Raw genomic sequence first — 72,089 nt, 5'->3', positions numbered from 1 at the left:
TAGAATGCAGAATCAAGGGATTTGATTTCAAGGCCCAGCTCTGTCAGTTTTTCACTGTGTGATTTTGATTGAGGTAGGTAACTTGAATCAGGTTTTGCATTTGCAAAATGGAGATATCAATCTCTTTCTGTATACTTGATAGAGTAGTTGTGAAGATCAAAAGAGATAATGCATCTTAAAATGTCTGAAAAACTATAAATCACTATAGAATGTGAGGGATATGGTAATTTAGGTGGAGATCACTTCTACTTCATTCCGAAAATTTTATCGTTAGGTCTTAATTATCATCTTCTGCTCCCAAAAGTGATGCTTCCCTTTGAATGCAAGTCAATTATCTTTAAAAAACTAAGCAATAATGGAAACATATCTTTTCAAAATAACAGCAAAATCATAGGATGTTAATAAACCGTGCGATTGTCTCACATAGTAAAAAAAATAGAAATAGGCATAATTTGTCATATGATCTTATGCATTCTAACTGTGCTTTTAATCTGAAAAAAGATAAGTCTAGCAAAAGTTACACAAATTTTTAAACACTTGAAAAAAGAAGTAGTAGACCACTCCGTCATCTTATCTATATTTTGAATAGATCTTTTGGTACAGATGAAATACGAAATTACTTTATTAACAAAAGGTTAAATTTTCCATCTGGTCGACAGTATATAGGAAGGTGTCCCGTGCACAGGATCTCAAAATTCAGAACAGCGTCTCTCATTAATCACCAGCACTTTCTTGAAGAGCAAGATTCACAAAGACAGAAATCCAGGTAGAACTGAAGAATGAGAAAAATGCCAGTTTTAAAATTTAAAAAGTTGAAATGATGGCGCTTTTAAGAGAAGCAGATTTATGCAGCATGTGTTCAACAATCACAAACAAAAGGCAAATGAAAGGGTTTACTGGTCTGCAAGAAATCTTTGCATTCTCTCCAAAGCTGCATATATGTTACGGGTGATTCAATTCATCAGGATAAAAATAGAATGCATTGTAAATTGAGAGAAGCCAATGATTATTTTTGAAAGGACAACAAAAATTTGCCCAAAGTTTATAGCTACTGCTGCAAAAGCTATACAATAAACGCAATGTGATTATACAGTAGTTTAGCTAAAAGCAAATCATCTGATGCCAGAGTAAATGGACAGAAATAAACTGCAAAATATACTTTTGCTCATAAAAATGGGAATCAGTTTTGGTCTAGATCCAAGCTGAACTAAATATAAAAAAAGGGGGGAAGGCATGGTTTAAGAAGTTTTCCTTCAGTCCAGACTGCAGCTCTATTCCTTCCTGATTATGTGCATCCAGCTTTCTTCGCAGTGGTTTCTGAGTAGAAGCAGACTATGTCTGCCAAGAAGGTAGGTGCTGAACCATTTTGAATCTCGGTTCTGTCATCTATAAAATGAGAACATAGAAGATCTCTGAATTCCAACTCTTCAGAAAAGAATACTTCTTACTTCCAGCTTTGTTGTCATCCAACTTAAACACCAATTTTAGGAGGGTAGTCTTCAAGTATTTCTGCTACAGACTGCTAGGTTGATTGTTCTCTAGGACTATCTGACATTTTAGTTTTCTTCTTTATTTTCTCTTGTATTGGATTATCTGTGGCCTTGATCCCATGTCTTCTTTTCCTTGGCCCAGTCCCTCATTTTGTCAGAACATAATCTCCAGTTGGTCCTGATGAAGAAAAAAATGCATGGGAGGTGAAAATTGAGTTCCTGCATATCTGAAAATGACTTTATTGTGTCCTCATTCTTAACCGATCAACTCGTTTCAGAATTCTGGGTTGATATGCATTGGTCCTTCAGAATTTTGAAAGCATTTCTCTATGGTCCTTTAGGGTCTGTGGTGCTGTAGATAGGCCAAGTGCCATTCTGATCCTTGTGTCTTTGTTTATGAGTCTTTTTCTCTCTGAAAGTTTTTAAGATCTCCTTATTTCCAGAGTACTGAAAAATGTGCTGTGGGGTGTTTTTAAACGTTTATTGATTTATTTTTATTGTGCCTGTTGAACTGGATGTTCATTCTCTTCTGTTCTTAGAAATTTTTCTTTTATTTTGTACTTTACAACTTTCCCCCCACTGTTCCCCCGATCTCTTTCTGTAATACCTATCAATTAGATGATTGATTCTCTAATTTTCCTGTATTTTGTCTCTCATTTTCCTTCTCTATTTGTTTTACTTTGTGGGATGTTCTCCTCAGGTTTATTTCCTAATCATGGCATTAAATTCTTTATTTCTCTCATCAAATTGTTCATACCCGAGAGTTCTATTTTGTTCCCTGAAAGTTCTCTCTTAGACTGTTCTGTACTTTGTCTTTCTGAAGAGCTTAATTTAATTTTATGTTTTACTGGAGTTTTTCTTGGACTTTTTCTTTTCTTTTGAATTCCTTAGAGCTATTAGTTTGTCTTGGTCCTTCTCATTTATATTAGAGGCTTCCCTAAAATGTCCAGTGAACCTTAGATGTCTACTCATATTTAAGATAGAGTCCTTAAAAACCAATTGGAAGCTGTTTATATATTGGTAGGACTTATTGAGGGTTGTTTTGTGGCTGCTTCAAACCCGAATATTCCCCTGAGGAACCTCCAACTGTTTTTTTTTTATAATAATATTTTTTTATTATATTGTGTTAGTCACCATACAGTACATCCCTAGTTTTTGATGCAAATTTCCATGATTCATTACTTGCGTATAACACCCAGTGCACCATGCAATACATGCCCTCCCGAATATTCCCCTGAGGAACCTCCAACTGTTAGTACATTTGAGGACCCTCCTCTGACCAGTGGCCAGTTTCCTCAGGAAAATTCTCTTTAACTTCTGACTGGCATGGGGTCAGAGTACATTGGAGCAAATTTGGCTTCCACTTGTCCCTCAAAACTGAGTCAGAGGAAGGAGGTTAGGTGGCAGGAGGGGGTGTCATTTTTCACTTCTGTTTTAAGAATGGCATCCCTCCTTCACATACTCCTGATGTGCCTGTGTTCTGAATCCTAGTGTAGACCCAGAGTCTCTGCCTAAGTAAGAGAGCAGCAGCTGGACTGTGTGGGGCTCTAGGGGTCCAACTGCTCAGTAAACTCTTCTGTCATCAATCTCTCTTCCATATCCACCTTCGGAAGTATCTTTTGTCTCCAATTCCTAAATCTATCTAAGGTTCTATGGCAATTTTCTTGATAATTCATCAGCTTTCCTAAATTAGATATTTATCAAATATCATTGACACCACTTTACTTCTGTCATTTATTTTGTTCTCTTTGTGTTTGTGTTTATTTTTCCTTTTTCTGTCATTTATTTGTCATTTAGCATTTTTGGGTAGCAGTAAATCTGTATGTTTTTCCTTTCATGTTGAAGCATAAATTATAGTTAGCAAATTCTAGATAAGAAAACAAACTAACCCTCCATTCTTTAGGTTTTATTGATTAGCACAATAGAAATTGATTTTTCCCTTATGTAATTGCCCAAGTGTGTGTTCCTGATTATTGTATATCTTTCCTCCATGTGATAATCCAGGGACCCAAGCACCTCCCATTTTATGTCTCATCTGTTCCCTGGGAACTCTTTGTCTTTGAATCAAGCTGGCTGAACCAAAGAAAGCATTGAGGATACATGCCTGCTTCTTCAAAACCTTGGCCTGCAAGTCATAGGCATTATTTTTCTCTCATTTCATCAATAAGAAATTGCCACATGACTGCATAAAAGGGAGGGAACAGGAACTGTTAGGCTGCTGGGGAAACACAATATTTTGCTTACCAGCTAATCCTCTCTGCTAGTCTTCCCTTCTGGCTACGAGATGTCCATTTGTACCCCTTTTCCCCCCATTTATAGAACCAATTTACTCCCTCCTCAATGAGGATAGCCTAAATTTCCAATTTTATTTCTTTATCCATTTCAAAATCTATTATACCTGGACAATGTCAGTCATTTGTATCAGATGCAGATGTGGCTCTAGAAGGTTTGACAACTTACAGAGTAAAAGACAAGTTCCATTATTTCCTGACACCTTTCTATGCACGCTCATACACAATGTACAATGACGGAGTAGAGGCACCCATCTAGAAAGAATTGATAAACACAATAATTACTGGTTTGTAGCAGTGATAGGATCCCGATGGCAGGATTCTGCCAAGAGAGGAAATTCTTTATTTAGGAACTTTATTTATTTATTTTAAAGAAAGGGAGAGAGAGAGAGCACAAGCCAGAGGAAGGAGGGGGGAAGGGCAGAGAGAGAGAGAGAGAGAGAGAGAGAGAATCTTAAGCAGACTTCTCACCTAGCACAGAGCCCGATGTGGGGCTTGATCTCATGACACTGAGATCATAACCTGAGCTGAAATCAAGAGTTGGACACTTAATGGACTGAGCCACTCAGGTGTTCCATGGAACTTGATTTAACTCTGGAAGAAATTCTTTTGTTCATTGCTCTCCAAAGCCACCAGCACCCCTTCTTGTCCATTATCTTTCATGGGCACACTTGAAGTGGCTGTTGGTGAGTATATCATACTTTGTATTTGCTTATGTTTTCCAGCAACTTTCTGCTTACTTAAGTTTGCAGGGGGAGCCCCTAGAATTGTTTGAAAGTCTTAGCAGTCAAAAGCTTTTTGAGGATATGCTTGTCCTGTCTTTGGCCAAACATCTGATTTGTTTTCAATCTGTTTCATTGTCAGGATTCAACCCCCAACAGTGTAATTTTCTAGATATAGTTCTCCAATATATGTTATTTCTTTGGTTCCTAGTCCTTATATCTTTTTCTCATTGTAATGGTGGTTATCTTGAAGCCATTCGAAACAATAGTTTTGACATAGAAGGAAACATACCTAATCATTTTTTATAAGACTTATTTAACTGGGACATTTTAATAGGTTTTAAGTTTTTATTTTTTTAAAAGATTTTATTTATTTATTTGTCAGAGAGAGAGAGAGAGCACAAGCAGGAGGAATGGCAGGCAGAGGGAAAAGCAGGCTCCCCACTGAGCAAGGAGCCCAATGTGGGATTTGATCCCTGGACCCTGGGATCATGACCTGAGCCGAAGGCAGACGCTTAACCAACTGAGCCACCCAGGCATCCCAGGTTTTAAGTTTTTAAAAATTTATTTAATGTTTCTTTGAAGTATAGTTAACACACAATGTTATATTAGTTTCAGGTGTACAACATAGTGATATGACAATTCTATACTTTACTCAGGGCTTATCACAAGTGTAGTCACCATCTGTCACCATTCAATGTTATTATACTATTTATTATTGACTATATTCCCTACTGTGCTTTTCATCTATGTGACTTATATATTTTATGACTAAGGTTAACAGTTTTTTTTTCCCCACAAACTATTTTTAAATTTCATCTCCTGCCTATTTGAGGTCTAGAAATGGTCAGACCTTATAAACTCTTTTTTTCTTGCCTCATAAACCAGCTAACTTTTGCCTGAGCTCATCTCTTTCTTGTTATTTGCTACATCTAGTATTTGTCATCCAAAACAATATCTTGTTCTGGCTTTTTCACCTCTTCTGCAATGAAATTCTGGATTAATTTTATCTTCTCTAAAAATAGACCCCCAATTTAATGGCTTAACACAAGTAAAATCTATTTCTTCTTCATGTAATATTTCCTGGCTAGAGGGAGGCTTTCCTCCATGAGGAATTCAGAAACCTTGGTTTCTTCTGTTGGTTCTGCCACTCCCCAGAACCAGCCAGCAGAAAGGGAAGAGCACATGGAGAAGCTCATGTGCATCTTAAAAGTCTGTGTAGAACAGTAACACACACACTCCACTCACTGTGTACTGGGAAAAACTGGAGACATGGGGCTGATCTAGATAGTTGCAAGTGCACCTGGGAAAACATAGTTTATGGTTATGCATGGGCTTCCTCAAAACAATTCTGTAATGTGGAGGGGGAAGGAAAAATTTTGGTAGACCTCTGTCTCTCTCTACCACATTTATCGCAGAGATAAATTATCTGCTATACCAGTCTATTTTTCTACCACTTGATTTCATCATTAGTCAAAAAATGTTTATTTCAGAATTCTTTATATCTTTAAAAGTCGTCTCATTTTACTGGCACCAAGGAAGCTGTTTTTATTTCTCTTTTCTTTTTAATTCTTTGTGTTGTCTCTAACTCAATAAATAGAACAGTTATTTGGGGTCCTATTGTATTAGTTTTAAAAGATGAAATTTGTTTTAATGCTGAAAAACCTAGTTGTATAAGATGCTTTGAAAAAGTTCATGACACTTTCTTTTCTCTTTGAGAATAGTTTCTATAAGACAGAACCCTGGTCCTTGGTCGAGGCTACTAATACAAACTGAGCTACCCATTCTCTTTTAAAAAACTGAAATATGAAATATGAAAAAGTGATTATGATTGATTAGAGCTGAGTCATTTGAGTGGTAGTTTTCTAGCAATAAATGTGTCCTTGAAATCCTGTGCTGAGATTCCTAGAGCTGCCTTATTTTCTTCCTTTCCTTCTGCAGCATCTTGAGAAATAGCAGCATTCTTCCAATAAAATCTCTCATGTTTAATCTAGCCAGAGTATCTGTTGCCTGTTGACTACGACCCAGAGACCCTTAATTAGTATCCCAGGGAAAGCAGATTTATTGTGGGATCTTCAATATCTGTCCAATATCCATTGGCGTTTTGAAGATTTTTTTCTCATTAATTCTCACATTAATGGCTTAGATTTACTGTGTTATAGTGTGGGCTATACATCTTTTCAGAAGCCCAAGAAGTGATTTCTTAGAACTAGATAAATGTCAGCTCCTCTGTTGAATGGTGTGAAGTCCACTCATATTCTGCCTGTTTTTTTGTTAACAACATCATGGTCATGGGAAAAGAGGTAACACTTTTTTGGGATAGTGGCATTATAGAGAGTAAATATCTTGGGATAGTGGCATTATAGACAGTAAATATCATTATAGAGAGTCATTTAATAGGTAACTGATAGAGATGGCATTTTAATCCTTATCTGCAAGACTTCAGAGCCAAAGTTCGAGACCTCTAGATATACAACCTTTTATGCGCCATACATTTAAATAGATCCTAGGAGGTTGAAGATAAAATTTTTAGAATCTCTGCTCTTTGTTCTTTAAAGTCCTGCAGTCTATAGTAATTAGGTGATATCAACACAATATGGTGGTTAAAGAGAAAGGTATACTGAAGACTATGGAATGTGGAAGAGAGGCCTGTATCTGCACATGGATGTGTATGCTATCTTATTAACTACTTTCTGGCTGTTTTGTAGTTCCATTGTCCTTTTTTCTTTCTCTTGCTGCCTACTTTTGTGAATTGGTGATTTTCTGTGGGGATACCATCCGATTCCCTTCCCTTTATTTTTTGTGAATTTACTATAGGTTTTTGCTTTGTGGTTACTGTGAGGCTTACATAAAAAATCTAATAGTTGTATCAATCCATTTTATGTTGAAAGCAACTTATCTTCGATCACATATGAAAACTCTACCCTTTTGCTCCTCCCTTTTATGTTTTTCATGTCACAATTTACCTATTTTTACATTGGGTATTCATTAAGAAATTATACTAGTGAAAGGTAGTTTTAATACTTTAACCTTTATAATATAGTTAGTTAACACATCATCATATTACAGAATTAGTGTTCTGAATCTGACTATATATTTACTTCTACCAATGTGTTGTATATTTTTGTATGTTTTCATGTTACTAATTAGTGTCTTTTCATTTCAGTTTGAAGAACTCCTTTCAGCATTTCTTGTAAGGCAGTTTTGCTCCTGAAGTCCCTCAGCTTTTGTTTGTCCTTTGTTTCTGAAGGATAACTGCCAGATAGACTTTTCTTGGATGGCAGTTTCTTTCCTTCAACACTTTGAATACATCATCCCACTCTCTCCTGACCTTAAGGTTTCTGCTGAGAAATCTGTTGATAGTCTAAGGGGACTTTCTTTGTAGGTTACAGTCTTTTAGGATTCTCTCTTTGTCTTTGATTTTCGACAGTTTAATTCTAATGTGTCTTGGAGAAGATCATTTTGAAATAATGGGTGCTCTTTTAGCTTTGTGAACTTTGATGTCCAAGTCTCTTTCTGGGTTTGGGAAATTCTCAACCATCATTTCTTCCAATAAGCTTTGTGCTTTCTTTTCCCTCTCTTCTACTTCTAGAACTCTGATGATTCTGATATTGCTTCTTTTGATGGTGTTCCATAGATTATTAAGTTTTCTTTGGTTTTTCACATTTTTTTTGTTTGTTTTCCTCTGACTGGGTTATTTCAATGTTCCTATTCTCTAACTTGCTGATTCTGTCTTCTGCCTAATCTATTCTGTTATTGATGTCCTCTGTTACATTCTTCATTTCATTCCTTGATTCTTCAGTTCCAGAATTTCTATTTGGTTCTTTTCTTTATTTCTATCTCTTTGTTCGAGCCCTCATTTTGTTTGTGTATTGTTTTCCCAATTTTATTGACTTGTCTTTCTGTGTTTTATTGTAACTCATTGAATTTCCACAAAACAGCCTATTTTGAGTTCTTTATCAAGTAAATCCCAGATGGCTATTTCTTTGGGTTTGGTTATTGGAGCATTATTATGATCTTTTGTTGATGTCATGTTTCCTTGACTCTTCATGTTCTTTGAAGTTTTTCACTGTTTTCACATTTGAAGCAGCAGTCAGCTGCTCTAATCTTTACTAGCTGCCTTCAGTTGAAAGGTATCTTTTGTTGGTCCTGCTTCCATTCTGGGGCTTTCTCTGACCTTGTATGGATACACCTTCACTGTTCTTGCTCCCTCTTATGGCAGAATTTTAAAATGTGCATGTCTTCTCTCAGTTTTACAAGACACCACCAGGCTGGCTGTTGATAACTTCTCTTTTGTTTTCCTAAAAGTGGTGGTACAGCTCAGGATTGTGATTTCTCCCTTGCCTGCAGATCCTGGCTTGTTTTCCATGTGTACTCCTTGTCTAGGAGCTCACACAAGGACCTGGCTGCAGAGTTGAGGGAGGTATAGGTTTGGCACTGAGGGCCTTAGGGGTGTCCATGAATCAACTGGGGAGATCCTTAGGTGAGAGTTTCCTAGCTCATGGGCAGGTTTCCTGCCAGAGTTGAGAATACTTAAGCAGGAACCATGTCCCTTTAATGCCCTTTGATAATCTTATCTACCTACCTTTTTCCCTCTCTCCTCCTTCCTTCCAGTCATGAAGCTCTTACTTTAATGCTCTGTGTGCTTCAGGAAAGGAATGAGTTTCTTTAGTAGCATCCTGTGCGGCTGGGTGCTCACTCACTGTTCTCCCCCGGCCCCTCCCCCCTAGTGTCCTCTAAACTGTGCACCTTTATAGGGAGGGGTGATGTAGGCAAAGTTTCTCTTACCACTTTAATGAACGCAAACCTTTTTTTTTTCCTCTGATGGAGTGTTGAAACTTCTCTAGAAAACTTGGACTTCCACAAATGCTCTCATCTGTCATTATCCACCCAAGTCAATGTTTTCCAGGTGCTTTTGGAGCACAGCTGAGAGGAGCTGGAGCCAGTTCATAGGCTCTGGCTAGTCCAGCCCACACTGGGGTCTGTCTGCCTATTACCCAACTCATAAGTGGGCTAGATGCCTCCTGGGTCCCTTAGTGTATGGTGCTGAATTCCACAGCTCCCATAGAGGCACTTTTGTTTATGCCCAGAGGCTGAATTTTAGGTGTTAAGGGGGGGATGGAAATGAGGGACATCTTATGCCACCGTGATGCTGATATCACCTATCTCCATATTTTTGATTATTGCTTTAAGAAATAATCTAGGGGTGCCTCAGTGGCTGTCAGTTAAGCGTCTGACTCTTGACTTCGGCTCTGATCATGATCTCATGATCCCTTTGTTGGGCTCTGCACTCAGCTGGGAGTTTCTTTCTCTCCCTCTGCTTTTCCTCCTGCTCGTGCGTGTTCTCTCTCTCTCAAATAAATTAATTAATTAAAAATAGTCTTAAAAAAGTAAATCTAAAAGTGGGATCATTAAGTCAAAGGGAATGACATATTTTCACTCTTTTGTTTATCTGGTATTTTTACTTTCTAATTAGACTGTGTGTTCTTTGATGATAAGTCCAAGTCTTATTTATGGATAAGTTCTCTTCATCATTGAAAGAATAACTTGCATGTAGCAGGCAGAGGGGCCATTGCTTCAGTTTTCTCCACATCAACTCTACTTCTCCATGGAAGAAATTGATAATTAAATCTCTGTTATCTAGAACAGTGTCTGGTCAATAGTAGATGCTCAAAATCTGTTGAATGAATAATTCTAGCTTAAAATTTTGATCAGGCTATGTTGACTGATGGGCAAGGTTTCTATGTGATCAGAATCATAACCCTACGCCTTTCTTCTCTTCAACATCGTTGCTTCCAGGAGCTAGAGGTGCATATATTAAGCCAGGCAAAACTTTTGGGAATAGGCTAGTTATTTAAATTTCCTCTTTTTTTGGTGCTTGCCTCAGTTAATGTCTCATCATCCTGAGTTTATTTATCATGGGACTTGCCAAAGAATTTGGATTCTGATTTAGGATAAGGGAAAGGTCCTATTTTAGACTCTGGCCTGAACCATGAGCACTAAGCTTTTTTTTTTTTTTTTTCCATGTAATTCTGTATTAGAGGATTAGGATATGACTCAGATTATGACAAAATGGTGGGGTATTTTTTCCCCATATTGGTCACTGTGTGTGTGTCTGTGTGTGTGTGTTTCCACATGTCTCAGGAACCATGAGAAGGGAAAGTAGGGATTTTGTGGAGAAAGATTCAGGCATTCTTAGGCATTGGCTGCAATACGATAAATTTCATCTTATTTTTAACAGTAATCATGCAAAATCACTTTGACTTTAATACACTTGAATTCTAACAAGTTTAGGATAAGAATAAATTAGACATCACTGTGAATTAGTTTGGAGGGTTATGTAGGGTATATGCAGACCTAAGCAAAAAATTATTTTAGAACCAGTTTAGTCTTAACATGTTTTGGAGAATATCCAAGTTTGACTGAAAAACAAAATGCTGAACTAAATTAGTGCTGAAATTGAATAGTTTGTATGTCAATTACCATCAAAATAATCCTTCAGCCTTTTTCTTTTTAAATTCTTCCATTGGTAGCTTAAAACTTCACATTGTAGATTTCCCCCAGCCGTTCACTTTGAGTAGATCTTGCAAACTTTCGAAAACTTTCGACGGCTTTGTCTTTTCACAAGATTTCAGGCACTATGGAGTCTGCCTTGAACATAGTTGGATATCCCCACCCTTTTTTTTGTTGTTGTTGTTAGTAATGTAAAAGAACATTCCTCTTAGCTTAGAAGGATTGATACTTTTTTGCATTCTACCTTTCTTTACAGAAAGAGTAGATTAGTAAAGATAAAATCAGAGAGAGAAATGAGAGTCTGGCCTATTTCAGCTCCCATGACTTTCTCTTCTGTTTTCTCCATTTCAGCTAGACTCTCAAGTTTAGTGTTTGTCACGCTTGAAGTATGTCAGGCAAGGGCAGGAGGGCTTCAAAAGGTGGTTAACTCAGCAGTTAGCTGGAGCACGCAAGGAGGGGGACTAAAAGATCGGGGAGGAAATGATGTGATGTTCTGAAGGAAAATGCACTTCCCTCTCTCTCTTTTTCCTTTGTGGCCTTGGGTAAGTGGGGTGTGAGAGATTAGAAAATACTGGAACAATAATTTTAATTTTGATTATTAAATTAAAAATTTTGAAAATGATATTACACTGAGAAAAATTCTGATCTAACTTTCTCTACTTTAATGTGGGAATTGTCCTGCTTCCTTTTTTACAATAATAATGTTTCAGGTGCTTATTTTTGACCATTTCTCTGGAAAAGTATTGAAAGTCTTATTCTTTTTTTTTTTTTTAAAGATTTTATTTATTTATTTGACAGAGAGAGACAGCCAGCGAGAGAGGGAACACAAGTAAGGGGAGTGGGAGAGGAAGAAGCAGGCTCCCAGCAGAAGAGCCTGACATGGGGCTCGATCCCAGAACGCTGGGATCACGCCCTGAGCCGGAGGCAGACGCTTAACGACCACGCCACCCAGGCGTCCCTGAAAGTCTTATTCTTACCACTAGTCACAATAAAGATAGGTAGCTTATATGCTTTTGTTCTCAGATATTTTGGTATTATACCAAATTTTGAAACCTGTGATGCTTACCAAACAGGGAACATAAGAACAGAAACAGTTTTCTCATATCATAGTGCTTGATGCACAAGAATTTGGATATAAACATGTAGATCATATTTCAATAGTTGTGCATTTTAGAAGATCATATAGAACAAACCTAACTCTCTTTTGTCATGTAAGCTAAATGACATTTCCAAATTCCAAATCCATTTGGTTTATTTTGAAGATGGACACATCTCATTTTACATAGTAATGAAAAACCAAGAATAGCATATTTGTGTGTGAGTTTGTTACATATTTCATAAATGGGGATACAAAGGTTTTCTGAATTTTACCTTGAGTGCTAACTAGATAAAAATCTAAATGAACTGAGGGGGAAAAAACTAGTATAATTAATCAGGCCCTGAGAAAAAGTTTTATAGAATCCATTTTCCCTCATTTAGCCCAATAAATTTTTGTGCGGTGTACTATGTACAAGGTGCTATGAATAGAAGCTAGGTCACAAATCCAATTCTCAATGTGTTCACTCTTAAATTAGGATCACTGACAAATTTGCATAAAATTAACTTTTCATCTTATTCATTTTTCTTAGAAGGCCTATATAGCATATCTCTATTTATTGAATATTGCTTAGGATATAGTTCAAATATAATACATAATAATAAACAAGATGTATCTTTTTGATTGAATCATTTGGATTGACTGTTCAGTTATTTGGAATTTCCACTGAGAAGTGAAATGTTATACATACCAAAAAAAAAAAAAAAAGCCAAATTAGGCTGTATCAACCTTTTGGATCAATTGTTTTGACTGAATGAAACAAATATTTTTGACTACTTACTTTAGTTAAATTCATCTAGTAACTTGGAATTTATGTATTAAACAAGCATTTTTGAGCACCTATTAAGTGAATAGTAAGGCTAGATGCTGAGGATATAGTTAGAAATGCTTTCAAAAAGAATCCTAGAAAAGTATTTAGTCACCAAAACTTGCTTAAATTTCATATCAAATTTGTCAAGTGTCAGTGAGATTCTAATAATACATGATCATCTAAAGTATTTATGTAGGTTTGTAAATTAGTCCTTTTGAGTAGGTCTAGCCTATGAATAGCCATTACTCATGTTTGTAAATTGAGGGGTTTTGCGGATATCCCCAGTTGTAAATAAATATCTTTGTCACGGCTCTACCAAGGCTCATTGTCCACCATTAAAGTCATATTACTTTGAGTTATTGGTTTAATTTCACACATATTTACTGAACACCAATTATGTACCAGCCACTGTGCTAAATATCTGAGAGTACTCAGAAATTACTTAAGATTATGGGAAAATTATTAAGCTTTGCAAATCCTTGGAGTGAACACACTCTTCACGGGAGGTTGCACTGACTTTTATCTGAGAGCAAGAGGCAGGAAGGAGGTGTGCCACAGATGTTAGGAGGAAGGTGAGATAGTTGAATCAGAAAACTGGAGAGAGGCTTTTAGGATACTAAGCTAAATTTAATATTTGAAAGAAAATATCATGAAGTATCTCATTTCATTTAATAAAGTGATTTCATATATTTATGAAATCAATGATTTGCAAGTTGAAGATTCTGTAAAAAAATTCTCTCCGATCTTTGGTAGTTCTGATATAGCTTATAACGTTTTAGCGCAATCTAATTTTTTAATTGAAAAAGAATGAAGTTGCTTAATATTTAAATAAATAATAATCAAGTAGCTCAATAAGATGTTAACAGAATGAAACTATCTCTTAACAACACGATGCCACTACTAAACTTCTTTTGCAATAATAGACTATTTAGAGTAAGATTATTCAAATGCATTGAAATTGACATTGAATTTATAGTTGACTTGGAACAGTAAGTCATTTTTACTTCATTTCCATTTGTTTCTATGAACTCTTGTGTTGCATAACTTCTAGTTCATCTTAAAATCATTGGTTTTATATATTAAAAAAATTGAAAGTCATATATATTTCAGTAGCAGTGCAGTTATATCAGATATCCTGACTTTGGTTGTTTACATTACAAGGAAACCCATCAATTTCTCTGAATTGTCTGAGACAAATTGAAGTCTAAGTGTATTAAAAATGAAAGAAACAAAGACTCCCTGCCCGTATTGAAGTTTCTGCTCTCAAATTAATATATTCTGGTTTCTTTTCTTAAAAGCAAAACAAATCTGGATGTATATAAATACTAGATAACTTATCTTCCTGTTGGGTGATTAATGTGCATTTTATTAGCTCTGTAAATATGAATTTACATAATAGTTGCTAATGGTTTCGAAGAAGTTGTTAAGGCCCAACAGGTCAATGATCCATGATTTCTAAATTCTTTAAACACATATTTGCATAATTTACCTTTCAAAAATTTCATAAATGCATATTTATAGGATAGACTAGGGCTTAATATTTATTACCAATTCTGTGCTTCATCGTATAGAAACCACCTTAGTTCATTGGTTCTTGCACATAAGCTCCAGGGACATTTTTGACTGTATTAAAATTTTAATCAATCAGAAGCCAGCTAACTGGAAAACTTCAAATATTTAGATTTTCCCATTTAGGTGCATGTGGTACATAATAATTTTATAAGAGGCGAGTCAGTAAATATGTGTTACATACCTACATACCTGCTATGTACACAGTGTTGGAAACCATGGTTACAAATTGAATAAGGCATTGACTCTTTCTTTGCTGAGCTCTCATTTAGTTGGTTAAGTTAGATAGGTGAACTGATAATATAGTTTCATTTTTCTAAAATTCATTCTAGGAGAAAGAGACATGTATAAATATGTGAGGATAAAGTCTTTATTTAAAAGTTAGTCTCTAAACTATGTTCTAGTGTCACCAAAGCTTTTGTCCTTTCTTGGACACTGCTGGCCTTTCTACCCTACTCCGTTGTGAAAATTACCAGCCAGAACAACGGGATCTCTCTTACTGGTTGCTGTGACCATGGCTCGCCTCATTTTCTTTTTCATATTGTTAAAAATCTCTCATCATTTTCTCATAAAGTCAGAGTTTAAAAGCGTTGCTTAATTGCTGGTGATGTCAATTCAGATCACTTCACCCCACTTCAGTTCTGCAGAGTATAGTCTGGTTCTGATTAGTGCAGTTCATATCAACTCCCCAAAGGGTTGACGGTGAGCAGGGCTTGGCTGTCAGTTTTCTTCAGTTTTTCCTCTCTTTATCACAGTGGAAAAGCAGGTAGGAACTAGCGTGAAGGTCTGTAAATATATCGTCTTCATGCTATGTGGTATGTTTAACTTACGTTAACGATTGACCTTGTCCTTTTTTACACTGTACAGTTTTTGTGGAATTCTCTTCATTAAGATAGTGTTCTAGAAATTCTTTTTATAACCCTACCTCTTCCTTAAAATTACATATCTATATCTATATAAGCCTTTAAGTATATGTAAATATATTCAAATAGAAACATACTCAAATATATTCACATATCAGGATACACGGACACACACACACACGCACATACATATATCTCAGTCTCTGAACAAAGCACATTATGTTCAACATAATTTAAAAATATATTTTATTCACTGGTTTCTTTATAATCCTTCAACTCCACCGACTTTCAAATACTCCCAATTTCTTTGTCCCCACACTCTCCCTATTACAACCCTAATTTTCATTTATTTTTTAAAAACATATTTATTTATTTGACAGAGAGAGAGGGAGAAAGAACACAAGGAGGGGGAGCAGTAGAGGAAGAGGGAGAAGCAGGCTCCCCGCTGAGCAGGGAGAGGAACTCTGGGGGACTTGGGACTTGATCCCAGGATTCTGAGATCGCAACCTGGGCAGAAGGCAGATGCTTAACCCACTGAGCATCTATCCAGGTGCCCATATTACCCTCATTTTCAAATTTTAATTCTTTATGCAGTGGAAACTTCCATTTCTTAATGTTATTGACAAGTTCCTGGTAAATAAATGCTACTGTAAAGCTTTTTATTTCAAAGTTGGTTAAATATGTGCAGTTCAGTTCACCTCAACAAATGTTCTATTGTTTCCTTGTTAGTAAGCAAAATACCATAAATATTGGGTTTTTAAATATGATTTAAATTATTGAGCCTCTGTGTCTTCATCTGTAAAGATGTTTTGAAGAAAGACGCACTAGCAAGATACAGGAAATGTCAGCTCCCTTTCTTCACTGCAGAATTTTAAATCCTGTGCCTGCAAATTTTTGACTTATAAATGACAGGCTGAAACTTTTAGGGTTGGGAAGTCTTTCAGGAAGAATAAAGCATTTGTTTGACAGTGTCATCACAAGTTGTAAATCATAATTTCATGCTCCTTTCCTGGTTTTTGGCAACCTGGATGGAGGGAGAATTAGGATAGGAGAGCTGTCAGCAACATGCAGAACACAGAGCAACAGTCCAGGTTATGATTCCAAGTTTCTTGGTCTAGCCAAGGCCAGGTTAGATTCCCAACGTGGGCCTCCTTCGTTTTCCTGACTGCTCAGAACTGTCATGAAAAGCAGTGTCTGCTTCTATTGAAAGAATCCACGCAAACCTGCTGGCTGAGGTTTTCTTTCTTATTGTATTCTGCAATGTTTACTTTCTATTTTTTCCTTATTGCTTTCACTGTCTAATCTAGAGATGACGAGACATTGGCAGGTGCTGCAGTGACACCTTTTAATCTTCTTCTGTCACTCTTTAAGCTGTTATTTCAAGACTACTTCATTCACCTGCCATTCAGCTTCTCATCTAAATTTCAGCTTGTTTCCACGTATTCAGTGCACCATTTTTTGGGGGAAGCATGTATGAGGGATCTTTTCAGATAGCCAACATATGAAATTTCTTTTGAATTGGAACATTTTTTGTTTTCTATCCACCCTTCCCTGAGCAGACTATCAGTGATCAGGAAAGCAGATAAGAGCAAAAGAATAAAGTTAAGGAAAAAAAAAATTCTGGACCAAGTATCCAATTGAAGGTAGTCTATTGTAATTAGTTATCATGTTATCTTTTTAGTTTTCTTTAATCTGAAATAGTTTCTTAGTCTTTTTTTTTTCATAACCTTGACATTTTAAACAAATACAGGCCAGGTATTTTATAGAATTTTCCTGAAATTGGGTTTGTCTGATGCTTCCTCAATATTAGACTTAGGTTATGTAATTTTGGGGAAGGGTGAGGGGTAATGCAGAAAGATACAATATTGTCTTCCTCACTGCAAGATACCAGCAGGCACATGATGTTGATTTGTTCCACTACTGATGATGTTACGTTAATCTCTTGGTTAGGGTGATGTCGCCAGGTTTCTTCACTGTAAAGTTACTACTTTTCTCTATGTGATTCTTAAGGATCTTGTAGAGCACACAAAAAATTATGTCAGTGTCCTGCTTGCCATAAAACTTTTACCTACCGGTTTTAGTATCCAAATTCACAAAATTTGAAGACTATTAATTAGGTAATATTATTGTAATGTTAATTTAAGTATACCATGTTTATGTCAGATAATGTGTACATCAGAACTAAACAATGAAACATTTACCATGAAACAGATAAATAATTACTAATATATGAAGGACTTTGAAGGAGGCAAATAGGTTGTAGTGTTGGTGAATAATAAGAAATCTACTTATATAGCATGGTCAGGGAAGGCCTCACTAAGCACATGATATATAAGCCAAGTTCAGTATGATACTGAGTAATTTAGCCAATAAAAAGATTAAACTAATATCATATAAATAATATTTACTGAATTAAATGGCACATTAAAAAATCATTCACTATAAAAGGTTTATCCCAAATGCAATGAAAATTTTCTTTCAGGAAATCTATTAATGTAATTTATCGTATCTATATGTCCATTAAAAACAAAGATATTTGAATAAGGGATATAGCTTTTACAAATGAAGATTCAAATTATTATTTCAATCAGTATGATTATATGTAACTGGAAATTCCAAGAATGAATTAAACTCTTAACAATAATAAAGGCGTTCAAGATAATAGAAAGACACAAGACAAACATAAGAAATATCAATGTCTACACTATTTAGAGGTAATATCCAGCTAAAAGATGAAATGGTAAACATTTCTATGCCAATAACAATGAAAAATCTTAAGTAACTAAAAATTACTCTGGTAAGAAATGTGCAGGAGTTATTGAAATAAAGCATAAAATTTTATTAAGTAAATAAGATTAGAGTAAACAGGTCTGCTGTACTAAAACAATAGTACTTTATCCTTCAGGCCAGAACTTACAAATTTGGAATTCCTGCAGATAATATTAAAGATTGAAGAGTACAAAGGGAAATAGTTAGCATTCTTTTAAAATTATACTCCCAAGAATCAATAGTCTGAACACCATAATGAACATCTGATTGGGCAGACAAAAGAGAGGGTAAGAAGTATGGCCACACAGAAATACGCATTCTGTGGAAAGGCAGCAGTGTTACTCAGCTCCTGTTGTTTTGATTCCATTTGGGAATTTGGGCGCAATTCAAATTCGGTGTTGTCAAATGTTATACATTTTTTTTTTTGAAGAGATTCCACAAATTTAAAATTTTATGTGAAGTGATTTGTGACTTTTGACAACCATTTCAGTTTTTTAAAAGAGCATGTATATATACCAATACTGTGAAGACCAAACAAAATATATCTGAAAACTGGATTTAGATTGAGGAATACAAGTTTGTAGACCTCTTTTAAGCAATGGGAAGAATAAATGTCTAACCAAAAAACTTCATTAATATTCTTTATCTAATTTGAAGCCCAGCCACTGATCAAAGTGTTGGAATACAATAACATGCAGTTAGTTACTAAATTGTAATATAATGTGAATCCCCTATTACTTTTGATGACTCTGAAGGGGCTCTAATTCTTGGTGAAGCCCCAATTTTGATAATTGAATTTAGTTTTTCTGTAGAACAGAAGTGTAGTTGGTCTTATAAAGTGTCAGTAGAATGTGACACATCATATTTTTATTCACTAATTTAAAACAATTTTGAGTACTTACTAAATGCCCCCACTATTTAAGGCACAGGGGATGGAGCATTGACAAGTATAGCAAAAATCTGCCCTCAGGGAGCTTTCCTTTGACAGTAGATGAAGTCATCATTCTATACACTAGATCACATTGTCATATGCTTTAGAAATAGTAATGGTCCCTTCAATTATTCCTGTATTGAAAGATAATTACATTCTGTTGGGCTTTCATTAGCTTCTTCTAATGGTGTCATTGGCCCCAATGCTCAATTCATTAGCTTGTGTTAATTAGAATTCCAGAATATACTTGAAATGCCATAACCTTAATTTTATAAATGAAATTATTGGCTGCATGTTTAAACATTAGATACTACATAATTTATGAATGGCCCCTGTGAGGTGGCCTATACCTAGATGTGATTGTGGGAATTTATACTATATTTGGCAAACCATTAATACCAACTTAACTTTCTATATATATATTATATATATAATATATATAATAATCCTCAAATTAAAAGGTGACTTTTACCTATACCTAGATGTGATTGTGGGAATTTATACTATATTTGGCCAACCATTAATACCAACTTAACTTTCTATATATATATATATATATATATATATATATATATATATATATATATATATATAAAATATATATAATCCTCAAATTAAAAGGTGATTTAAGTTTTTACATTAACTTTTTTTCTTTAATAGGGCTAACATGGATGGTTATAGGTATAGGTATATATCCTATATATAGGTATATATCCTATATACCTATAGGATGGTATAGGAGGTGGCCTATACCTAGATGTGATTGTGGGAATTTATACTATATTTGGCCAACCATTAATACCAACTTAACTTTCTATATATATATTATATATATATAATATATATAATCCTCAAATTAAAAGATGACTTAAGTTTTACATTAACTTTTTTTCTTTAATAGGGCTAACATGGATTGGAAACGGAAAATATGTGAAATAATTGCTATTGGGGCATAACAGGAAAAATACTGAACATAGAACAGTGATAGGGAAACATTGCCTCTTTATCTGTTTACAGAAATCTCTTTCACAGTTAAATTTCTTTCAGGTTAGTTAAAGGGGGAAATTCTGTAGAGGTAGTTTGATATTCTTATATTGTACTTTCAGTCTTTAGGGAAGAAAAATGAGTAAAGAGTAATACTCATAGATCTATAAGATATATAAATAATCAAGGCATGTGCCACAGACATGAAACACTGTGAACAAGTAAAATGAATTTAGAACCAGTTTGGATAGATTGGGACCAGAAGTTGTATAAATGGTTAAAAATTTTGATCAGATTTTCTATAGTATCACTTCTCGAATTGGGTCTGGAGAAGGGACACGGGAGCCAAGGGAATTGGCCTGGAGCTAGAGTGTGGTAGCAGTAAATAAGGAAGGAAGCAAGACAGGAAGGCCAGAGACTTGGCATGAAAATGTAATAGATGAACATACTTTCCCAAATGTCATACAGTAATGAGAGACACAAGGTCTTTGTCTCACCTCTTTCCATTCCTAGTCCTGCTTCCCAGAAGCAGCTATATATACGTAGTTGAATTAGTAACAGCCAATGTTAAATTATGCCTAGATCAGCCGATATGCTGTCAGCTAATTGATTTACTGTGATATTCCATTTTCTATTTTTTTCTTCCTTAGAGTTAATATTAATATTTGCATTTTTCATTTGGATATGTTTCAGTATTCTCTGGTATTAATATATTTTCTTTTGTTTCATTTTAGTTTATGCTTTGAATTCATTTAATCATAATAACCAAAATAATTACAGTAAAAATATAGAGAACTTGTTAATTAACGTGTATGCTTCTACTTCACACATGGAAGAAACTGGTTAAATGCACAACTTCAAAACTTGTAAATTTATAATTTCCAACTTATTGTGTTTGGTTAAAAACATATTGGCAACTTATAGATTTAGCTAATGGAATCAAATGGCCAATCCCCTCAAACCAGTGCTAGTTTCCTAAAGATACCATTTATTCATTATTTTGAAAATAATTACTGTTCCTAAAAATATCAAAGCACATTGTTATTTTTTAAAAATTGAAAATATGAAAAAACGAAACATGCATTTTTATTGTATCATATAAGCCTTTTAAAAATTTAAATTCAATTAAGTAACATATAACATATTTGTTTCACAGGTACAGGTCTGTGATTCATCAGTCTTTTATAACACCCCGTGCTCATTACATCACATGCCTTCCTTAATGTCCATCACCCAGTTCCCCATTCCCCACCTTCCTCTTCTCCAGCAACCCTCAGTTTTTTTCCTATGATTAAGAGTCTTGTATGGTTTGTCTTCTTCTCTGATTTTGTCTTTTTAATTTTTCCGTCCCTTCCCCTATGATCCTCTGTTTTGTTTCTTAAATTCCACATATCAGTGAGATCACATGGTAATTGTCTTTTTCTGATTGACCTATTTCGCTTAGCATAATACCCTCTAGTTTTTATTTTCAAAATGCTCAACAAATGATATGGCCAAGCATAATTATTAGTTGCATTTCTTTCCTGGAAGGCATTGAACCAGCTATCCTTCTATCAAGGTTGGCAGATCCCTTGGTCTGCTAGCCAATAGTACCCTGGTATTCCCTTTCACTATTTCCTGGACTTCATGTCTTTTTCTTTCTTGGTTTTTATCCTTGTTTTGTTGGAGCACATCCTCTTCCAGCTTCCTAAAAAGACTGACCATTAATGGAAAGTTTCAGTTTATAGAATGTGGAACAAACTTTTTATTTTATTCATTCATTCATTCATCCAATCATTTATTCATTCACTCATTTATTCATTCGTTTGTTCACTCATCTAACATATCTTTTGAGCACTAGCCATATGCCAAACTTCCAAGCATTTCTCAGGAAAGTTTGTAGTAAGATGTTAACCAGATTATGCCACTTCTGTAAAACTCTTTGGTTGCTTCCTTTTAGCCTTAATATAAATTCCATACTGGCTTCTGAATGATTTGACTCCATTTCATGCCATGTCTCTTGCATCCCATGCACCTGTCACTCTGGTGATCTTTGGTTCCAGGAACACACCTGGCTGTTTAGCAGCATGGCCTCTTGAATTATGTTGCTCCTTCCCTGACTGTTTCTGTGATTGGCTCCTCATCATGCAGAACGTAGCTGAAATGTTATTTCCTAAGAGAGGCCTCTCTGAGCCCTCTCTAAAAAGTCTCCCACACCTTTTCATCTTTATCACAGTTCCTTGTTTATTTCCTTTAGGGCAATAATTAGCATTTTAATAAATTCATTAATTTATTGACTTGCTTATTGCCCACCTCCTTCATTAGAATGTAAACTTGATGAGGGCAGGGACTTCAGCTTATCTTCATTGTATTCTTGCAGACTGGCACAGTGTGGGGAATGAAATAGATTCCAAAGAAATATTTGTTGATGCATTAATCAGTTTGAAAAAATTAACTGAGGAGTGCCTGGGTGGCTCAGTAGGTTAAGCGTCTGACTCTCAGTTTTGTCTCAGGTCATGATCTCACGGGTCATGGGATTGAGCCCCTCCTCAGGCTTCACCCTCAGCAGGGAGACTGCTTGAAGATTGTCTCCCCCTTCCCCCCCCCCACTTTATGAGTCTCTCTCAAATAAATAAATAAATAAATAAATCATTACCAAAAAGAAAAAAGAAAAAAATTAACTGAAACGGCTGGTTCATAGACTACTGTTTAGGGCAAAATGCGGGGAGAAAGGAGCTGCTATATATGTGGTCCTACTCTGATCTCTTCTCTCAGCACTTGGCCCTGTGTGCTCCAGCTGCCCTGAGCTTGCTGCAGTTTCTTCAATAAGCCATATGCTCTCCCGCCTCCGATCAGCAGCACAGTGCTGTATCCTCCATGTGCCTCATGATCTCCACTCTCCTGTGCCCCACTAATCTCCACTTCGTCCCCAGGCATCACATTCTAGACTGAATCGGGTGGTTGTTTCATAAGTGTCTTTACTCTCTATATTAAGCCTTTAATAGCACTTTCATATGATCAGTATTGGCTCTTTTATTTTTCTGTCATTCACATAAGAAATAAACTCCTAAAAGCAGAGAGACTGAGATTTGTTCACTCCTTTCTCAGCGTGTGCAAGGGATGCTTCAAGATAGGTACTCAGTTTATAACTGTTGAATGAAAAACGTGTAAGTAAGTGAGTACTGATAGAGAAGATACTACAGAGGAAATATCTTTAGAAAAAATGTTTTGGAGATGGAATGGGCAAACAGCAATCTGGAGAGAACATTTTTTTCTTATTTTAATGAGGTGATAGGTCCTAAGAACATAGCCTGAGGGAATGGCAATAATAATTTTGTGTAGACATATCAGAAATGAAGGAATACATAATGCCCAGGCCACTGTAGGAAGAATCTCTTCGTGGGGTGACAGAGTTCTGATTGTAATGCAGAAAGGGATAGTGGCTCTCAAATGAGGAGGTTATGTTGATGAATGCAGATATACCTGTACACGCAGTGGGGACAACTAACATACAGTAGGAAACTTGATGCAAATCATTACTATTACTCTAGAATGTGCTGTGTATTGTATTACTGTGCTTCTGTACATCATCGCCACAGGACAATAACCTATGCTATCTCTACTTTAGAGATAAGACGGTGGGAACCAGGACTTGTTCCCATCTATGGCAGTCTTTAAAACTGGTGTTCTTTCCTTCAGCTCCATGACTTGTCACTGTGAATAAACAAGGAAACAACTTAAGCGAGTTTTAACATTGAAACAATGTGGTTACTTAATGTAACTGTCTGACTTGAAAATATTGAAATGAAACTCCTGATTTATAATCTACTTAGCTGCAGAGAATGATGTGTGGGCTCTGAGTCTTAACTATACACACTCTGATAGAAAATAATATTCATGGAGTTTTAATAGTTTGAATTTTAATATGAAAGTTGGGATTTAAAAAATTGGAAAAACCTGTTCATTGATTTATAGACTGCATACTGAAAAAGTACAGAAATTACAAGAGTGCAACTTGATTAATTTTTACAAATTAAACACATATGTGACTGTCCTAAGAGTGTAGGTGTTGGATATAATCAGGTAAAGTCAGGATGGCCATAGGAAGAAGCAAGACAGGGGCTTGGAAGGAAGGCATTTTTCATGCTAACAGGTTCCAGAAGTGGGGGTCACCTTGTGCCATGCAGGTCCACAGGGGAAATACCAAGTAGTAGTCAGGTGACAGAAAACAGGAGCCAGGGGAAAATTTAGAGCCGAGCCTCTACTGGGTTTTTCACAGGAAAGGCAATGCAAGTTGGAGTAAACAGTAAATTTAGATTTAAAATCCTTAGTGATATATGCCGATGAGATTGTTTCTTCTTGTGTGAGTTTTGGCAGATTGTATCTTTTGAGGAACTGCTCCATTGCATTTAGGTTATCAAATTTATTGGCATTGAGTTGTTCATAGTATTCCTTGATTATCCTTTTAATGTAGGTAGGATTAGAGTAATGTACCCTCTTTAATTTTTGATATGAGTAATTTGTGTTCTCCATTTCTTTGTTTTCCTGGCTAGAGGCTTACTGATTTTATTGATCTTTTCAAAGAACTAGATTTTGATTTTGTTGTTTTTCTCTATTTTCTGTTTTTTGATTTTATCGATTTCTGTTCTAATTTTATTTTTCTTTGCTTCCTTTGGATTTAATTTCCTTTTCATTTTCTAGTGTTCTAAGGTGGCAGTTTAGGTGATTGATTTCAGATCTTTTTAAAAAAATATTTTATTTATTTATTTGAGAGAGAGAGAGATCACAGAGGGAGAGGGAGAAGCAGACGCCCTGCTGAGCAGAGAGCCCCAGGTGGGGCTCAATCCTAGAACCCTGAGATCATGACCTGAGCCAAAGGCAGACACTTAACCGACTGAGCCATCCAGGTGCCCCATTTTTTTCCTTTTTAAATATGTTAATTCAATGCTATAAATTTCCTATTTAGTACAGATTTTACTGTATCCCATAAATTTAATACATTGTGTTTCCATTTTCATTTAGTTAAAAATATTTTAAATTCTCTTGATTTTTTTCATTGCTTCATGTATTATTTAGAAGTCTGTTGTTTAATCTCCAAGTATTTTGTGATTTTCTACCCATCATTCTGTTACTGATTTCTAGTTTAGTTCCACTGTGGTCCGAGAGCAGACATTGTATGATTTTTTTTTTTTAAATTTTGTTAATGTGTGTCTTATGGCCGAAAATGTGGTCTATCTTGGTGAATATTCCCTGATATTTTGAGAAGAATGTGTATTCTGCTGTTGCTGTATCATAGTCTATAGATGTCCATTATATCCAATTGATTTATGGTATTGTTGAGTTTAGATATGTCCTTAATAATTTTATATCTGCTGGATCTGTCTATTTCTGAGAGGGGTATTAAAGTCTACAACTATCATAGTGGATTCATGTGTTTCTCCCTAGGGTTTTTCAGTTTTTTGCCTCATGCAATTTGTCATGTATTTTGATGCTTTATTGTTAGGCATATACACATTAAGAATCATAATATCTTCTTGGGGAATTGATCCCTTTATCATATATAAAGCCACTTTTTATCCATGATAACTTCCCCTGTAGTAAATATGGCTCTGTCTGAAAGTAATATAGCTATTCCCACTTTCTTTTAATTAGTGTTGGCATGGCATATCTTTCTCCATCCATTCACTTTTATTCTATATATGTCTTTATATTTAAATTTATTTTCTTGTAGAAAACATATGGTTGGGTCTTATTTTTGTTTTTGTTTGTTTTCTTTTTAAAATTTTAATTCCAGTATAGTTATACATAGCGTTATATTAGTTTCAGGTGTACAACATAGTGATTCAACACTTCCATACATCATCTCGTGCTCATCACGACAAATGCACTCCTTAATCCCATCACCTATTTCACCCATCCCCCACCCACCCCTCTGGTAACCATCAGTTTGTTCTCTATAGTTAAGAGTCCACTTCTTGGGGCGCCTGGGTGGCTCAGTCAGTTAAGCATCTGTTTTTGGCTCAGGTCGTGATCCCAAGGTCCTGGGATTGAGTCCCACATCAGATTCCTTGCTTAGTGGGGAACCTGCTTCTCCCTCTGCCTCTGACTGCCGCTCCCCTTGCTTGTGTGCTCCCTTTCTCTCTCGTTCTATGACAAATAAATAAAATCTTAAAAAAAAAAAAAAAGTCCACTTCTTGGTTTGTCTCTTTCTCTTTTTTTCCCTTTACTTGTTTGTTTTGTTTCTTAAATTCCACACATGAGTGAAATCATATGGTATTTGTCTTCCTCTGACTATTTTGCTTAGCATCATACTCTCTAGCTCCATCCATGTTGTAGCAAACGGTAAGATTTCATTCTTTTTTAAGGCTGAGTAATATTCTATTGTATGTATGTACCACTTTTCTTTATCCATTCATCTACTGAGGGGCACTTCCATAATTTGTCTTTTGTAAATAATGCTGCTATGAACATAGGGATGCATGTATCCCTTTGAATTAGTGCTTTTGTATTTTTTGGGCAAATAGGTTGGGTCTTAATTTCTGATCCACTCTGACAACCTCTGTTGTTCTTCTATACTTTTTCAGTCTTTTGTGCTTTTAATGGAGCATATTATATGATCCCATTTTCTCTCTTTTCTTAGCATTCCAGTTTTACTTTTTTACTTATTTTAGTGGTTTCCCTAGAGTTTGTGATATACATTTATAACTAATGCAAGTCTAATATATAACACTATACTGCTACATGGGAAGTGCAAGTACTTTATAATAACAGAATAATACTAATTCCTCTTTTCTGTCTCTTGTATCATTACTGTCATTCATCTTACTTATAGATAACTACACATAGAGTTGACCCTTGAACAACATGGGGGTTAAGAGGTGCCAACTCCCCTTATAGCTGAAAATCCACATATAACTTTTGACTTCAAAAACTTAACTGTTAATAACCTACTGTTGAAGTCTTACTGGTAACATAAATAGTCAACCAACACATGCTTTGTATGTTACATGCATTATATACTGTATTCTTTCAATAAAGTAAGCTAGAGAAAGGAAAGTGTTATTAAGAAAATCATAAGGAAGAGAAAATATATTTACAGTACTGTACTGTATTTATTGAAAAAAATCTGTGTGTAAGTGGACCTGCACATTACAAACCTATTATATATGAGATAACCATATACATATATACATACATGAGCATATATAATTAACTAGTTGCTATTATTTTGAACAAACTGTTATATATTAGATCAATTAAGAAAAAGAAAAATAAAAGTTTTAATTTTATTTTCACCTATTCCTTCTCCAGTGCTCTTGCCTTCTTAATGTCGATGAGTTTCTTATCTACATTGCTTTCCTTCTCTCTAAACAACTTCTTTTAACATTTCGTGCAAGTCAGGTCTGCTCGCAACAAATTCACTCAATTTTTGTTTGCTGTGAAAGTCATTATTCATCCTTCATGTTTGAAAGATAATTTCAGAGGGTACAGGATTCTAGATTGATGTTTTTACTCTTAACACTTTAAATATTTCAATACATTCTCTTCTTGCTACATGATTTCTGAGAAGTCAGATATAATTCTTATCTTTGCTCCTCTTCTGGTAATGTTTTTGTTTGCTTGTTTTTGTTTTTGTTTTTGTGGGGCCTGAACTCATGACCCTGAGATAAAGACCTGAGCCAAGATTAAGAGCTGGAAGCTCAATTGACTGAGCCACCCAGGCACCCCAGGTAAGGGGTTTTCCCGATTTTTTTTTCAGAATTTTTTCTTTATCTTTGATTTTCTGAAGTTTGAAAATGATATGCTTAAGTGTAGAGTTTTGTTTTGTTTTCTTTTGCTTTGTTTTACATTTATCTTACTTGGCCTTCTTTGAGCTTCATAGATCTGAGGTTTGGTATCAGACATTAGTTTTGGGAAAATTCTCCATCATTATTGTTACAAAAATTTGTTCTGTTCCTCTTTCTTCTCCTTCTGGTATTCCCATTATATATTTATTACATCTTTTATCGTCGTCCCACAGTTCTTGGATATGCTGTTCTGTTTTTTTCAGTCTTTTTTCTCTTTACTTTTTAGTTTTGAATGTTTCCAATAAGATATCCTCAGACTTGGAGATTCTCTCCTCAGCTGTATCCAGTCTAGTAATAAGCCCATGAAAGGCATATTTCATTTTTGTGTTAGTGTTTTTGAGCTCTAGGACTTCTTTTTGTTTCTTAGAATTTCCATCTTTCTGCTCACATTTCCTACCCTATTTTTTTTTTTGAAGATTTATTTATTTATTTGAGAGAGAGAGCACATGCATGAGCAGGAGGGGCAGAGGGAGAGGGAGAGAGAATCTCAAGGAGACTCTGTGCTGATTGCCAAGCCTGATGCAGGGCTCAGTCCCAGGACCCTGAGATCATGACCTGAGACGAAACCAAGTGTCAGATGCTTAACCAACTCTGATACCCAGGTGCCCCTGCCTATCTCTTCTTGCATGTTGTCTACTTTAACAGAGCCCATAGCATGTTAATCATAGCTGTTTGTTTTGAATTCCTGTTCTGGTAATTCCAGCATCTCTGACATATCTGTGGTTTTAATGCCTGCATTGTCTATTCAAATTGTTTTTTGTCTTTTAGTATGTCTTACATTTTTTTCTTGATAGCCAGGCATGATACACTGGGCAAAAGGAGATGCTGTAAATTGGTAATGTGGTGGTAAGTTGTCAGAGAAAGGAAAACATAGTCCTGTGATGAGGTGTCAGTCTTTGAGTCACCTTTTCCCTCTCGACTGTGAATTTACACGTTTCTCAGTGCCTCCTCCCCACTTAGGTATGAGAGGATGATGGAGGGGGCTGGAGTTGGGTTTTTCCCTTCACCTTGTGGAAAACTATACCCAGCTGGAGTTGGTTATTTCCCTTCTCCAGATTGGTCAGGCTCTGATTAATTAATTAGTTTCTCCTGCCAGTAGACCTTGTTAAGAAGAGATGCTGTAGGCTATTTCAAAATGGTGTCTTTTCCACTCCCTCTACCAGGGTCACAGGGAATTTGTCTCCAGTATTTACTGTGAGATAGAGCTGCTGGAGTTAAAACTCACAAAAATGTAGGGTCCCCTGATGATTGGGTACCCTGGAGTTTTTCTCTCTCAGACTGTTCACTATGAGTTTCCAGGAATTTATGAATTACAGTTCAGGTTTCCTTACCTTGCCCTGGTTCCCTTGGTTTCGGCTCGGGTCATGATCTCAGGGTCCTGTGACTGAGTCCCGCATCAGGCTTGGCACTCAGCACAGAGTCTCCTTGGAGAATAGAAGTTGCTGCTTCTGGATTCCTGTTCAGGTGATTTGGGATTCTCTGAATTCCCCGGTGAGTGTCTTTAATTTTGGTGGTAGCAGTTTGCTCTGTGACCTTCTATTATGGATCTAGGAGGAATTGTTGCTTTTTCAGTTTGTTTAGCTTTTTACTTGTTAGGATGGAGTGGCAACTCCCAATCTGCTTACATGCTGCTGAAAATTCCTCACACAACTTTGATATTAATTTCTCATCAGCTTTTGATATCACAAATGTTTTCTCCCATTTCATTAACTGTCCTTCATTGAACAGAAACTTTAATTTAAAAATTGTGGTACAATACATATAATGTTTACCGTCTTAACCATTTTTAGGTGTGGAGTTCAGTAGTGTTAAGCACATTCATATTATTGTGGATGAGTTTGTAGAACACTTTCATTTGAAAAGTGGAAACTTCATACCCATAAACTACAGTTCTCAATTCTCCCCTCCCCCAGCTCCTGGAAACCACCATTTCACTTTCTCATTCTGTGAATTTGGTATTTCATATAAGCATAATCATACAGTATTTGTCTTTTTGTGATGGGCTTATTTCATTTAGTTTAATGTCCTTGAATTTCATCCATAGAAACTTCTAATTTTGATGTAATCAAGTTGATCATTGAATTTTGTCTTACTGATTGTATATTTGAAATTTTAAGGGGGCTTTCTCTTCTTTACGTCACAAAAACTCTCCTATACTTCTGAAACTATAAAAGCTACGTATATGTCAATTTTGCAAAGATGCATTATTCGTTTTACATTACATATTTAGATCTTTATTTCAACAGGCATCCAACTTCAAGTGTTTATGTGGTTTTACACAGGTATTTAGTTTTATTTTTCCCAAATAGTGAACCAGTTAATCCAATACTGTCTATTAAACAATTCTTTCTTCTACTAGTGTTTGTAGTCTTCTGTATATCATTTTCTCATATGTGTCATCTGTCTGTAACTTATATTTTGTTCCACTGGGCTATCTGTTGCTATCCCAAAACTATATTGCTTTATTTTGAAATGACTACTCATGTTTCTTTATTGTTCCAAATAAATTTTATAGTGAGTTTATCAAGTTTCTCAAAATAGTCAGAATTTTGCTTAAGATCACTTTTTTTTTTTTTTTTGAGGGGAAGAAGGGGGAGAGGGAGAGAGAATCCCAAGCAGGCTCCACTCCCAGCGCAGAGCCCCATGCAGAGCTTGGTCTCACGACCCTGAGATCATGACCTGAACCGAAATCAAGAGTTGGACACTTAACCGACTGAGCCACACAGGCACCCCTAGGATCACTTTAAATGAATAGATTAATTTGAGTCGTCCTATTCAAGAGCATGGGGTATCTTTCCATCAATTCAGATCATCTTCTGTGTTGATTGCTAGAGTTTTAACATTTTTTCCATAGAGATTTCATCAATTCTTGTTAGTTCCTAGATATTTTGAAGGTTTTATTGCAAGAGTAATCAATTTTAAATTTTATTTTATAGTTGGAGTATTGTAGATGTATAGAAAATTAATTTTTATGGATTCCACTAACCGTTATGTGTTAAGTCTTTTGCATATATTGTGGCTAACTATCACCTAGAAAACTTTGTGACCAATTGAGCTAAATTAAGGGCTTAAATTGATCAGAGTGTTTTAAAGCAAAGATTATACTGAATTCCTCTTGTGCACTGCCCTGTGTGCTTTCTGCTTCATCTCTGATTTCAGCCAATAGTTCTACACAGGATTTGACCAACTTTATGCTGGTCTTTTGTTTTCTGTCCTGGAGCTTCTCTGGCTTAGGGAATGGAATGATTATGGGAGCACACATGACACTCAGAGTAAATAATAACTCATAACTACTGGTGGAAATTTTTGAGGTGCATTCTACAGTTTCATTGAACACCAGTTATCCACACTGGTTTACAACCTAATAACATGTCTTTACATTGTCTTGTCTCCCTTTTCTTTTTTATCCTATTTCTTTTTTATATAATATTTCTATTAGTCAGGTTCCCCAGAGATTCAGAACCAACTGGTTTTGTGTAAGTATAAATTTATTATAAGAAGTGAGCTCACATGATTCTTCAGCCTGAGTTGGCAGGCATAAGAAACAGAAGTCTATGCTTCAGTTTGAGTCCAAAGGTAGAAAAAAGCCAATATCCCAGTATCGAAGGCCATCAAGAAGGAGGAATTCTCTCCTGGGGGGTCAACCATTTGTTTTATTTGGGCCTTCAACTGTTTGGATAAGGCCCACTCACATTTGGGAGGAGCAATCTGCATTACTCAGTTTACTGACTTACAGGTTAATCTCATCCAAAAGCACCCCCCCATACCCAAAATAGTGTTTGACCAGATATCTGGGCATTCCATGGTTCAGTCAAGTTGACACATAAAATTTACCATCTTGTCCTCCTTCCTAGTCCTTCGCTTTTGCTCCCTGGCATTTCCTATGAAGTGATCCACCTGCATACCAACGCTGTCTGGTTTTCAGATTAAGACCTGAGCTAAGAATGTAGTATTTAGTATGTGGAGTAAGACTTTGATTATGGGTGTTAATACTGGTGCAAGAGATATTTATGATTGTTGTAATTGCTGTCCAAGTAATTGAGCAATAATAAAATGGTATTGTATATGCATATATATTTTCCACTCTTCTTTTGAGTTCCTTTGAGATTTAGAACTGCTTTATGTGAAACATAATTCTAGCATGTTTCCAGGCATTAAAGCTGGGTGCCCGTTTGAACACATGGATACTCTTTTAAAAGGGAAGGATAGCACCCAAGAATGTTTCCAATTTTCTGCAGTCACCCCTTTCACAAAGTAAAGAACAGCAGAGAAGTCATTATAATGTGAGAAGAGGAAGAAAACGTATCAGATTTTTGCTCTAATTTGACATGCTGAGTTTAGCTAAATTTATCCTAAGAATAGCTGCAAAATGTTGGTTGCTAATAAGACCCATCATTACCATTAATGGCTTGAACAGTCAAATTCACTTTTATTTATTGAATGAAAGAAAAAGTGTTAAAACCTTTGAATAACTCATCATGGTCTAAAGATTTAAGAAAATTGTACTACTTGGGGTGCCTGGGTGGCACAGCGGTTAAGTGTCTGCCTTTGGCTCAGGGCGTGATCCCGGCATTCTGGGATCGAGCCCCACATCAGGCTCCTCTGCTATGAGCCTGCTTCTTCCTCTCCCACTCCCCCTGCTTGTGTTCCCTCTCTCGCTGTCTGTCTCTGTCGAATAAATAAATAAAATCTTAAAAAAAAAATTGTGCTAAACATATTTGCACTAGAAAAGAATTTATTTTTCCTGATTGACAGTGTGTGTGTATGTGTGTGTATATATATACACACACACGTAAATATACATATATATACATATTTGTTTTAGCTTCATATGAATTAAAAAAGACCTACTTTTCTGATACTGTATAGCCTTATTACAATAAAGCTTCATAGCAAGTGATATTTATTATATAGTAGAAGTATTGGAATAATGCAAAAGGGATTATATATTGCTTTTGTGTACACTTGACCTTTCAAGCTGCCTATCAATTGGAAAGATTTTTAGCTCTTAGCAATACTGACAGTGCTTTTTTGTAGTTGACTATTGAGAAATGTAGCAAAATCATTGATACCAGTTAACCCCTGATGTTTTCCTTTAAATCATGCAATGTTATTGTCTGTTGAGTGAAGGCAATTCATTTTTATCTTCCGGACTGTTGGTTCTATCCAGCTAATCATGCTGATACAGTGGTATTTAAAATGAAGAGAGGGAAGCTATGATAAGTTCTGCTAAATTTTAGGTTTGCTCTGAAAATTTCTGAAGATATTCTGTACAAACCAGTGACTGCTGTGCCACTTAATAGAAGTTTACTCAAAGAGAAGAGAGTGGGGCATCCAGAGGGTGGACAGCTAATTTTCTCTTGCTTTCATGTTGGTGACCCTGAGTATAGAGGATTCTCTTCTTCTGGAAGTTTAGGAGAAAGGCTATCAAGCCTCTGAAATGTCAAATTTACTCTGTAAATGCTCAGAAGCTGACTAGTATGATATAGGTCCAGGTTGGTGTTTTCAGGGAGAATAGAAAAGGAAATAAATCTGTAATTGACTTAGTTTAGTCTCCTTGAAAGCCAGTTTAAAATCTAATCTAGATATAATTAAAAGTAAAAGCAAACAGGGGCTCTTGAGTGGTATAGTCAGTTAAGTGCCTAATTCTTGGTTTTGGCTCAGGTCCTGATCTCAAGGTCATGGGATTGAGCCCTGTGTCAGACTCCATGCTGAGCCTGGAGTCTGTTGGAGATTCTCTCTCCCTTTCCCTCTGCCCCTCCTGCTTGTGAACTCTCTCTCTCTCTCTTAAATAAATAGACCAATCTTAAAAAAAAAAAAAGTAAATGCAAGCAGTATGATTCCTAAAAAATATGGCATTAACTCAGATGTGTTCACTTTTGATTTATTGCTGGTTGTCTGTTATACAGATGGTAATTATTCAATGTTGTCAAGAATTTTTGTGTTTACTATATGAAAAAATTTTGTTGCTAATGATAGAAGGGTTAGTAGGGTTTGTTGCTAATGATAGAAGGGTTAGTTAGTTGGATTGATGATTGTGCTTTTCTAAAAATAGTTTTACCACATATAAATAGACATAGAAACAACATGCAGCTTATTTTTGTAAATTTATTAAAGTTTTATAAAAAATAATCACAAATGTGTAGTAACTTTTAGCAAGTGCTTTAAAAAATTCATTGAGATAGTTGAGATAGTACTCCTTTAATTTCTTAATTTGGTGGATTATATTAAAAGATTTTCTAATATTGAACTTGCATGTTTTGATATAAACTCAACTGGTTCATGATATGTTATCTTCTTTTTTTTATTATTAAGTTCAGTTAGCCAACATACAGTCTCTTCTATATGTATTGTTGGATTTGATTTGTTCATATTTTGTTTAGAATTTGTTTTAAATATTCATGGTTTAGACTGACCCACAATTTTCTTTCTTACACAGTTCTTACCTGTTTTCAAAATCAAGGTCTTATTAGCGTCTTTGAAGGATACAGAGAGGGCTTCCTCTTTTCTGTTGTCTGGTATTGTTTGTATAAACTGAATTTTTTTCATTGATATTTGCTACAATTCACCTGCAAAAACCCATTTTGTAGGAGATATGCAATTGCTGATTAAATTACTTTAGTAAATATAGGACTTTTCAGGTGCGTTTAACTTTTCTAGAGACACTTGTATAATATTTTCTGGGAATTTGACCATTTTATCTAAGCTTTCACAGTTACTGTCATAGATTGTTAATAATATTAATATTTGATATGCTCAATCTCTAGTTCTCCTTTCTCCTTTCTAATATTATTGATTTGAAAATTTCATTTATCTTTTATGATGGCTAAAGCAGTTTATGGATTTGTTGAACCTGTCTCCAAATCTTTGTCTTCTATTTTTATTAATTTTGACCCTTATAATTTTTTTCCCTTTGTCTAGTCTATTTGGGTTCATTCTGTCTTTTTTCTCTACTTTTTTTTGAAAGTTATATATTTAGTTTACTCATTTCTAACATTTCTCCCTTTCCAATTTACATATTTAAGGCTCCAAATTTCTCTCTGAAAACCATCCTTTAAGTTTATACATAGTAGTGTCTGTTTTTATTTCTAAGTATTTTCTAATGTCCATGTTAGTTGTTTTATTTTTCTAAATGGAGGAGGTGTTCAGGTTGTGTTTTTCTTATTGGTTTCTAACTTAACTGTACTGAGGTCAGAAAATAGTCTTTAGTACTTTTTGGAATGTTTCTGAGAATTGATTTATGGCATATGGAGTTTTGGTAATGTCATATGTATGATGAAAAGTATGTGATTTTTCCAGTTTTAAAATGCAGCATTCTACATATGTCTCTTGAATTAAACTTGTTAATTTTAGTTTTACTATTTCTTTCCTACTTTATCTATTGATTATTGAATGAAGAATGTAAAAATACTCCACTTTCACAACCGATTTAATAACTTTGCATTTGCTAATTGCATAGAAGTTAGTTTTTTACATGCATATAATTTAGAATTCTATCTTTTTGGAAGATAAAATTTTATTAATACGTAATGACTCTAATCTCTAGCAATATGTATTTTTTTTCTAATGTCTATTTGGTCTGATTTTAATATAGTTCTAGCTTTTGTATAACTAGTATTGGCTTGGCATGTATCTTCTAAATGTTTGCTTTCAATTTAAAAATATTTCATGTTTTAGGTTGGCAAGTTAATTTGAGAGTTTAATCCATTTATATTGATTTGAGTTACTTATTAGTTGTAATTATATTTATTGGATTAATTATTATTTATAATTGTTTACTGTCCTTTTTCGGTAGTTCTCTTTTCACTCCTGATTTTTTTTTTTTCTGAAGGATTTGTAGTTTTGTTGTTTTTTACTTAGTTCTTTTTCTCCTTTCTTCCCACCAATCCTAGTTTGGATATTACTTTATTTCTGATATTTTAGTACAAACTTTAACATGAATTTTTAAATAGCTTTATTGAGATATAACTCACACCATACAATTCACCCTTTAATATATACAGTGGTTTTTAATATATTCAGAGTTATGCAACCATAATCACAATTTTAAACAATTTTCATTTACCCAAAAAGAAATCCCATATTTATTAGTTGTCACTGCTGACTTCCCCTCCAGCCCTACCAACACTGAGCAACAAATGCTCTACTTTCTTTCTCTTTCGATTTGTCTATTCTGGACAATTAGATGCAATAAATGGAGCACAATATGTTTTCTTTTAAGACTGGTCTCTTTTGGGACACCTGGGTGTATCAGTTGGTTAAGCATCTGACTTAGGCTCAACTCATGATCCCAGCGTTCTGGGATAGAATTCTGAATCGGGCTCCCTGCTCAACAAGGGAGTCTGTTTCTCCCTCCGCACCCCCCCCCCGGCTCATGCTCTCTCTCACTCGTTCTCTCTCTCTCAAATAAATACATGAAATATTAAAAAAAAAAAAAGAGTGGTCTCTTTAGCTTAACATAGATCACAAGGTTCATCCATGTTGTAGCATTTTGGGCCAAATAACATTCCATTGTATGATTATACCATATTCTGTTTATTCATCAGTTGCTTGACATTTGGGTTGTTTACATTTTTTAGCTGCTATGAATAATGTTGTTATGAATATTCATGTACTAGTTTTCGTGTGGACTTATGTTTTCATTTCTTGTGTATATATACCTAAGGGAGGAATTTTAAGATCATATGGTAATTCTATGTTTACATTTTTGAGAACTGCCACACTGTTTTCCACTTTAGCATTTTCTTAATGGCTATTGATGTTAAACGTCTTTTCCTGTACTTACTGGCCATTTGCATATCTTCTTTGGAGCAATGTCCATTCAGATCCTTTGCCCATTTTTTTTTAAAGATTTTATTTTTATTTATTTGAGAAAGAGCGAGAGCAAGCACAAGTGGGGGTAGGGGCATAGGGAGAGGGAGGAGCAAACTCCCTCTAAGCAGGGAGCCTGACACAGGGCTTGATCCCAGACCTGAGCTAAAGACAGCCCCCCAACCAACTGAGCCGCACAGGCGCCCCTCCTTTGCCCATTTTTAAATTGTTTTATGTCATTACTGAGTCATAAGTTTTCTTTATGTATGGATACATAGTCCCTTGTGAGATATGTGTTTGCAAATATTTTCTCCTAGCAGGTAGGTTGGCTTTTCATTTTTTGATATTGTCTTTTGATGCACAGTTTTTATTTTGATGAAGTCTAACTTACTCATACTTTCTTTTGGAACATAGAGGAGCTATCTTTTAGCCGCAATAATAGTTGAGTTAGGATAGCTGGAAATTTAGGATTTTCAACAAATCTCTTTTCTTTAAGACACAACTATTAATAGGGATAAATGCAAATAAATATCTCATACTCCTTGCATCTTAGTAGTTTACAGTCTTCCTAGGGAGAAATATAAGTGCAATAAAATTTTGAATAAGATTTATAATTATTTAAGCCTTTAGTATTGGCTCCAGAGTCCCTTGAAAGCTACTCTTTAGAATCCTTCCTGCCACCACCCGCCATAATTAATAGTTTATTTATATCTAATTCAGGACCTGGCTGAACCTTTTTCAGAAGTGTTCTTCCAAATTTAAAAATGCCTACTTCTTAGCTTTTTAATTGGAAAAGGGATGGCAAATAGATTTGCATTACTGAAAAGTTAACATTATCAGTCTTTCTCTGAGTCTGATGGTTTGGTTAAAATAAAAACAAAATTGGCTGATTTTATTATCATTTTTTTAAAGTTTCTGAATTTATTTTGAAAAGCATTCTAATGTCTATCAAGATGCTCAAATTTTGGAGTATATTAGGGAAGTGAGTCAGAGAGGTGCCTGACCTGGAGAGATAATTATTATCTAAGCAAGCAGCCCAGGGATATTTTTGAAGAACTAAAAAAAAAAAAAAAAAAAAAAAAAAGCGTTCCTAGGATAGTTCTGTAGAGCATGAAAGTAGGTATTTCCTTTCACCACTTGTGTGTGTGTTTGTGTGTGTGACTTCAAAATTAAATGATTCCCATGGCTGGGTTGGCCTTCCGGAAGATAATCAGGCATTGTTAATCCAGTGTTGACGGAACATGGGATGCTTCTCTGATCACTGTCATGTGTACCTGGTATTTGGCATTTATAGTATTGTGCAGTTCCATTCAACAAGAGTTATTATTAACTATGCTAGAGTCCAGGGCATAAAGATAAATAAAACACATTTTCCCACGCTAAGCCGAAAGAGTAGAGCAGAAAAATTAGATGCTTAAAAAACCACCAGTTTATAATTTTTTATTTTGCTTTTTAAAAAAGATTTATTTATTTGAGAGAAAGAGAGAGCAAGCACGTGTGTGGACGAGCAGGGAGGGGGGTGGGTAGAGGAGCAGAGGGAGAGGGAGAGAGAATCTTCAGCGGACTCCCCGCTGAGCGCGGAGCCTGACGATCCCATGACCCTGAGATCATGACCTGAGCCGAAATCAAGAGTTGGATTTAATCAGCTGAGCCACCAGTACCCCCCTGCCCCCAAATGCCTGTTTAACATACTGTGATAAGTACTAGAAGAATCTCTTGAGTCTGCTAACATGTGTTAGCATAATATAAGGTAACCAGGAGAGTGACATCCTATGACCTTTGACAAACTTTATGGTTAGAAGCAACTCATAGCCTGTATTTAACAAGAGAAGATTATTCAAAAGCATGTCCCTCTATGGTTTTTAGTGTTTTTAGTGTTCTAGGCCCTGCAATATATTGGAAGAGACGTTGAGAAAGCCAGTCTGTTGTACCTACGCCATTATGTTTCTGGGCAGGAAAGTGGTCCATTGTGACTGGAGCCTAGGACCCTGGAAACAGTTCAGTAGATGAAACTGGAGAGACAGGTGATCCCAAGTTATAAAGGGTCTGGTATGTTATACTGGGAGTAAGGAGAGTTCATTTCCTTTCTACAAGAAGGACTTTAAAGCCTTCAAGCTAGGAAATGATATAATCAAATCAGAATTTTAGAAAGGTTTAAACAAATCTAAATTTAAACTTAAACTTCAATTTAATTTTAAAGAGACTATTAGGCTTTTGTTGCTATGTAATAAATGAAATAAATTAGTAATAAATGTAATAAATGAAATAAATTTTATTGCTCTGTAACACAAACTTAATAACTTAAAACAAAGTACATTTACTAGCACACAGTTTTGTAGGACAGAAGTCTGGGTGTGCTACCTGGTTGAGTTCTCTGCCTAGGGTCTCATAAGGCCAAAATCAAGATCAAGATGTTGATGGGGCTGGATTCTTAACTGGAAGCCCTAGGGAAAAAATCCACTTCCAAGCTTTGGGTTGTTGGCTGTATTCAGTTTCTTGTGGTTGTTAGGTCTCTGGTCCCCATTTTCTTACTGGTTGTCAGTAGGGGTCTGGCTCAAGACCTTACATAGGGTCCCTTTCATCTCAACAATGGAAACATCTCCCTTCTGTCAAATCTCTCTCATGCTTTGAGTCTCTGAAATACCCTCTGCTACCAGCTGGAAAAATCTTTTTGCTTTTTAAGGATTCATGTGATTAAATTAGGCCCGCCTAGATAATCTCCCTAACTTCAGGTCAATAAATTAGCAACTTTAATTACATCTACAAGATCCCTTTGTTAAATTAGGAAACATGATTATTGGGGTGATATTTCATCATATTTATAGGTTCTGCACATACTAGAGAAGGGATTATATAAGGATGAGGATCACTGGGGTCATTCTAAGAATTCCACCTACCACATATGGGCAGTAAAAAGGGATTGGAAGCTGCTGGCCAGTTATGGCTGCCTCCACCCACTGGAGTCTTAAGTAACAGGCTGGTTATCAGGGTACTTTTAGATTCATGTTTCAGCATAGAATGATAGCTGACGGGGATTCTTTGGATTTCAGGAAGACAGTGCAACAGAAGAAAATTTCTGCACACTTCTGAGCTCAAGCTCCATAATGAGGATTCATATACAACTTTCTGCAAATGATATGCAATATATTTCTGTATTACTTTCTAATTCAGTGTCACTAAGTATTTGGAGACTACTATCTGTGTAGCTGAGGAAACAGTCCTTGATCTGACTTTGAATTGTGAGTCCCCATTGCTCCTCTGCTCCTCCATTCAGCTGTTTTTTCCGGATGGCTAGATTCTTGTGTCTGGGCCCTCACTACCAAATCATGGGCTTTACTTCTGCATTTGCTCAGAATACCATCTTTAAGCATTGTATCTTATGGATTTCTTTGCTGTATTAAATATGCTCTGCAAAGTTGTAGCTGCCTCTTTATATCCTAAAAACAAAAACAAAAACCCCCCAAAACCAGAAAAATACTTCTTTATTGCACCCAATAGTGATGGTTTAAAAAAATAAAACACCTGAAAATATACACTAAAGAGAAATGAGCCAGACAATGAGATAAGAGATAGAAAAATAACTTCAACAAATATATATTTTATTTCCAGAAGTCCTTTATTTATTTTTTTTTAATTGGTTCTTTATCCTGGATAGTCTCCTTTTGTGTGCTCAGCATTGTGATTGTTTCCCTTATTTATTTATATTGCATACACGGCCCTTCTGTAGACCTTGGAGATCTGCTTGTTGCTTCTATCAACTGTGGTTCATAGAGGATTGTACTGTGACCTTGTTTTTAATAGTGAACTCATACCTTCTGTGGGCCTGACTCAAGGAAGCTTTTGTTTAATTTGTATGTTGTTCTGTTACAGATGGCCACCAACCTATACCTGCATTTGTCCACCTCAAGGATATTGACTCAATAGGGGACACCTAGTGTCACTATTTTACCTTAGTTCCCTCCATTCAGACCCTAGCTCAGTTTTCTTTGCTCTTTTGAAGGAATGGGAGAGGGAGTCCTTTGAGAGTCCCCTCCGCTCTAGTATTAGTGTAGTGAAAGCTTTGGTTGCTATACATCAGAAGGACATCCTAGCACTTTGCTGGCTGTAATGCTGCATCAGAATCACATGTTGAATTGTTCAGACACAAGGTTAAGATTACACTTGATTTGTGATGCTATTAAAATTTTTTTTCCCTGGCTACAACAACTCAATTCTTTTGCTTATTTCTCACTTCATTCCCATTGATTTTTAGGTAATGAGGCAGAGATTTATGATTACTAAGGGAATGTTGATCAAGCCATTGAGGTTAGTGGGGCTTCTTGAAATAAAGTTGGATGTATATTTCATTTTACTTTTAATAAGAAATAGAATAGCAGTTTAGAATGGAAACACTTCATATTTTTTAGTAACAAAGGCTTTTATTCATGGCAAATTACATTTTTAGAAAAGTATTTCATTAGGAATAATTATTTTGACTCTGTCTTGTAGAATCAGAGCGATATGATGAATAGTACTTCATATTTGATATTTAAAATCTTCCTTAATGATCTACTTATGTGCACCTTACATATTGAGGCTGGAATTTGATTTCCCATGTTTTGCGATTATCTCAGCACCTTGTGCATTCTTAAAGTAATTGTATACGAGTCTGTCTCCCAAACTGAAGAATCATCTCTGAAGGCATGGGCTATATTTTATTCATCTGCATGTCCCCAGAACTTTTGTATCCCTTGATCACAATGCCTGGCATACGATATGTTATGCAATAGTTGTTTAAATAAAAAGCGAAAGAAATATCTCATTAGAAAAATTTTTTGGAAAAAACACAAAGTTTATTATTAAAAATGAAGGAATTTATTAGTATAAGACACATTTTTAAAATAACAGTTATCTATCTTTTTACTACTTCTTGCCTATTTTCACTCATTATAGTTCTGATTATGACTGTAAGAATGAATTTCAGCAGATGTTTAATCATTAGGGAATAGACATGTTCTGAGGAGAAGTAAAAAAAAATTTTAAAGTTCAACTACAGTTGTATGAATAAATAATTAAGTAAATAAAAACAAAAAAAATGCTGATATAATTTTGATATTTTTTTCTTAACGTAAGTTTTAGTTACCTCATTAAAAAGTTGTGGCCAGTGGAGGGAGAACCAAGAGCTGAACCAAATATCAGTTGTGGAACTTTAATCATATCTCAGAAATCAAGACTTTTGTTTTTATAATTATTAGGGACCCCGTGAAGCATTTTTAAAATTCCTGGGGTGTTCACAGTCTTGCTATTTTCTGGTTTTGTGTCAATGGAAAAGTCTCTCAAATTTTCCACTGTGAAGAAAATTTACCCAGTTGCTGTCAATCTTCTGTATTTTTGCTCCTCATTTTTAGCTACACATCCTCAAGCATGCAATCTGAGCTCCAAAGTCCTCCTTTTGTGTGTTTGCAGGACATGCTTTCTGCAAAAAGAATTTAATTTCAGAGACTCTCTTGGTAGAGCAGAATGATATCCAGGGTGGGGAAAATGGTTGAAAGTGGTTTTGGTTTTGAAGAAACACCAGTTGTTAGGCAGGTATATAGCTGCTGCTATAGTTAAGTAACTAGAACAATTGCAAAAATGATTAATTCCTTATCTTCTTAAGCTACGTAACAAAAACAAATTTCTTGGTGTATTGTTTCGATGGTAGCTGGAGTTATGTATACTTTGTACAAAATTCACCCTATCTGAAACCCTTAAGGATTCTATTTCACAAGACAGTGCTGTGGTTAATTTTATTTCCCAAGCATTAACTACTCTGCTTGATAAATGATCTTGGTCAAATATGATTTCTTTTTTGTCTCTTTAGACTCTTTTGCCATTTTCCTTATTTATTCATTGAATCCAAGAGTTGGAAGGCATATTATCTGAATGATCATACTATCCAGATTCTCAGGAAATGCGAACTTTACTCTATCACAGCTCTGACAACCTTTGCTTTACACAATAATAAAAATAATGTCTACCCTTAATCTATTCTATAAAAAGGTTACCATTAATAATTAAAATATATCTAAGTATTAACTGTAACTTACCCTTCCCAGCTCTCACTTATTTATTCTATTTGTGCTTTGTATTCTGAAGCTATTTGTGAAGTTTCTCTTTGATAGCTTTATATAATCATCTCATTTTACCCCTCATTCCCCAACATTCACATATTGTTGGTTGTACTGACAGTTCTCATAAAATATGTAAGCCGAGGTGGTGTGTCAGCTGTAAAGCGATCTTTGAATGGAAGTTATTGTTCATCCACATTATATTAATAAGCTATCATCTCTTCAGTCTTGAGATTTATACTTTCTATGAGCTTTTGGTCTCCCTGCTCTTTAACTTCCTAGTTATTAGAAACAGATGAACAGTTATTACTTTTGCTGTATGTCTTTAAGATCAAAGGACTTCAAAGGACTCTTGTTGGTCGGAAGTAAAAAATTTAGTAGGGTATTAGTTTTATGCACCTAAGGTATATTTATGCAAATATAAGCATAGTATTAGCATATTGTAGGTCTTTTCCCGCAGTTTTTTTTCAATTTATATTTTACTTATTTGCCACCTCAAAAAAAATTGAAGAAAGGAAAATTGGGACACAAAAAAAAATCATTATTTTTATTTCTCAGAACAACATTAAGTAGATTTTTTTAAATTTCCATTTTATAGAAGAGGAATCCGATTTTCAGGCAAGGTACTAAATTTGCCCAAGTTTACAACTAATAAGTGGCCTTAAGAAAAAAAGAAAGCAACTTACACATAGAAAAAGGAACAGTGATACAACTAGAAAGCCTATAAAACAACACAAAATAATACACTCAGGCCTCATATTTTAATAGATCTTGGGGAAAGAGGCAAATCTAGGATAAAGTAAAAGAAAGAAATATTCAAGAATATTTCAAGATTGTAGAGCTATAATGCATAATTATTCAGGTAAAAATAAATCAATAATTATTTCCAGAAGATTCCAGAAAAGACAAATATTAAGAAGAGGTAGTGGAACACCATCTTGAGTGTTGAGCCTTATGAAATGACTTAGGTAAGATAGATAGATATTAAGAGTGATACTTAATAAATAGTAATATAACACTAATAAATACTGATACTAATATAAATATATATAAAGAACATACCTAATATCTGTATCTTGTTTTATAATTTATAAATTTATTTCTCACGAATTATCTCATTTATTGATCAAGGTAATCATCCCAAAGAAACATGAGAACTTAAAGTGGATGAAGCAAAGTTAGTCAAGTACTTCCTGTGTCACTCTGGATTTAGAGATGTGTGTCCAGAGTCCTCTTCCCATGACCCATGGGGTGGACATTCTGATGACTGATGGCAAGTGTAGAAATAGAAAATAATTCAAGATAATATTTAAAGAGATTTAAGAGAGTCTGATATATTCTCTTTATTTTTTTATAATAAAAATTAGCATGTCTATCATATCATAACAATAGAAAGAACCTTCATGAATTTGAAGTCAAGGAGGTTTGGCTTCTGATCTTAATTCTTTAAATGATGGAAACTATCAATTGAATTCTTTGGTCTTTATAGATATTTGGTCTTTATTTCTTTATCTGTTAAAGAAGAGGTTTGAATAAAATCAGCAGTTCTCAGTTAGGAGTGAACTGTCCTCCTCAAGGTGTTTTAGGAACTGTGGGCCTTTTCCTATAGAAGGCTGTCAAGCAGTCAGTCTGTGGCATGGTGAAGTGCTGGCTATGTAAATGCACCATAGGGCTCTTTCTGTGATTCAGTCTACTCACATCCACTTCTTCAGAAGTTATTCATCTTTACTTATTCACTTACCGAAGGAGGACACCACAGAGCAGGTTTTAGTCAGGAAAAGATTAATTTCTCTTCTCTTCCCTCCCCTCCTCTCCCTTCCCCTCCCCTCCCCTGCCCTCCCCTTCCCTTCCCTTCCCTTCCCTTCCCTTCCCTTCCCTTCCCTTCTCTGCTCTTTTCTTCTCATTTTTTCCTAAATTTAAGAAAAGCTAGGCCTATTGCTTTAAGGAAATACTTTAAATATTCAGATGCTTCACCAAAGGGAAGATATTCTATAGCTACACTGTGAGACATTCCAGTGACTGGAAAGAAAGAATCTAACACAATAGAACCAGGCCACTAAATCAGTGCCACCTGAATAATCTTGAAAGAATAATCCAAGATACCTGGCCATAGCATCAGTTTTCTGTTGTTATTTTGTTTTATCAATTTTCATTTAAGATTACTAAACCAAACCATTCAGCCTTGACATAACCTGCCTTAGGAGAAACTCAAAAATATTTTCAAGCGCCATTGACTTTTACTTGAGTTTTTCAAGCAAAACTGTTTACCAAGAGTTAAACACTTTATTTATACTCTCAGTGGATAGTTTGGCTTCAACTGAAGATGCTGGAAAATTCTCAGGAAGTGAGGCGTGCCTCATAAAATGAGATATTTTTCTCTATTTTAGGATTATTGCTGAAGTCACAAAGCTTCGTAGTTCTTGAGTTTGGAATGTTTCCTGTGCTTTTATCCTTTCTGAAGTACATCAAACAGAAATGATAAAGGTACTCTAGCATTGCTCTGACCTGCTGCAATATCTCTGGAGAAATTTTCATTGCGAAAGATTGCTTCTCCAGCTTTGGAAAAGAAAAAGTTAATTTGGGATAAGTCAGGATAAGCATCTAGCCTTGGTAGAAGTCTATGTGACCTCAAAATATCAACTTTTAGGAACCTTACCCTTTGCTAATCTTAGCCAGCAGATTTCTCCAAGGTCGATATAGCTCAGTGGAGCAGCAGCCATTGAGTCCGTGAGACACGAGAAAAGACAGTTTCATAGATTTAAAGTGATTTGTTGCGGTGGAGTGTAAAGTATCTAAAAGAAAAAGTGAAATTTAAAAAAGTCTGCACCCTCCTAGATTTTGCATAATGAGGATTTTGAGAGCAATAGGTAATCACCGTGTAATTGATTTCATTCTTAGGGAACTTGAAATACCAGTAGGAAAAACACACTTACCTTTATTTTTAGAAGTGAATGTTTCTTGCAATGGTTTGAAGAGGTTTCTTATAGATTGGATGCAAATTATATCTGCAAAATGTGATGAAAACAGTGATTTAGCAGCAATGTTCTTCCTAGCTGCACCTGTGCTCAGTCATAAACAGCATAAAGGACCCCAGGAAGTACCATCTACTTACCACCACAGTGGAAGGTAAACAGGGCAGGCCTTAGGGAAAATTATAAGACACAGCAAGTAAGATTTTAGAAAATCTTAAAGTTCTTTGGATATATTGGGAGGACCTCTTTATAAAACAACATTCTTTCCATCATCAAGTCTCCCTCTCCTTAAAAAATACCCAGAGGTGTCCTTATATCTGCCCTCCTAATTTGCTATTTTTAATTTAATGTAAATGAGTGTGAGTTTCTCTTACTGGATAGTGTATTCGTATTTGTAACTATTTCTCTAAACCTTTGTTTTCTCATTAGAATATAACCACCGTTAAGATAAGTGGTATTTTTTAGGTTTTGTTCTGCCGATGTATTCCCCAGAGCTGTGCACACAGTTGGTGCTCAGAAGCATCTACAGAGTTGATTTGAGTTTACGATTAAATTGTTCAGAGGTAGAATGACTGACTTCGTCTGTAATTTAGTTTGACCACTTTAGGTTGGGGTGAGGCACAGAAAAATTGAAGTGGGCCATCTTAGATAACTTTGCAACTGCATAAAGCAATATCAGCTTCATTACGTTACATGTGGAATTGCTCTGCCACACAGCCTTGGTTTCTTGAGATGGGAAAGAAAAGCTGTGGGCGCCATCTGGTGGTATAAGTACCCCCCCCCCCCCCGCCCGTCTCAAGGCCTCTGTCACGTGGCTGAGGGCCTTTGACACAGGCCACTAGAGAGCAGAATATTGAGATATACAACACCTGACCTGTTTTGGTGACTGGCTTTCCACCTCACTCCTGAAACCAGGAGGTGCACTAGGTGAGAAATTCCCCACAGCCGCTCATTCTAGGCCCCTTGCACACTGCTTTGCATGTTCTCCACTCCCATTTACATTCTTTTTCCTGCTCTTGCAAGGATCTTGCCTTCTGGCCACATGTCTCTCCTTCCTTTCTTTGGCTACAAGGCGCCCAGGGCTGGGAAACAAGAATATGATCTCATTGTCAGCTATATATTGAATAATCTATATCTTTCTATAGTAACATAGGCCTCAAACCTTTCAGCACTGTCTATAGCATATGGTGAAATTTATGGTAACGTCTGTTCCTTGAACATCGACTTTACGAGAAATACGATGAGTTTCATCCTCGAAACACACTCGCAAGATCAACATTTTTATTAACAGTTGAGGAAATTTGGAGAGAAGTTGCTGGTTATAATCTAAATTCCTTAGAGGTGACATGAGTATTCAGAGTTATTTCTTGTCTAGCAGTTTGCTTAGTCCTTGAACCGAATAGAAGGAACATTGTTAAGAACAGTTTTTTAAAAATGTGTAAGAGAATTGGTTTGATTTCTTATAAAGAGTTCACTCTGGGGATGCTTGGGTGGCTCAGTCAGTTAGGCATCTGCCCTCCGCTTGGGTCATGATTCCAGGGTCCTGAGATGGAGTCCTGCATCGGGTTCCTTGCTCAGTGGGGAGCCTGCTTCTCCCTCTGCCTGCTGCTCTCTGTACTTGTGCTTTCCCCCTCTCTCTCTCTCTGACAAATAAATAACTCTTAAAAAAAAAAGAGTTCACTCTGCAGATCAAAGTAACTACCATACTCAAATTGGACTTATTAAGTTTAGAATATATATAAAAGGCAGGAATTCTTTCTGCTTAGAAACTTATAATTAATCATAAAGAGGAGTGATTGACTCGTATCTCTTTCAGCTTCCCTTTTCCATCCCTTTTCCTATGTTCCTGTTCTGGGCCAGCTCATGTGTTTGGAATATCGCTCATTCAGTGAGGCAGGGTTTCCGTGTCAGCACCACACTGCTCTGTTGTCACAGTCTAAATTCCTGCCTGTTCATTCATTCCATTACTTCATTCCACAGGGGACTTGTTGAAGTAGTAGAAACCAGAGATTCCAAACTGGTGGCCAAGGGGGTGCATCTGGCCCTCAGATGTATTTTATTTGACCCACATATCACTTTATTTTTTAAAAAAATGAGCCAGCATTTATATGTTAGGAGAGTTCTCATAAAAATCCTGCTTTCTAGATTCTTAAAAAAACAAAACAAAACAAAACTAGGCACACTAGGACAATTAGCTGGAAATGAGTATCTGCTGACCTGTTTATTTAGGCATGTTCTTTCCAGTCAGCCAGAGTCTCTGTCACTCTGTATGGTGTTCCTGACCCTGAGACTGAAGTATTCATTTGCAGTATTGAAGAGTGAATACATGACACCGTAATGTTATAATTCTTACGATAGGTCCACTTTATTCCATTCCACCTATTACCCTATAGAAACCAAGGTCTGTAAACTGTTGTAACAATCTCTACCTCTGGAAAGTGGTTCATTGGTGTAGTGCTTGTCCTTTATTAACCCAAGAACTCCTGAAATGCAGTCTTACCCTTAGGCGATGCAGTAATCTGGTGACCTTCACTAAGAGAAAAGGCATTCTCGCAAGTAGGATTTGAAACCACTCTCTATTCCAGTGATGCAAGAGCAAATCTCTAAAAGAACAGGATTTGCCTTAGAGATATGAATTCCATCTATTTCCCACGGTCTCTAGGTCTCAGGACCCTCAGATGTTGGTTCAGGATGGTGTTCAAGGTTCTTCATACTTAGAGTTAAGAACCTTGCTCTAGGTCACACAGTTAAGAGGAAGAACCAGTATTCAAAGTCAGGTCACCAATGCTCTAAATCATTGTGCCCAGAGCTCCAGAAATATTTGTCAAATGCACAAATGAACCTGTAAGATAATACATAACATTATCCATATCGTGCAATTATAAAGATGAACTTAGAACCCCAGAAATTGGAGAACTACCTTGATTTCTCTCTCTTCTTAACACCCCTGACTGATTGATTTTGTTTTCACGATGCATCTCAGATCCATGCATTCCTTCCATCCGCACGTTCACCCCGAGTCCAAGCAGTTGCTGTCTCTGTTGGCCTGGTACAAAGGTGCTTCCACTGTTGTGCCCTCTGTCATCTCTTCCCCATGTTGCAGCTACAGTGCACTTCGCACTAATTCTTAGGGCTCCCAGGAAAAATTTCAGAATCCTTAATGTGGCCCGCAAGGCCCTGCCTGGCCTGCCTCGGCCTGGTCTCCATCCTCACCTTGCATGGCACTGCACGTCCCCTAGAGCAGCTCATTCTGCTTCAGGGCCTTCCTAGATACTGCCTGGAATAGTCTTTTATTTTTTCTTTCTTCAAGTTTTTATTTAAATTCCAGTTAGTGAACATACCATATAATATTTTTTAAAGATTTTATTATTTGTTTGACAGAGCGAGAACATAAGCAGGGGGAGCGGCAGATAGAGGGAGAGGGAGAAGCAGGCTCCCTGCTGAGCAAGGAGCCCAATGTGGGACTCTATCCCAGGACCCTGGGATCATGACCTGAGCCAAAGGCAGACCTTTAACTGACTGAGCCACCCAGGAGTCCCCATACCATATAATATTAGTCTTAGCTATTTAGTAACTTTAGTTATTTAGTAACTTAGTTATTTAGTAACTTTAGTAATTCCTCACTTATGTACAACACCCAGCACTCATCATTGCCTGGGATATAGTTATCCCCCCCACTTTTTTTTTTTGCTTACTTAGCCCAAATTGATCCTTTACAAAATTCCTTAGAGTGATTCTTCATCACTCTACTTTAGTTCTTTGATGCATGTGTATATACACCCCCCCACACACACACATTTCCTCACTATGCTTTGCTTTTACTTCATATTACTTCTCACTCTTTGTAGCTATATAATTAATTAATTGTGTCACTGTTTGATTGTCAAACTCCTGAACAGGGACATGCCTCTGTTGCTATTAGTGCCCCAGCACTGAGCACAGGTATTTGTTCAATTGAATTATATAAGGTACGTGCAGGGACATGGGCTTTCCAGAAAGCTGAAGAGGAAGAGGTAGAGACATAGTGTACCCTGGTGCAGACTGATTCTCCTTGCTCCAGGTAGGGATATGGCCTTGCTGATTCTGAATTACGTTTCCTTTAATGGAAGTACTTGATAATTAGTACAGAGAGTCTCCCAGAAGAATATAAGCTCTGACTGGAAAAGACTGGCCCAGCAAAATTGGACAATTTCTTGGATCACACAGGTGTCCTTGCATATGGAGGAAGTGGAAAAATTTGAGGAAATACAACTGGATTAATGTGGGATTAGTTGTAGGATTGATAGTGCTAATCAAAGTTGACTCTCTTGTTTATGGTTTTCTCAGGTCATTTTCATACTTCCCTGGTGTAGGGAACATTATCCTCACTTTGCAGTACAGATACAATTCAGGTATCCCTGGCAGCCTTACTTTCCATTGGAGAACTAGTAGTTGGGGAAGACCTCACTGAGCTGGGTTCTTTCTGCTCTGTGTGCTCAACTCACTTCTGAGAAGTTTATGTTTTCTTGGCTAATTAGGGTGAAAACTTAATTTAACCTACAGGGCATATGAGAGCTAGGTAGAAGAGTGGGATTGTCTTCTCCAGCTCTTCTGTAACTTGTGGAAACACTGAGGTACAAAAAAAAAAAAAAAAAAAACAAAAAAAAAACAAAAAAAACCCAAAACCAAAAACAGTTGTTTCAGATAGAGTAGAAGTTTAAAATGTGACTATAATTATTAAGTTGTACACTTCTCAGAGTAATAGTACTTCACTCTTAGAAAGTATTTGCTAAAATACACATATCTTGAAATTTTTTTTCATTATCCTGGTACATAGAGCTGTGAGGTATTAGGTGGCTTTGAAGACTGACATTTCCCTTCTTGTTGTACTGGCACATTATAATTTAACCTGTTGCCAAATTATTACCAGTTAATCTTGGTTGTGTGCATACCAGGAAGTAAACAGAAATTTGAGGCTTAATCTCTTCTGAATTCTTATGGATTCCATGAGGTTCCTGGTAAGTTTCTTGATTTGTTTGAGAGTCTTTAAGACTAAATGTGTAGTCTGAGTTAAGAATAACACACATCACCAGACTGGTGATGGGTAGTAAGGAGGGCATGTATTGCATGGTGCACTGGGTGTTATACGCAACTAATGAATCATCAAACTTTACATCAGAAACCAGGGATGTACTGTATGGTGACTAACATAATATAATAAAAAAACATTAAAATATAAAAAAAAAGAAAAAAAGAACACACAAAGTTAAGAATAGTTGAAGATGCGATTGTTAACTGCTAAGAAAAACTAGATTTTGCAACAGTGGAATGAGCAGGTTCATAAATAGTTACCTGTGACCATGTGTGGTAAACCCAGCTACTGAGAGTGTAGTAAAGAAAGACTTTCCTTCATAGGTATTTATGAATGAAACAGAAGCTTTCTGGTCATGTCATTTCTGCATGTACATGGAATTTCTGAAATGATCTTCTTCATATTAGAAATTAGAGTCTGTGAGTCCTTGAAAAAATTTTATATACTTAGTACACACACACACACACACACACACACACACACACGCTGAGTTGACTGACATTCTGTCAAGATAGCTCGCATATATGGTGACACAATCTGCATCTCAGTCTTCAGTGGGCTTTGCCAGCATTGCTGATCTTTTTCATTGAGCCGTGCGCATGTAGCCCACAGATACAAGAAGCACCAGCACTGTCTTCACTTAGCCATCTAGGGGCATAAAAGTCATGAATATTCAGGGTGCAAATTTTCTCATGATTATTCTTAAGGAAACATATTTTGGATGATAATCAAAACTAAGTGAAGCAGAAATGATAGACGTTTCTTTTTTTAAAAAAGGATTCATTCAAACAGTGGCAAAATTGGCTCAATCCTTATGTTTTTTTCCCCATTGAAAGCTTCTCTTAGTGAGGGGGATTGTGAGGTTTTACATGGTATTCGTGGAAAGCTATAATCATTTTTTTATTAAAAAAAATAACAGGATGAAATGGAAAGTTGGAAAATAATGATGTTAGAAGAAAAACGTAAGGAAAACAGATGAACAAGACAACCACTTGTTCTGAAGATGGTTATTTAGCTACTGATCAAAAGGGCTCCTTAAAAAATATTGAGTAACCCTTTACTCATGGGTCCACTTCAATTCTTCCTGAATCAGCCACAAAAAAGAAGTGAACTTTTATGTAATGGTGTCTATGGTATATGATCTTGCTTTATCATGAAAACAAAACAAAACAAAATAAAAAAACCACCCTTTAAAATCTACAGGTCCATCGTTTGAATTTTAACCCTGATCTGCTGAACCTATAGAATATCCTGGCCTTGGCCACCTGGGAATTAGAATTATGTTGTGATCATCTGAGAGCACAGTTGCGTGGAGTATGCTGTGGGAGGTAGAAAAGAAATAGATGTGGCCCTTGTTCTCAAGAGGTTCATAATTTAATTTGAGAGAAATTGCCTCATCCTTGCATACACATGCTCTTGAGCTATCCTTGAGATAGGAATTAATTATTTATCTAGGGTTTACTAAGAAAGAAAAAACTTCTTACACATTGCTATATTCTGAAAATCCAACAAATCAAGGAATTATAGAATGTAGGAAGCAGGAAGGTACATTAAGAATCATTCTGGTCTATCCCCTTGAAGTGCCAACTGGGGCAATCATTCCTTTGAAACATCGTGAAGGAAAATTTTAGAGCATTTTTTGCAACAGAAATTAGCATGTTACCTAGTTATTGATCAATTTTACTTGAGCAAGTTTGAAGTGACCCAAATGTTTAGGCCAATCTAAATGCCAAGGACAAGCAGAGATTTTTAATCAAGGGAGCTTACATCTTGAACCTTATTTTTTTGAGCACAAGAGAGGAAACTAGAGAATTAGCCGTAGAGTAACATGAGTAGGAATTACATATGTACATTTTTCTAAGAATTTTAGTCCATAAAATTTGACTGAAGAACTGACAATCAACGCTTTAAATTAGGAGATTATAAAAGAACTTGTATTCCATTTTGTATATGAATTCAGAAAACACTGTCCTTTCCTGGAATGAAAACTTTTAACAACCCAGGGGTGTGATGTGCACACCAGTCCTGTAACGTACTGTTATCATTGTGTTAATGAGGACAAGGAATCTCACAGAGGGTAAATAATTCTGAAGGTTACAGAACTTCTGAGTGGCACAGCTACCATTTGAAACTCAATCTGTGTGATCACCAGAGCCAGGGTTCAGGGTACCGACTGTAGCCAGCTTGTTCCTACCAGCTAAGGGGTAACATCCGAAAATGGCCTTGGACACCCAAATTTACTGGAAAAAAGGCAGAGGACTTCTCCCCCTACTTCTGTGTGGCAGGAGACCACATTAGTTGTCCACTTCAGGGTCTCAGGCCACCCTGAATCCTGGCTGTGAATATCAGGAGAAAAAAAACGATCAGCTCATCACAGGTTTGGCAATGCTTTGAATGTTGATGTTCCTTCCCAATCCACCTGCTATTCTTTTTAGAGCCCCCAACACCTGTTCCATTTGTTACACCATAGCTGCATTCAGTGAGACAGAGAAGATGGAGTGGGTCCATCTTACCCAGAAGCAGACCTTCTTACACAAATTAGAGATATATATTATTTATAGAAGGGGAAAGACTTGGGAAATAGTATGGTCCATTATCTGTCTTTTAAAAATTTTTTAAATTTTATTTAAATTCAATTCATTAACATATGGTGTATCATTAGTTTCAGAGGTAGAGTTCAGTTATTCATCAGTTGCATATAACACCCAGTGCTCATTCCATGCCGTGCCCTCCTTAATGCCCATCACCCAGTTACCCCATCCCCCTAACCCCCTCCCTTCCAACAACCCTCAGTTTGTTTCCTATAATTAAGAGTCTCTTATGGTTTGTCTGCCCCTCTGATTTCATCTTATTTTATTTTTCCCTCCATTCCCCTATGATCTTCTGTTTTGTTTCTTAAATTCCACATATGAGTGAAATCATGTGATAATTGTCTTTCTCTGATGACTTATTTTGCTTAGCATAATACCCTCTAGTTCCATCCACATTGTTGCAAATAGTAAGATTTCATTTTTTGATGGCTGAGTAATATTCCTATATATATACACACACACACACACACACACACACACACACACACACACACACACACACACATACACACTACATCTTCTTTATCCATTCATCTGTTGATGGACATCTGGGCTCTTTCCATAGTTTGGCTATTGTGTGGACATTGCTTCTGTAAACACTGGGGTGCAGGTGCCCATTTGGATCCATCTGTCTTTATATCACAGAATCACAAGACTTCCAGACCGGGAACTTCTTTCTTCTTAGCAATCTATAGAGAAGGACTTTTTATGTCAACCTTTCCTAGCTCCTTCCAGTGTTGGATCACCCTGTTGGTCAGAAAATTTCAAAGATAAGGATGGAAACTTCTTAATTAATAAAGGAAATCGAACATTTCACTTAGTAAAATTCACCAAATTTTGAGTGCCTACGATAGTTGGACACTTGGTGCTTTGAGAAATGAGCATTCTGGTTGTCAGCCTCCTTCTGCTGTTCCCCAGTAAGTATCACCACTTATTCCTTAGTATTAGGCTAGGCCATCTAATTTGGCTTTTCTTTGGAGAATTTTCTCTTGTAACGTAGTTCCTGAAGAGAAGTTTCCTCACCTGTCCTTAGCACTGAGCAGGACAACAACCTAATAAGTGCTCATAAATGTAAGACGAACGGTCTTGAGGCTGAAGACTTTAAAAGTGAGGCACTAAATTTAAAGAAACTTAGGTAATATTAACATTTTTAAAGAAAGAACAAAGGGGAGCTTTTTCAGTATCTTTCCAGATACAGACTCCACTCTAAAAACTTAGCCTGTTCATCAGAAGTCCCCTCACTCTAATTTTTGGAAGGCACAGATATTTTGTGTTTCCATGTTTCACTGCAAATGTTGTCCCTTGGGCCCTGCATTCTTTACTATTAGGAAAAGTCTGTAGATCAACTGAACTATTAATTTTCAGCTATACTTACAGCTCTGAAAAGTTCCAGCTTCTTTCTTTCTCACAACCTAGTTCAATAATGCTTAGCAATGTCAGGGTTAATAATGTCAGTCCAGGCTTACTTGTTAACATGGAGAGAATAACAGGGACACAAAAATGATGTGATTGGGTGTGACAATGTGGGGAAATAACTTCAGATTCCATCGATGTGCTGTTTACAATCTAATTCAGTCTTGTCCTCTTTCTTGTTCCTATTCTTTCCCACATCTTTCATCTTTTTGCCCGAGTGGGGAGAAGTACCTCCCATCTACCTATATGTATGGGAATGGTTTTGCATTTAAAGTCTCTGATTTTTTTCAATGATCAAGGCAAAAGCAAAAATTCTGTTCTTTAGTTATACAATCTAAATGTAAGCATAAAGAGAGCAAAACCAGTGCAGACCGTGGCGACGCAGCGCTGCTGAACTGCTCTTTGTGAGCTTTTTCCAGAACAACGTGTAAAATCTGGAAATTGCCTGTCAGTTATTTGTTCTACTTGGACGTTGCATGCAGACTTTAATATTTAAACTGTACTTCACTTTCATTTACTCCGAAGTCTTAGGTGAAAATAAAACTGTAGGTTAGATTGTCAGGGATAAGGAACCACCTCCTCTTTAAAGAATGACAAGAAAAGTCAGCCATTGATGGGTCAAAATTTATTTCTTAAGATCTTAAACCAAATTTTATATTTGCACGTGGCAAAGTCTTTTTCTTTCTGCTCAATTAAAGAAAGCCTACTCGAATTGCCAGCTAAGTAATGTTGAGACACTGGATTCATTTACTACCAACCTGAAAGCTAAACTGGGGGAAAATAAAGACTCCTGCAATGAATAGCCAGGTGGTAAACTTGTCAAAGCACTGTATAATTATGGCACTCAGACAGAAAATAATTCTCAAATTTGTCCTCAAGTATCTGGCCTTAGGTAAAGGGGTCTGATAAGAGGTCCAGTGAGTACTATGGCTTTATGAACAAGGACTAATACCTTGCTTTTAGATGCGCCATTTGGCAATTGGGCATAAGTGCATAAAAATTTGCACAATGTGAAGCCTCTTGACAAAGTAGTGACAGCTCACATGTCTAGAAATGATGCAACATGTCATGAAATTAATTGCATGAGAAGGTGAATGTTATGGGTTGAATGTTTGTGTCCCCCAAGAATTCATTGGTTACAGCCCTAACCTCCCAGTGCAGTCGTATTTGTAGGGGGTGTCTTTAGGAGATAATTTGGTTATACGTGGTCATGAGGAATGGGATAATAAGAGAAGGAAAGAGACCAGATCTTTCTCTTTCTGTCATATAAGGATACAGCAAGCCAGGAAGAGAGTCCTCACCAGGAACAGAATCAGTTAGCACCTTGATCTTAGAATTCCTGGCCTCCACAACTGTGAGACAGAAATTCCTGTTGCTTTTGCCACCCAGTTGATGGATTTTGTTATGGCAGCTTAAGCTAACTAATCCAGTGAGCTACAGAAGTGAAAATATAATAAGAACATTTGAAATCACCACACTTTCATTAGTTCCTGGCTTCATTAGAGTGTTATGTAGAAAGAAAGAAAATTTTAAGCTTTTGAAGATGCTTAAATTGAATCTTAATAATTCTGAGGAAAAATAGCTGATAGATGTTGAATTGTATATCATTACTGGCAACTGTTAAGCTTTTGACTTTCAAATAAAGTCTCAGATAGACTAAAACCTCAAAGCAATATAGCCTAAATTAATTTTCAGATTTCATTTTTTTTCTTCAGAGTTTTGTGTATTTTTATAACATTTGGTAATTTTCCAATCACTTTGATACAGACTGTTAGAAGTTGTTATTTCAACTAAAAGTAAAAAGGGGAGCGTAACATTGAAGAAATAACACAAAAATCTTCTTTATTCCAAACTATAGTAATGTATTTTACATAAGTATAGTTCACACAAAGAATAGATAGTAAAATGTGTGGCATTGGAAACTCAGAGGTTCAATCTTACATTGCACTGATATCCGAAAAATTTAAGATTTTCCAAAATGAGAAATTAAAATATTTCTTAAATCAGTGTTGAGTATGCTCAAGGACATTTCCTTCCAATTTTTTTCATGAGAAATCTTCTCAAGCCTCCAAAAATTGCATCAAATTTTAATTCAGCTCTAACTCTGCCTAGAGAACTATGAGTTGTGTGTGCCTGTGTTTTTTTCTTACAGTTATAGAGCAACCGATTTGAAGGACTCCTTTTCTGAAAGCTTGGATAAGTTCCCTAGGCTCACCTGGCTTAAGCACTGCAGATATGAGTAAGACACTGACTTCAGGTGTGAGTGGGAGTGTGTAATTCCAAACATGTGGGGCACCTTATATAGCTGCACATGTTCTAAGACCCAACTAGCCATCTTATTATCTGAAAACTAAAAACAACAAACCCCAAAACAAACAAACCAAAAGCCACAAAATAAAATAACAGTTCTATAAAAGCTGAAATAGGGATCTAAAGCATACAGGCTAAAATAGAAGAACTGCCCTGCCCCTACCTGGGGCCAAATGCTTCCTCATGGCCTGGATCCTAGTCGCTCTTTGCCTACTTGACTTCCATAATTTTGCTTTCTCTCTCTTACATCATCAGTTTCTTCTCTAATGAAATATTTCTATAACCTAAAAATGCCATACTTCCCAACTTTGAAAAAAGTTTTTTTTCCTTTTCTTTCTTTTCAGCCATTGATTCCTTTTTCTGTTCTCTTTTATAAGAAAACTCCTGAGAGAGCTCCCTAGACTCACCACCTCGACTTCTCCATCCTTTTCCTCTCTTCATACCATTTCTTTCAGACATGCGTCTCTATCACTCGCTCCACTGAAACTTCTCTTGTCACGGTCACTACCAATCTCCACATTGCCAAACCTTTGATCAATTCTCAGCCCTTACTTAGCTGATTTCTCAGAAACTACTTCTTTTTTTTTTTTTAAGATTTTATTTATTTATTTGACAGAGACAGCCAGCGAGAGAGGGAACACAAGCAGGGGGAGTGGGAGAGGAAGAAGCAGGCTCCCAGAGGAGGAGCCCGATGTGGGACTCGATCCCGGAACGCCGGGATCACGCCCTGAGCCGAAGGCAGACGCTTAACGACTGTGCTACCCAGGCGCCCTGATTTCTCAGAAACTTCTGATATAGATATTTTTTTCCTTCTCAGAATATTTAGGTGGCTTTTAGAACAAGATCTTCTGGGTTCCTTTTCTCTTACTGGCTACTCATTCTCAGTCTCCTGTGTTGGTTCTTTCTATTCCTCCTAATTTCTAATCGATGGAATTTCTCAGGGTTTAGTTCTTCACCCTTTCTTCCCTAACCATTCTTACTCCTTAGGCAATCTTATCAATTTCCATGGCCTTGGATAATAGCCATTAGCTTCCAACTTCCAGATTTTTATCTCCAGATCTGATTTCTCCCCAGAGCTCAGACTTGCATGGTCAACTTGCTATTCCACACCTCTCATAGAAATTTTAATTCTAATTTGCACAAAGATAACCCCTAATATTTCTTTTCCAGCCTGCTCCTCCTCTGTCTTCCCAAACCTAGTATTTAGCACATGATTTTTCTATTGCTCAGGCCATTTAGGCATCTTGACTACCCTTTCTTCCCAATATATTTTCAAGACCTATCGACTCTTTCAAAATATATCTTGACCCCAACCTGTTTCACTTATTTATCTTTGTGCAACATTATCCCAGATTCATTAAGATAGTTTATATTCTTAGAGTTTTAATTTTTCCTTTTAATTTAGGTCTTTGGGACTTCTGAAATTTGTGTATATAGTGTGAGGTTGGATTCTATTTTTTTCCCTCTCTCTCTTTGCAGTTAACAAGTGTTCTGTTGCTTTCAATCTGCCTCTGGGGGACTAGTCCATGACCTATTTTAGAATGATATTTTGCTTTTGTTCCATGATGAACATCAGGAATCTAGTCACAGAGCCAGCAATTGGCTTCTCTCAGTTTCTGGTTGTGAGGCTGTGTCTGTGTCACCCTACCTCCTGAGGTTCAGAACTTCCAGTAAAATAATTGCTCCAGGATGATAAATGATCAGCCTCTCTTTATGAAGGAGAGTCTTATGTGAGCCCTGGTTTTAGGTAGTTAGCATGAATCTTGTCCCCTGTCTCATATAGAAATCTTTTAGTCCCATCATCCCCCAGAAAATCAGCTCCTCTTTATTAACACCTGCTTCCTGTCCAGTAGTCCATGAAGCTTGGATTTAAGGTCCACTGTTTTTGTTTTATATTTGATCCACTGATAGGTTAAACATTTGGAGCCTAATTTTGTCTCATTATTTTTATCTGTTAATATTTGTCTGTCTTTATTTCAAGCAGGAGAGTTGGGTTAAGGCAGGAACTCAGAGCTATGTGGATTGGAAATCAAGGATTCACCTTTGGTGATAACCTTTAACTGCAATGCTTCAATCCAAACAAGTAGTTCCAAAGATGGCATTTAAGTCTCCATGGTAGACTGATAGAGAAGATATTTTGAGCCAGGAGTAGCTTTACATCCTTCATATCACATCATGTAGGCATCTGCCAGTATCATCAAGAGAGCTTGGGAGCAGTTGCCTGACTTGAGAGAGGGAAGCAGAGGATATTTTCTTCTACAATTACATGTCTTTGAAAATATTATTAATGATAGAAAAACAACTTCAGGATGAGCAACTTCAGATTGAGTACTACCACATTATTGCTTTAGCGTAGTAGCAGAGTTTTGACCCCCTTCCCCCAGTTATTTCTAAAATATCAATCAAAATGTATGACACTTGTGTGTCAGTAACTCAGTGCACCAGATGTTTTCATATATTACATATTTGTATCCTCATTTTAAAAATGGAATCTCAAAGGGTTATATTACTTACCCAGGTGTGGAGTAGTCTGGATGTGAATTCCAGATTCCAATCCATTTCGTATTGCTAAATTTTTTTTTTTTAAGATTTATTTATTTACTTGAGAGAGAGAGAAAGAGAGAAAGAGAGAAAGAGAGAACTGAGCGAGGAGCCCCATGCAGGGTTTGTCGCAGGACTTGACACGGTGCTCAAGGACCCTGGGATCATGACTTGAGCCAAAGGCAGACACTTAACAGACTGAGCCACCCAGCTGCCCCACATGTTGCTATACTTCTGTAGATGAGGTGAGAAGCAGTGGGCCCCACAAGAAACGATGACTAATGAAACTGATAATAATCTCTTTCATTTAATTTAGTTCTCACTTATAAATCTTGGCTGCCACCATTCCAACATTCCTCATTCATTTAATATTCTGTGTGTCTGCAGTGTGCTAGACATGGTTCTACAAAGACAAGACATAGTCATTTACTGTCACTTAATAGAAATACTCATTCTTCCCATTTATCATCCCCAATAACTGAAATATTTTATATCTGGCAATAAAAATGTGTACATATTTTCATTCTTGAATCATTTACAAAATATATCCACTGTTTTTTATATAACTAGCTAATGACTTAATGAACAGATAAAAACCTCTTTTAGACATATACTTTACAAAGGAACTATTTCTCTAAGAAAACAACTTGTTAAGTGACATTGAAGGTCCACATTAAGCATATTTTAATGATCTGGTCAGAATAAAATTCCGCACTTCTAAATAAGGCATTGTAATATTATTCAAATTTCGCTACCCCAATATACATAGCACAATACTGAATACTAAAATAAATAGCATAGCTCCTGTGCACACAAATTTGTGACATTTTCCCACTACTACTTGTGGGTGCCTTTAAGGCATGGAGTATGTCTCACCTGTCATTTTTTTCACTGGCAACTTGGCACCTAGTAGATGCTCAAAACATATTTGTACAATACGTTGTTTGTTGAATGGATATTCAGTGTCAGTTAAATGGCTGGACTGTAAGGAAGAATGGATGCATGAATTGATGGCTGTATTTACATGCAACACTCTGTAAGATATTTGATACTTCACCATGTGTCTTTAGAAAAAGAAAGCCTGATAGTTTTGGGGGGCTCATGTATTTCATATTTGGCTTTTATTCCCTGGTTTCAGAAGCATGGGGCTACAATAAATGCCAACTTCCTCTTTTAGATCTCACTGTCAGACAATTTGTTATTACAAATTTGAAAGGATCATCCATACTCTTTATTTTTTCTGTATTTATCTACCTAACTTGTTGCTTAGATATATAGATTGTCAATAAGAGCTTGATATTATTTTCTTGAACATAGAATTTCATTCCAGTGGTACTTGTGATAATGAGCTATTCTGTGATAGAGTAAGTCGTTCTTAATTGTTGGATGAATTTAAGAAATAAAGAGATGCCATATAGCTTTCTACTTTATGAAGATTTTTTTCATTATATTTGTATATATCACTTAAACCTCACAATAACCCCAAAGAAGCTATTTTTTTGTTTTAATTTACATATGGGAAAATGAAACTCCGGGAAGTGAAATGACTTCTTTACTATCATTTATTTCACAGTCATGCCAGATTCTCTTCTGGGTAGAAAGAGACAATCATTGCCTGAAAAGAACTTACAGTCCTGAGTGGGTGGGAGGACAAATAAAAAGAAAATTACAGTACAGTGAAAGGAATTGTACGTAATGCATGTGCAGGGTGCTGTGAATACATGTGGGATGTGTATTTCTATCAGTTGTGCAGAAGTCTGTGGAACTTCAGCTACGTGGATGGTTCCAAGTACAAGGCTCGTTCTACCATAGCCAGCCTTTATCTCCTTTATCTTTGATTCAATCTTACACCTGGTGGAAGTTCGTTCACAAAGGTTAATATGACATATGAGAAATTAAACTTAAGAAAAGAGCTGGGTCTCGACAATGTTGCGTTTTGGTGTTTTAGGGACTTCTACAAAAGGCTACAAAAGGTTACCAAATGAAATGGGGGAGTGGGCAAGGGGGACAAGAGAACAGGACCCCTTAGCAGCAATACTAGTAAACAATTGACTTCAAATTCTAGGCCTCGTTGTCTTCGTCACCTGCTCAGGGAAACCCACCCAGTCTTCCAACACACACACACACACACACACACACACACACACAAGATTTTGTGACTAAGAAAGGGTGAGGTGCATACTTAATAGTTCCTTAAAACTAAGTAACTGATTCCGAAGGTTTTTTTTTTTTTTTCTACTTCTTAATTCATGGCAACTCCTGATTGAATAGAGAGGCCTTTGCTTTCCAGGATGTCTTGACTGGGAATAGAACATTCATGATAATGAAATTCTAGACAACAGAAAATGGATGTACTGTGGAGTTCTTTGGTAATGAGATTTGAAAATAGAATTTTAACTGGAGACTAATATTAGAATATCACTGCGTAATATCTGACCTTTGTGGCTTGGAGCACCAGAACTTCCTTCTTTTGTATATTTCCATTTCTAATATCCTGAAGTCATTTCCTGTGTGTCAATTTCATCACTGCTCCACTGTGTAACTGTTCTGCCCATACACTCCCTCCAATGTGTGTTCTTTTACCAGTAATTTAGGACTGCAGAATTGAAGTCAATTTCAGGGTAATTTAAATTCCAATGATCAGACGATCAAATTTTCTGATTTCCTGGCCACTAGCCTTTCTTTCCTCATTTCCTCTCTTCCTTTTTTTTTTTTAAGGAGCTAAAAATTTCTTGGTATATAAATATTCTCAGCTCCACTCTGTTTATCTTGTGCCTAATTCCCCATATGGGGATGCTGCAGTGATTGTTTCCTCTTTCCATCATCTCCCGTTAAGTCATGGCTGAAGTGTTATCTCTTTATGTTATTCCTGTCTTAAGAATATGGATTTTCAGCAAAATTGACAAATATCATATAAGATTTCCAACTTCCACCAAATATTTACTATTTCATTTGGGAGTCTGTGGATTGTTTCTGCATGATGTAAAGTTCATCTTTCCTCATCAAAGTTATAATTTCTTAATTTGTTAAAATCTATAAAACATACAAAAATATTTGGTTTCTGGGGGACCTGGCTTAAAGCTGAAGACTTTTTTAGTATAATATATATTTAAAAATATTTTTATTGAAGTTTAAGTTACATATTGTAAAATACACACATTTTAAGAATAGAGTCAGTGGGTTTTGGTAAATATATAAAGTCATGCAATTACTACCACAGTCAAGATTTAGAACACATTCATCACCCCCTAAAGCAGTCCCTTTTCCCTTTGCAACCAAAGTTCACCCCGATGCACAAACCCTGGAACCTCTGATCTACCGTTTTTTTTCAGTATAATTTTATCTTTTCTATAGTGTCATATAACTAGAGTCATATAGCTCCGTCACCGTTCTAGCATGGTTTCCAAGGTTTCATTTCCCTAGTATCTCCATTTTGCAGATAAATACCTTGGAGAAAAGTAGTATAAATAATACTACAGGAAATTTTGCTGAAGATACTGTTTTTATATAAGTCAATACATGTTTATGTAAGGATCTGTATATACAAATATATGGAACATATATAGACCTGGAAGTAGGGACAATATTGACTCACACATGTACTTGATTTATTCTTGGAACAGTCTTGTCAGCTCATTTCAGCAAAAGCTGGTGGGTGCAAAGCACTGTTCTAGTTTTGTATAGAATTAAAATAGTAATAAAATGCAATATTTGTTCCTATAAAAATTTTGGTATAAATGTAATTCTATAGGGCGAATGGGGTGGGTATAATGAGGTAATATAAAGGAAGTGCTTTGGGTACTTAAAAGAGGTGGAGGAATTTGTTTGAAGTATTAGCACAGGTTTCATTAAAATGATGGTCTCTGGGTAGATGACTTTGGTGGGCGAATAGAAGTTTGATGGGTAAAGATGGTGAAGATTGAAATGCAGGCAGAGAGAACTACACAAGTAAAGCCAGGGAGGAATTAGAAGAGCAGTGGCGACAAGCTTGGCTCAATAAATATTTGTTGAGTGAATGAAAATTTAATATCCTATTTATAAAGTAAGTGCTAATAAATCACAATTTAAATGGGTCTGTTATTAATAATCTATGTTGGGGGAGTGTGTTGAAATACAATTATAAGAAACCGCACTTCACAGCCTGCAGATGCAGATTCTTGCTTGAATCAGAAGGGCCTCCCTGACCCATGCCTCCCAACTTGCCTTATAGCCTCTTATTTATCCTTCAAGGTTGAGTTTTGTTTCTGTCTTCCCAAGAAGCCTCCCTTGACTTTTCTCCCCAGTCAGCTGTTCCATCTTTTTATCATAGTACTTACATTAAAAACATTGAATTATGTGTTGATCTCCACCACTTAACTAGGAGAAACTCAAGAGCAGAAATTCTGTTTCACTTGTCTATGCATAAGTAGTTCTTGGGTCTATCTAGAAGGGGCTCAGCACAGTCTATCTGCAGGACTGAGACGTGCTAAACTGAGCATTGAGTTGATCGCTTTCTCTCCTGCCTTAATCTTATTCCTTCTTTCAGTCTCCGTATAGAATTCTTAGTCTTTAGCTGGGCACCGAACTGCCTGAACACAATTCACAACTCTGTGCTTTTCTGTGTCCTCTCAGCCTGTGATGGCCTTAGCCTATGTCTCCACAGACCCAAATTCTGAACAGCTCTTTAGTTCAAGCTCAAAGGCCTCTTTGTCAGAGTGTGTCTCTGATACCCCCATCAGGGAGTGTTCTGCCTACTCTGAATTTACATGATAAATTTCTATACCATTTTCTTGATATTTTTGTATTTTCTAGACCTGATCTAGAGATGGAACTTGCATTTCATATATTTTCTGTCTCCAAAGGGCTACGGGATGACCTCAAAATAGACACATATTCTAGTTGCATTCAGTGTTGTTTTTTAATTTTTTTATTGAGCGCTATTTGTCAGACACTATGTTGGCTGCTAGCTATTCAATAAATATTTACTAAACAAATGGTTCACTCATCACTTGCTTTGGGGGAAAACTGCAGAGCAACAAGTATAAATGAAAATGTAATTTGGAAGCAGAAAAATAAAAAGGAACAAATCAGAAATATATCCTCTAGCAAATCATAGAATTTCATAAAACCATTTGAAACCTTGCTTTGTTTATGAAAATCTCCATGAAAATCTAGCAAGCCTGAAAGCAGTTTGAAAAAATGATACCCTGGAAGAAATAAATGTTTTCTCGGCATGGAAGGAGTTTTAGAGAGTTTTGTAGTTTCCTTTATGGCTATGAACATGTCTTTTGAGTAATTACATAGTGACTAATTTTATATTAAAGCTAACCACTTAACTTTAAATGTATTTGATTCTATAGAACAAGTATAGACTAAGAAGCTTTGAATAGAAAGCTAAGTGTGGGTTATAACAGTAAGAAAAAGAATGAAATCTACTTGCCGTTCTTTCCTTTTATCTAAACAAACAATCAGCTTTTATGATTTCAGTGGCATTCATTCTTTTTTCTTTCCTTACAAAAGTATTCACTCTGGTCACAGTTTTCTGTTTTCTCTCTTGATTGTCTTGGAGACTCAAGCTAACACACCAGCTCTGACTCTCATGAACTCTTCCTGTTTCTCTTTCCCGGCAAAGCTGAATGTGGTCGAGGACCTTATTGTAGCACATCCAAAAGGGTTCTGCTTCCATAGTAAAGGGCTTTCATGTTAAAATTCACCAGGATTTTAAAAAATGAAATATAAGTATTTCATTTTAAAATTATTAAATGTTACCTGAATGTTTTGAGAAATAACATCATCTAGTTTGCCCCAGGGTGTCTCAGCCACCCTGAAGTGTGCAGGCTACCCACCCGTCAGGTTAGGGCACCTGAGTTGAAGCTACTCCCAGGATGAATAAGCAAGGCTCTGGAGAAACTGATCAGTTTGGGGCCAGTTCAGTTTGGTACAGCAACAATGATGCTTTTATCCATAGTTGTTGAAGGACTGGAGACACTTGGCTGGCAGAGTCTTCACTTACCGACTTATTTCCTCTTCTTTTCTAGGAGACACTGCAAAAGTTCAGACTGTTTGTATTAATGCTTCCCCAGGGACAGTGAGTAGATTCATTACTATTTTCTCATTAACTTGTCTAATATTTTTTGTCCCTTTTGCCAATGTCTACTTCCTCTGCTTTACTGACTGAGGCCTCTTTCTTCCACCATTCCTCTCAAAAATAGAAGAAGTTTCCTATGTCAAATATCTACTATTTTCCTTTTTTTTTTTTTTTGATTGCGCATGTTTGCTTTACTCTCTAAGCTCATTTTTAAAAGGCAGAGAACATGGGAAATGTTCTTTGAGCTCTTCAATATTGACCAATTCAGCACTTTGTAAATAGCTTTATCTTATGTACATTTGGAAAACTTCAGGTCAGATATAGGAGCCCATTACATGCCCTGGGAAAATTCCAGAAAGAGCTTGCCTTGTGCACTGGATGTGCTTCCTAGAATGCAGGTGCCCAAACGGGAATGATCAGGGAAGTTTTGTTGAATGAATGAATGAGTGAATAAAGAATGAGAATGAGAGCTAGCCCTGCTGAACACACAGGAAGGCCATTCATGTTTTTTAACAAAATCTAGGATTGTAAATACTATTATCATCTGGCAGGCTATGTCCTGATTATGTTAATATAGTTATAGCAGCAGTGGTTTGAAGATAGAGCTTGCTCTGAACATGTGTTCAGCTGGGAATATGATTCTCAGTGAAAGGCTATTCTGTGAGTTTTGGTTCTCCTCTACAGTCTTCCTTTAAAGCAATTCTGTTTTATGTGTTTTATTATTGTAAACGTCTTTATTTTTTTCATAAGTAGGTTAGAAATATACTGTAAATAAAGACACAGGAAGACTAAAGAAACATTGCCTTTTACATAGTGAAATGATTACTACAGTCAAGCTAATTAATATACCAACTCTTGACTTTAGATACCATTTTTTTGTGTTATGAGAGCATCTGAAATCTATTAGCAGATTTTCAATATTTAATAAGTATTATTAACTGTAGTCCTCGTGCTGTGTATTGAATCTCTACACTTACTCATCCTGTATAGCTGCAGCTTTGACCAACATCTCCCCATCTCCCCCACCTCTCCTCTCTCTGGTAACCATAGTTCTACTCTCTGCTTCCATGTATTCAACTTTTTCAGATTCCACATATAAGTGAGATCAAGTAGTTGTTTTGGTTTTTTTTTTTCTTTCTGTGGCTTATTTCACTTGCACACTGTAGTAATCATTTCACTTGCATGTATGTGTGTGTGCTCACCATGTTGTATGACTTAAAAATATGCAATTTTTATTTTAAAAAGGTGTATTTTATGATTCCATTTATATAAAAAACTAGAAAAGGTAAAACTATGACAGAAAGCAGATCGTTGGTCATCGGGGCCAAGAAGTGAAGGAAGGGACTACAAAGTGTATGAATGAACTTTTGGGGTGATGGAAATGTTTGATACTATGATTGTGGTGGTGTTGACACCATGCATATTTAAGGCTGTACAAATAAAGTTAGTGAGTTTTATTATATATTATCTCACCCCAACACAGCTGATTAAAAAAGTAAAAGAGCAAATAAATAAATACATCTTTGTTATTTGGAAAAAAAATAAGAAAAAATAAACACTGACTTTAGAGGTTGACACTGGAGGAGAATCTCATGGTATGGTTGCACTCTGAGGCTGTCACCATCCCCTTGGGATTACTTGCTATCTCCATGATAGCCTCCAGGGGCACATTTTGTCCTTCAACTTTCTGGTCCCAGTTTAGAGAAAGGACCTTGCTCTTGCTTTACTATGGCTTAACTGAGACATGACAGATTATGAAAAAATCAAGAATAAAAAGGAAAATAATCTTAGAACAACACTATGAGTCTTCTAGATAACAACATGTTGCATCTTCTTCTCTACATTAAAGATTAACACACGTTTTCTTTAAAGGACTAGGTAGTGAATACATTAGGCTTGTCGTCCCTACTGTCTCTTTTGCAACTGCTCAACTTTGCAGTTGTAGTGAAAGCAGCTATAGACAATGTATCAATAAACGGACTGTGTTCCAACAAGGTATTAGGAAATCGGGCAGGGCCAAATTTTGCCTTCAGGCTGTAGTTTGCTGACCCCTGCTCTAGATTGTTAGACCTGGTCCATTCCCATGAACAAAATAAGCTCTTGACAAGTTCTCCACCTCACTAGCTCCATCCCACGAGAGTTCCCCTTTAGACAGTTGCATTCCTCAACTTCCAGATGGGTGAGAGAGGATAAGGATGATGATCTCTTGATTGATTGACTGATTGATTGATTTATCTGAGGTTCTGTCTCTTCCATTGTTCAATGACATTAAACATTCAGGGGCTACTCACTCTTTACAGTCTGAAGCGGGCCCTACCTAAAAAAAATATATAATCTTGTGAAAATATGATGTGAGGATTGCAACATCATTGTAAGATGCAAACACATCTAGTTAAGAACCAGAGACTCATTTCCTCATGAAATTTTTAGAAACATAATACAATTATTCTTGTTACTATTAGATCTGTTGTTTATTCAAGGCAGAGCATGCACATATGGGCACATATTTGCTTTGGGTTTCTCAGTGAATCTTGCATAATGTAGAAGTATTTACTGCTGAGGTGAGAAGCATGTATGGTACGGAGGGCTGAAAGGGGCCGGATTAAGGTTTGGGGAATGGGGGTTTATACATCACCTCTATATGTATTCCACTTACATTTCCCACATTGCCTGTTATTGGGACTTTTCTCCACAAAGTTAGTCCTAAGAAGACGACTTCTTTGGTAGAACAAACCAGGAAGCCAATTTGCCTCTGCTATCACTCCGAGCTGTCACTCCAAGTCAAAAGCTTGGGTCAACTTGGGATGAAAGTCTCTGACTCCTCTCTGTGCTTTTTGAAGTTAAAACCGACTTAACAATGGTGGCGTCCTGACAGATTTCAGGACAGTTCCTGCAGCTGGTGCATGTGCCATCTTATTCCAGACAGGCACTCGTTGAGTTAGCTCACTGGAGGTTGTGTGCCACTTCATTTCTTAGATCTGCACGTCAGGTGTGGTCTCATGGATCTGTATGTCCTCTCATCTCCTGGTTCTGCTCGTCCGATGCCCCCATGTCTCCCTTTGACATATCTCCATCATTGTGATTATTGTTATTTGGGGGGAGGGCACCTTCTTACTCTCTGGCACTATAAGATGGCTTCAGGCTCATCTTGTATATTTACGGTCCCAGGCCCTGAAAGAGTTATTTCCTTTCCATTCCAAGGAATGCTGGTTCCTTGCGTTGGAGAATGCGGATGCATTTCACAAGCTCTGGATGCAAGGTGTGACAAATAGTTTTCACATAGGATTAAAAAATGGAGGGGGGATGCTCTTTCCTGAAACTTTCTGTTGAGCACTGTCTTTCCAATACCTTTGTTTAGGGTGGAGGTTGGTGGTAGGAGGAAGATATGTACTCACAAGTTTTAAGGAGTTTTCCGAGAGGCACCACTGGTGTTGAGGAAAGGCCTTGACATTTGAAATTTCTCATTGCTGTCTGTAAATGAAAAAGAAGGAAGGACAGTAACCCTGCAATCTCTGCCCTCTGCTCCTTCCACTGACCTCTGAGTTTAGTAAGATCACAGGTGTGGCAGTGGATGATGAGTTTCATGAGATCACTTGGACTCAGAGTCTTTAAACTGAGATGCTGAGTGCAGCCAGCTAGGATTTTATATATGAGTATCTGTCCTGTACATTTTGTACTCGAGAGGGTGTAGATTGGATTCAGCTTCCTGATTTGGTGTTTAGTATTGTGATTCCTTACAGGAATAAGGAGTGTAATAATATCATGGAAAAGGACTTAATGACTTGGTATGTGGGGTAAATGGAAAAGGAAACAATGAAAAACAGAGGTTTTCTGGCTAAATGTGGTTAGTGATACTTCAGTAAAAAGGGAGACCTTAGGCATTGATGCAAGTGTCTATAAGAAGGTTGGAATGTGCATATGAAACTCAGAAGAGATCTGGGTGAATGGATTCAGGAGGCATTTTTTACAGGCATCATAAGGAATTATTTTTTTCTAGGGATCTGACATGTGCCTTGAAAATTTTAGTATGTGTGCTGGAAATAGTAATATATGGATGGATTTTACTTCAAAAGGGATACATGAGTTGAATATGAAGATACCTTAAAGAATAAAACTCAGTTTATTCACTCATGTCCTTTTAGAATATATGAGTGTTAAAATCAAGATGTAAATTGCAACAACAACAAAAAGATTGGTTCAATGAACTGCCAGACTATAAAGTTATGAGCATGTGCTCTATGCTCATGTGAGAATTGCTGTGATTATAGGAGCTGTTAGTAAATTGCAAATTTTAAAAAGTACAAATTACTTTTTCTTGATAAATGTGAAAGTTATTTCAGGGTTATATTTGTATTTCACTTATAAGTTATTTTTCTTGAGAAATATAACTCTTATTTTGGGGTTTTATTTTTGTTTCATTTAACAGATAGTAATAGTTAACAGTTTATAACTATTAGTGCTTCTGGTAAGTGGAATGGATTAACTGCTGTATTTACACCTATGCTGATTGTTCATCGCAGTTGAACTCACTATGAACTGGAGAGGACCAAGAAAAGCCTTTCTGGCATCATATGTACAAAATGTTGGGAGACAGTTTTGACATAAATCTATAAAGGAAATAACTAAAAAGTTAAATTAGAAATTGTACTTCTTTTAAAGGGGATTTAAAAATAAGTCCTATATTCCTGGGAAGGAAGCTTCAAGATGGCTTTTATTTTTCTGTAAGGTGTCCCTGAACAGGATCAGGATGTGGTGTGTAGTTCACTAAGCCTACTACACCCACAATGCAGGGAAACTGGTTGGTCTCTACTTTTTTTGTGTCCATCAACACCATTTCCTGATTATTGGTGATGGCACAGAGATGTGACCAATGTGTGGCTATTGCTCTCCTCTCCTGGACAGATGGCAGACATAGCTTAATGATCATTGTAACTCTGATGTTTCCTATTGCTGACTCAGAATTCTTCTATGTAGAGAGATTAAGATGATTTGAATTGAAACATATAATATAACCTATTAGCTATCTCTGTGCAAGAAAAAACACAAACTCATAAGAATACCAGTAGCTTTGGAAACCATCGTTGAATTTATCAAAACAGGAATATTCAAGAACCAGGTAAGTTTCCAGTGCAAGCATTTGCTGATTGTGCCCTTGATTCAATTATTATAATTTATCTCTCTGCTATTAAGTACTCCACTTTAAATATCACCTCATTAGAATTGAAAGTTCATTGGGGTTTTGCCAGAACCTTTTTGATCAGCTTTGTATCATCACCATTTTCGGCAGTGTCCCATTCAAATCAGTTTCTATCATGCTGCCTTCTGGTGCAGTGAGTTGGCCAAATCTTAAGCCCTAGGACAAAATCAACCAGAATCTCTCAGTACATTATACTTTGCACATCAATGAAGTCTTAAATGCAAAGAAGAGGGGAAAAAATGTGTTCTCTACTCAATGGATTCAACATCCTTTTCCGCACCCTACCCAAACCAACAATATTCTCTGGCCCTTGACTGGGACAGGCCTGAGGCACAGTGCCAAAGGGATCTAGAAGATTCTGTCTTTCCAAATGTGAGTTAATATTAATCTGAGTCCAGTAGCCTGGGTTTCAGTCTTTAGTTTTGGTCATACCATCAACCAGCTTTTACATGCCTGAATTTATTTATCTATTAAAAAAAAAGAATATTATAAAAAAGTATCTTAAAAATGTAATTTTACTTGTGAGTTCCTTTTAGCTTCCTTTTCCTGTTCTCTCTTTTAAATAGAACATAAGCTCTGAACTACACAGAAATCCTTAGGCTTTAAACTGAGGGAGGGTATGAAGCCTCTCCATGCCCTTCCTTTATGTTCATTGCAATATAACTGACATTGTTTTTATTTTTTCCCACGTTTAAGCAGTACAGAAAAAGCTAAATACTCATAGGTAAAGAAAAGACAAACATGAGAAAGCAAATTTTCTAAAGACTAAGGAAAGGGCATGAACAAAAACATTTATAGAAGAATAAATATACGTGGGCAGACAGGTGGGAATGTGTTAAAGCTCAGTGGTAATACCAATTCATAAAATAAGTTTTCAAGCATCAAAGTAACATGCATTTTAAAAAAGAACAGTATGCTTAATGCTGATGAGATGGGGTGAGATTTATATTGCCAGTCAGGGTAGTTTATTAGAATCCATATGGAAAATAATTTAGTAATATGTAACAAAGGTCTCTTGGGCCCATTGTTTTTCCCATTTAGGATTTATATTAAGAGTCCATTCAGAAAGCTGAATGAATATTTCTGTAAAAATATGTTATTAGTAAGAGTGAAATACTGAAAACAACATAAATAGGCAGCAACAGAGAGAGTTAAAGAAATT

Source organism: Ursus americanus, chromosome 10 (genome assembly GCF_024610735.1).
Source record: "Ursus americanus isolate L20-20 chromosome 10, mUrsAme1.1.p, whole genome shotgun sequence".
NCBI lineage: Eukaryota > Metazoa > Chordata > Mammalia > Carnivora > Ursidae > Ursus > Ursus americanus.
The sequence above is the reverse complement of the archived record's forward strand: the minus strand, read 5'-3'. Positions refer to the sequence as shown.